The sequence below is a fragment of the Calidris pugnax genome, unplaced genomic scaffold (assembly GCF_001431845.1).
Source record: "Calidris pugnax isolate Ruff unplaced genomic scaffold, ASM143184v1 scaffold27, whole genome shotgun sequence".
Classification (NCBI taxonomy): domain Eukaryota; kingdom Metazoa; phylum Chordata; class Aves; order Charadriiformes; family Scolopacidae; genus Calidris; species Calidris pugnax.
In genome coordinates, this window is record NW_015090893.1 from 6,332,555 (window position 1) to 6,404,643 (window position 72,089).

Below are 72,089 nucleotides of genomic sequence, written 5' to 3' on the forward strand. Positions count from 1 at the left end.
ATGCTCTAGTTTAAAACAAAACCAGAGAAAATTGGGGTCTAGTTCTGCTATCTCTGCAACGCAAATGGGATTAGCTTCAGAGGAGTCAGCTCTAGAATCTTCTTCCCCTGAGGAGTTGTTTGGGATGCAGCATAAAAGGTGGTCTCTTGTCCCTTTTGTTTGTTTGATCTCTTCAGTGTGACAGGAGGAGAGCCCTTTATAGCCCTTCGCAAACATCGGCTGTTTAGCTCTGTTTCTTTGAAAAACATCTTGTGTTTCACAGAATGATAGTTTTAATGGGCAGATGGACAATTAGATCATTGAGTCCAACCTCCAGCCTAACACTGGCCATAGAAACTCATCCGGTTTCAGATCATCAGTTCCCTAAACAATAAAATCCTTGTTTTACAACTTGGAGAAGGAAACAAAACATCCTTCGCTTTAGTGAAAGCATCTGTGTGACTGGTTTATTTGTGAGTGGTTTGTGGAGTGTATTGACACCGTCAGCTCCTAGACCAGCCGCCTTCTAGCTTATGATATTATGGAGAATCATAAGTTTGGCATAAATCATCCTGGTCCACTGAAAAACCACCTCTTTGGTCAGGCAGCTTTCTTTTATCTCAGGTGATGAGAGTATGTTTGGCTGTTATGTGAAAACCTGTCGATAAAATGTTCAGGCTTGAGTTCCTCAGCTGGGACTGCAGCAAGTGAGGTACAAGCAGAGAGCGCTGACTCCCCCGGCTCGGGGGACAGGGAAGCTGCGGGGCAGGCTGGCAGTCAGCGTGCTTTTAGCACCCAGCTCTCTCTGCAGGAGAATATTAACAGTTGTTCACAAGTTGAAGCAACAGAAAGCATGCACACAAAGCCTGGAAATTTAACACTAGATGAAAAATTTGAAGCTGAAGGGAGAAAATCTGCTTTCAGCCAAGCTGAAATCCTTTATTGAGCTAACACTATCTGCTACAAATTAGAGCCCTAACACAGGGAGAGCGACTGGTGTAATTGCATAGCACTAGTCACTGAAAGGCTATCTCAGCATTGAAGCAAGCTGATAATTTTATTTTTCAGATAAATATAAATGTTTCTGCCAAAGTAAGACTTTTACTCATCATTCATGAATTTACAGTATCTTAGCAAAGGGACGGAATGTACTGCAGTGGCTAACAAGCAAATAGTTTCATAAATAACCCTCTTGACGCGTGTAAGATGTTAACATTTTTTGAGGTTTAGGCAGGGTTTGGGGCAGCAAAAAATTTATTTTCTTGTTTCACTTTTAAGGCAACCGGGTCTTTTATTTTACCTCTCACCAATGGATCAAATATTTTTATTGGCTTCTCTGGTCTTTCTCCCTTCCAAGCAAGCATTCCATAATGACTGACATTTGGCTATAGGTGAGAGTTTCCAAAAACATGTATTATTTAATTTCAGTAGGACATATATTGTTTAATTGATAACATAATGCGATTACGATAGAAGGAATATACCATGAGTTGTAATTAAGTTTACAGTTGTTCGGTATCTTTGTGCCATAATTCTCTCTATATAATATATGCATAGAAATCTACAATGGATGAAGACAGTTTTTTAACAGAAGAAAGTCAGTCAGTCCCGGCGCTAAAAATCTTACAATCAAAGAAGCATGGAGACAAAACAAATATTTGTAGTAGAAGACCTGGAGTGAACTGTCAAGAAAATGCCTGTAGCAAAAGACTAATAAAACAAGGTGCATGGGACTGAAACAGCATCCTCAGACAAACTGAAGGTTATTTTTTTTAAAAAAAAACACAAACAAGAGGAAAGACCTGAAAGGACAGGATGACAAAGTGGCAAGGAATTTGCACAATACATACACATATGGTGCAAAAGGAAGAGAATAGTCTTTGGTGAGCTCTTAGCATTACAAAACTATTTACGTTTGGATGCTTATCTGACGTTCAGGCAGGAAGGGAGGGTAGAAGCTAGAAGTGCTGTAAGTACTCCCTAAATTATCTTGGAGAGATGTGGGCTGGGTACCTTCCCGTGACAGCGTGCTGCCCAGGCTGTTCCCTGGGTGAGAGCAGGCAGCGTGCGGTGCGACTTGCTGCTCCCAGGAGGAAAGCCTGCCTCCGTGGGAAGGAAGGGTGAATAGTGTGCAGTTTAAGTTTTAATGTGTTGCTGGTGGTGAACCTGAGAGAAAATTACTGACTTTTGTTCGACAAAATTAGCTTTCAGGAGAAAATTATTTGCTTTTCAGGCAGTTTTCCAGTAGTAATAAAAGCCACATTTTTTCATATAGAGTAGATGCTTTTGGAGAAGAATTCTTTGGTTTATGAATATCCAAGAATACAATTTCTCTCAAGAACCAATTTTTAAATTGTCTCTGCTAAAGCTTCAACAGACTTTCAAAGGCTTACTTCTGTCTTTTTTTTTATTTAACGATCAGATGAGACTTAGAGCCCATTGTAATCCTTGGTTATTACACAGAAGTGCCTATCAATGATCTCTGCCTTTTTTTTCAGGCCAGTGATTATTTCTTTCATTGAAGAAATGTATAGTAAATGCAGTTCAATGAAGCAGTAGTGATACGTCTGGCAATACTGGGGAAAATCCCACATATTTGATAGTTTAAAAAGAAATATCTGAACATCCTTTGCACATCCAGTGCCCACAAGGTACAGAAATTACAGGGAGGGAGTTGGCTCTAAATGGTACCCCTGTACCCACAATGGATACACATAGAGATATGGTCTCCCCCGCCAGATTTCCCTTTCTCCACCAGACGGCTGATAATATTATTCTGCTCGTGTTGTTGTGCACTTCTGACTTCACCATCCCTTGCGACTGTCTCCAGTAACACTTAACAACTCTTTTTTTCAAGTCTTTGCTTGGGTTTTTTGATTGTTTGGGGGGAAGGAGGAGGTTATTTGAATATTTTTTTTGGCATGTGTTTTTTTACTTCTCAGCTAGGTTTATCTATTGTTTACTCTTCTTGGCTTTTAAGATGCTGTTGTTTTCTCCTCAGCTATTTTTAGAACATCTGTTGTAGTCTGATTCAAAAGAAATAATCCGTGTCTCTGTATTTGGGGCTTTCTCAACTCCTTTTAATGACAGAATAATGCATATCAACAATTTTTGAATGACCATGTGATCATCCCAGGAGAACTGGAATAGAACAAAATGTCTTAGTGAAATGAAGTTTTTGGAATTTAATCACCAGCTGCATACTGTAGATCAGTGCAAGTGCATGTTCTTTTAAGCTGCAAAAATTAATTACACTAATAAGAGTGGCTTTGCTTCCAACTGCGGGAATCAGTTCAGCTGACAGTGGCTGTTTGGCCTGTTGTGCTGCTGTTTTTACCAGAGGGAATGTTCATCAAAAGTCAAAGCGTAGTTCAGGGGCCACGAACTAAACAACAAAAATAAGAAACGGGAAATGAAATTACGAGTTCAAAATTATATTACCACGATCCAGGAACCAAAGAAAGAAAGCAATTAAAAAAAGGGAAAAAAAAAAAAAAAGAAAAAAAAAAAGGAAAAAAAGTGTGCGCCTATGTACACGTCTATAAGTAGCCAGTTTTTTTAAGGGAGCATGTTACACTTACTAAACAACTGCAACCTTGCAGAGTGGAAAGAGAGAGAGTAGTCCAGTTAGGAAATGCAAGAAGCTATTAACTACTTAAAGCTAAAACCACACAGTGGTTATTAGAAGGAGTGGGAAAACCTTTATTCTGATGTGTGATGTTTACATAATAGTATGTGTGGGCACAGTGACAGAGGTATTTATTCCATCCAGTGTTCATGAGACAAGAAAACCTCCCCAGCTCAATTCAAGTAAAGGGTAAAGTGAAACCTTTTCCTCCCCCTATCCATGTGTGCCGATGCAAGTAGTAACAGTCTTCCCTGGGCAGGCATAAGATGCAGTCCATCAAACTGGGAGCAGATGGAGCTTTTACACTAAACTCTGCCATTCCCTCTGCACAGTGCTGTCCATGCAGTGGTCTATAATGAAGGTGATTTTTCCTGTTGGATGCCCTGCCCACAGGCTGCCGGGGAAGCCTTTGCAAGGGGAGGCCTTGCTCAGCACCTTCTCTCTTGATTCTTTTTCTTCTGTGAGTGTGTGCACAGAGCCCCTCTGCTGTGCAGGTTCCCCGCAGGGACAGCAGCAATGGCTCCTCTTCCAAAGGGCTTAAACAGAAGAGGAAAGACAGACTTGTTCTGTCCTGTGTCTTATTCTCCCCAAACAACGTAGTGGGTTCAGTCCTTGGAACCTGTCTCTTGTTTGTGTCTCAGTAAACTTCCTGACATGTGGTCTGTGCAGTCTGTAAGTAAATGGGGGTTTGAGAATGGTAGCTGTATTTATGAAGCAATCTTTACTAGACCACAATGTTCATGATGTAGTAGAAAGCCGCCCTGTCACAATTTGTTTCTGGTCCAAATTGTACTAACAATATATGGAAATAAGGACATGAGCTAAAGATGTGCTGATAGTGCTCCTGGGACTGGGAAGAATTTTCCTCTGCCCATCCTGTTACTAATATTCTTTTGCTAAGCATCTGCTATGGGCTGTTGTTGGGAGATATTGAATGACCATTGGTCTCGCTCATTATGGAGAGGTCATCTGTGTCCTTCCCTGATATGTATCTATTTTGTGGTCCTGGTCCAGGCATCCCAATAGCAGAGTGAATGACAAGGCCTAACAGGACAGATGGATCAGGAGAGGGATGGAGTCAGGAGCTGCAGGTGGAGATCGAAGCATATTGATAGAGCTGCTCTGAGGCAGGGCTGGGTAGCGCAGGGGTCTTGGTCAGCCTCAGCAGAGAAGTATGTGGGCTCTTGTCCACTGCCTTCAACACTGACCAGTGCTGTCAGCTACTGAGAAGCAAATTCTAGGAAAAAAGGAACAAAACAAGACTCTTCCTGAAGTCACTCTAAATTAGCATGATTAACAAAACGTGCATGAAATCTTACTATTTCTTCAGATAAATTCTTAGGTTTCAGAGTTTATATTTAAAGTCATGAGGTCACCAATTATATGCAGTTCCAAGAACACATAACATATTTTCCAAACTGAATACCTTTTTTGGTATTGCCCTTCTAAAACCTTGACAACTAAAATAACAACAATGTCATTTGAACTGAGTGACAGCTGGACATAGGGAAAAAGGGAGGGTGCATTAGAGTGGAGGACTCTTAGAAATGAGTGGAATATTTTACTGTCCTTGGCATACAGCAGAGAGATGATATAGGTCTGCAAATGAAAAACCTTTAAAGAAGCTGTCTTGAGCCTGCCTGCTTTTATGTCCCACCTCCTGCAATGCAGGAAAAAGCTCTGTTTACAACAACATAAATTGGCTTCTTTAAGTGATGCAAATTGCTTTAAAACTGCTGAGTGCTGTTATGCCACACTGTGCAGAACACCTTCGCCAGCCCTTCCTGGCAGCTTATAATTTTACATTTCAGCAAACACATCTTGCCTTGGAATTACATAGTGCCTTGTAAATACCGTTAATATACAGAGGGTCGCATTTTCCTTTTGGATGACTGTCAGAGTCACAATTTCATTAAGAAGCAGAGGATAGCAAGTACTATGCTTTTGTATGTTTAGATGGTGCACGTTTTCCTTTCTGTAAATTCTAGGGAGACAGGCGAGAAATTGCCAGAGATAAAGCTCAAGAACTGAAGCCCTAGTGTTCATATATACATACCATAAATAATAATAGATTTCTTCCATAAGTTCCTGTATTAATCATAACTGCTTGTGTAAGTGCCTTGTAATGATAGAATGAAAGGTGTTCCTCTTGGCACACTGACTACCCGTGTGTGAGGTCAGTATGCCTGGGCAAACTTACTTGTCTGTATATTCCTGCATTCTGCAATGAACATAACTCTTAACTCTGTCACTATGACTGGATCTGTACTGCTGTACAGAAATGTCCCAAAAGAGATTCTAGTGCCCTCATCTGAGACAGTTTGTCCTGCCTTTTCATCATCCTGCCCAGGCCTCCATCTGGACAGTGCCAGCTGGCATGCCTTAGTGAAAGACACCTGAAGGAGGGGAATAGCTGGTGAATGTGTAATATGATGTAAGTGGATTAAGTGTAATCTCTCCTGTGAATGAAAGGGATCTTTTTATCAACTTGCAGTTGCAGCTTACAATTCAACTTGATACCTGTGGAAGCACAGTGATTTCACTTTCAGTATGAAGTACTACACCAAACCCAAATTACTGTCTCAGTTGAAATGGATGGGATTTATACTTCTCATTTAAAATCCCTTTTTGTTTGGTTTGTGGTTTTTTTTTTTGCATGCACAAAATTGACATTAACACAAAATTAATTTTTTTTTTTTTTTTAAAGTGAATAAAGTTAAACTGAAGTTAAACTGACCTCTCAACTTGGCTCAAGTCAGCCACATGCGATCCATGGCATTTTCTCTGGGAGCAGTCCCACCGAAGAGCCACACTCGGAGACCAGGCTCTGGGGTGTGAGTCACCCCATCCTGATCTCCAGGAGTAGAGGTGTCCTTTGCAGTATATCTCCTCCTTGCTTGGAGAGAATGCCCAGACAATGAACTAATTGTGTAACTTGAGATAACCAACATTAAATGGATAAATCTGACTTCCAAAGTATAAAGCTCTAGGCTTGCTTTTAACCATGCCTGTTTTCTGTTGTTGATCAGTCATGTTGCAGGAGCAACATAACAATGGATTTTAAAGAAAGGCCTGTATGACGGCCATAATTAGCTGCATCTTAGGGGAGAAGTGGTAAACAAATCAACAATTATTTAAGACAGTCTAATTAAGGTGGTTAAAATCTGTTATTGTTGACCATCTCCTGGGCATGACCAGGATGTGCTGTACGGAGCGAGGTGATGTACGTCTCAGGTGCTATGTGGCAATTCCTAGGGACAAATGAATTTAGCGATTGTCTTTAGTGTGCTCCTATGTGTCACATCAGGCTCTTTTGATGTGGTAACTTTTAAGCTGTGTTTGACCTCCTTGGTCTTCTATGATTTCAGAAATATGTAATTAACATTCAAGCATACCAAAGCATTAATTTTTCATGTCGTTCAGATGTGTGTTAGTGGGATCTCACTTGCCATTATGGTTTATGGTTCAGAGTCCCTGGTTAGAAAGGCTCTGGGTACTGACAGTGCTCAATGTACTTCCATCCAGCCATGCCTGAGCACAGAGGTACAGCAATGGTGTCCAAGTACAAAGGAACTGATAACATCAAATGCAACAAAACAGATTCAGTTTTGGAAACTGCTAGGTTCCCAGTCCATGCAGTGTCAACCAACTGGAGGGAAACTTTTAGACACAAATATGCACGTAGGGTTGAATTTTTTGCTCAAATACATATACGAAATTATGTATACACCACCAAAAGCCAGCCTCAAAATTGTGATGTGAATTATTATGTAATTTTCAGGATAATTCCAGAAAGGATACCGTTGGTAGATGTTAGATAATGTGGAGTACAAATTGAGAGGAGAGATTTCTGTCTAAGGCTTCACTTGTATGGTATCAGCTAGTAGGCAGAAGAGGAGAGAATAATTAAAAAGCTGTGTTTTGCTAGATAACTGCAGAAGTATTTGTCCTACCGTGCAGAGGAGATAAAGTAGAAAAACACCTTTTTAAGCTTGAAAACAGGCCAGCCTAAGTGGAGTCAGTTGAATTATTTCAGCTTAGTTTGCAATAAAATGAGTTCATATCTTAGAGTTACAATTACGTGGTAATGTGAATTGCAATTTCTCTCCTTATTAATGCAGTATAACAAAATATGAAAAACAACAGTCCATCAGTGTATGAGACTAGTTTTTAGGAGTTTGAAAAAACACTAAGCCACAACAGATCTTTAAGCGTTATCTGGCTTGACTTCAATATAAAATAGTGCCTTGAACTGAAAATTTATAAGGTTGATCTTGTTATTTGAGAGCTTGTAATACTGATGTAGCATCTAGTGCTATAGTACACGAAAACTCTTTCGCGTTGGGAAATACTTCTCATAACTAAGTGACTTACTAGATCCCAAAATAAAGGGACACTTTGTGCTAATTACTTAGTATTTACATTAGCAATGCCAAAGCCATGTGCTGAAAAGTGAGTTCATAGCCTAGAAAATTCACAAAATGAACTTCTAAGTCATGAAGAAAAAAGAAAACAATGTAGGATCTTTTTTGCTTTGCCTTTTTTGGAGCCTTAGGATATAAGGCTCCTTGTGTTTTTAAACCTTTTGCCACAAACATTTAGCCTAGAAACTTTCTTTTCAAGCGCTGCTGGCTTTCTCGCATAATTACACAACAGGGGCCTTAAGGAGGTTCTATGCAACTTGCAAGAAAATAACTAGATTTGGCACCATAGTCAAGGCAGACACAGACACATACATCATTAATCCAAGGAAATGGAGAACCGGTTGTGTCAATAACATCCAGAGCCCAACTATATTATTTTTAGTTGCCTTTTAAACATCATGGGGCCAGAGCAGAAAGGAGGTGGGATAAGGAGACAAGACAGCTGCAAAATCAGCTTTCTAAGTGATAGCCTGCTGCCAAGCTGGGAGACAGCCCAGTCCACAGCATTAGCTAACTGGGCGTAGGCAGGGTCTGAGTGCAGGCTGCAGGGTGCCAGGATATGGCAGAGGGGGAGGCTGGAGAGACCGTGGATATGGATGTAAGGATGATGAAAAATAACCCATGAAGTACTTGGACAGGTGCTTTGAATGTCAGTTTGGGCTAGGGATATTGTGAAGAATAGTTGCATGTGCCATCAGTCAACACAGCCTTCTGATCAGACAGTAATGCATTCCCCTCCAGTTACAGCAGTCTTGCCTGACAGCCATCCCAGAATTTCATTTACATTCCTCAAACTCACAGCAAGGTTTGTGTGAGTGATAATATAGATAGGATAATTATTGATAAGTAAGTGGCTTTTCTAAAAATGTAGATTGATTTCTCCCTTCCCTTACTGTGTTTTCCTGTTTGTTCTTCTAAGGTACTGGCTTTTCTCAGGACAGAAAATCAACTGGAGGGGGTGGGGGGTAAATCTTGGTAGTACTGTGAGCCTGCCCAGAAGTGGGAACAGAAACCTACCAAAAAGCTATGACTGCAGTTTCAAGGGCCGGGAGAGCAAAAGAGTCACCTGAACTCCAAGGCAGTTGAGAAAGACCTGGCAAATACAAAGTTTAATAATATATGAGTTTGAGGCTGAATACAGATACAAAAAATGGTAGACGACTTTCTGGTTTTTTCTTTCACATTCTTTCAGGAGAAAACAAGTACTTCCAAAACCAAAGAGAAAACGCACATTTTCCAAAAGATTATACTATGTAAACAGACATGTCATTAAAATTTCATATTGAGCAAGTGTTAGATATGGGGTGTATAAAGTCATCCAAGATATCAGAAGTTTATCAGGGAACATAATTATTAAAATTTCCGTAGCTATATAATTATCCAGTTATCTTTGCTAGTATTGGGTAAAGGATAAACAATTAATTTAATATAGTCTGTAGGATTTTCATTTGTACTGTCTACAAGTGCACAGATTTTTTTAACATAATTAAAAAGAAAGCACCTTTAAGCATAAATTGTACAGTCAGTAAAATGTAATTAATAACCACTTCTCAATCACCAGCACGTTTTGTCAAACAGCAGCATTCTTTTACTTGAAGTATTTTATTAGACACTCCCATTGCTTTAGAGGTAAAAACTAAAGAAAATCTGCAAATGAAAACTGTTGGATTCTCACAGTTCACAGTTGTTTTTCTGCTGACCGTTACTGCCTTAGGACTTCATCTCAATTAGATAGGTATTGGGCTGATTTCTTTTTTTCTTTCCTGTCCTGTGACTGTGTTTTGAGAAGTGTGCTGGTACTTTGTTGCTGACTTGCTTGTCCTTAGGCCTGATGTGCATCGCTCGGGAGCAAGGGCCATCCACTCGCCGGGCTGATAGGACTTAGGGAATCAGTGTCAATACCCAGAACTGCATATTCAAAATGAGCTTTCAGTAGCACTTCTGCAGTTTGCTTAAGCATTATTTTGGAAAATGTTCCTTTCACTAAGTGAGTTATCTCAGCTATGATGGATGGAAGATGTATTTTGAAAGTATAAATCTGATATATTCAATCTACTTAATTTAAAAATTAAGGTTACACAAAGAGGTTTGTGCACATCCGCAGCAGGATGTACAGAGTGGGGACGCTGATCAAATTAACTCGCTCTAGAAAATGAAATTCTACAAACTGGAATTCTGAAAACCTGCAAGCATAAGGGTAGAGAAATAACTACATTATATTTAATAATTAATAGACTTTGCTGGCCTAGCTAGAATAGAAAATCCTACTTTAATTGCATGCTACTGTATACTCGTGTTTCACTCAACTTACATCCCACACAGGACTTTGGTGCTGACATTTGGTTTGGCATCATGAGGTTTTGGCACGTGGTTGGGAGAGTTGTCCGTGAGCTCCAGGTGGTTTTCAAGAGCAGAATTTTGAGTACATTAGTCTTTTCCAAAGAATTAGTGACTTCTGTTCATTACAGTTTAGCAGCTCATTTCAAGCACATAAACTAGCAAACATTTGCAGAAAATGCAGAAAATGCAGTTCTATCATCAATATTAAATACACGCATTTGCACGATGAGGTAGAATATTTTTAGGTCAGATATGCAAGATGGTCATAATGGGAAATTCAGTCTACCTTTAAAAGAAAATTCTGTATAAGTGATGGGAATAACTGCAACAAAAAGCAGTAAAGCCTAACTTAGTTATGCAAATTTGTTTCAAGACAGTGCCATAATGGGTGATAATTGTTACATTTATTGTATGATAATGGGAATCTGTGTCAGTTTTAGAAATCCTGGGCAAATTGAGTTATGAGACTTGTGAAGTGGAAGGTACGTGTTTGAAATGTGATGGCTTGAATACTCTTAGATTTTGTTGTTTCTTTCCTGACTTATAATAAATCTGCCTACCCTGGAAAATTTCTATTGTTGCAGGAGTACTTTGATGTGTGGTGCTGGCAGACTGAAACTTGTTCCTGCTGAATCAATAGCAAGATCAGGCTTCTGCTGTATGTTTTTTACAATGAACCAGTTAAATCAAGGCCAAGCTAAACCTGCTCTGTTTCTGTGGCAGCTTTCCCTAAGTGAAGGGAGTTTGCAAAAGGGAACTTGTCAGCTGGATGCACTGATACTCTCCTGAGTGACATTTAAAGGTGGCTTTTCAATATGAGATAGCTTGATGTGTGTTTCCTGAAGTGGCTTTTACAGTACACTTTAATTATTGAATCTGCTACCTTTTAAATATCCGGTGCAAGCAAATGGGAATGCTGCTTGGTGACAAAATAGCTTAAAAAGGACCCATGTCTGCTCGTTTCCCCTTTTGCCTGGCTAAGAGAACTCCCAACAGCACAACCTTTTCTTTCAAGTTGATTAGTTTATATACTGAGCAACTGAACTGTGTAAACTGAGCGGATAGTAATGTACAACAAGATAGTATGGACAGTAGTTTGATTTTTGGTTTGGGATTTTTTTCGGTTCAAGTGGCAGAACATCCCTTTGCAGCTGTACAGGCTACAAGTTTTTTTCCGGGAACTCCTTGGTTAGGCAGTGTTTTGGAAAACAGTATTGCTTCTCATCTGCTGAAAGGAAAAAGGTTGCGACATTGGAGGGCAGAGAGCTCATGACCCGTGGTAACAGGCAACACAAAGAAATAATGTCAGAAAACCCACTTCTGTCATTTTCAATTTTTACTACTTGGAGAGCAGCAAGAAACTGGCAGACTGGAAGTAGTGCCTTATGGTCACAGGAGAAATAAATGTTCTTAAAATGCTTTATTAGGAATTACACAGTGATTGTATCCCACTGGATCCCTCGTGTCTCAGCCTGCTCCTGGCACTGCCTGCTCAGAGAAACATTTGCTGGGCTGTCTGCACAAAGAACACAAACTGGCCTCAATGGTCCAGTGACTCAGAAAAGAAACGTGACCTTCATAAATGCCCCAGATGTTATTTCAAACATGGATAAGCTTCCACACTTGCTACTGTGTTTGTCTTGTACCACTATCATTAATATCAAATGAAATACCGTTGCTGCGGAGGTATAGAGCAGGGCATGATGTAGAACTTACATTGCACGTGGATGTTTCTGGGTCACACCCTGATCGGGCAGTGATCAACTACGCTGGTGCATTTTTGAATAAGCAGTTCCTTATTGCCTGCCCACCACAGGTTTTGTTCAATCTACATTTCACAGTCCTTCAGGAAATCTCCCTCTGATGATGACAGTTTTTAAACCTTAGCAGTGTTTCTTTTTACAATTGCAAATATTGACAAGTGCCTTGACCCTTCAGTCTGGACCTGATGGTGCTGTGGAAGCTGCAGATTCAGGTGTGAAAAAGAACTTTCTTGCCTCAGAAAGGCATCAGTTGGGTTGTCAAGGTCAGCAGCTATTAGAAAGAAATGAAAACAAGGACTGAAAGGGATCAGAAAGAAATGAAATTGTGGATCATCTTCTCATGTTTCCTTAGGTTTACAAAGATTGTCAAGTAAATCCGTAGCTATTATTTGCTACATGGGGTTCCTATAATGCAAGTGAAATACAATTTCCTGATAATGTATGAACTCTGATTTGCTGCTCATTGGGTTTTGATTCTTCTGGAGATCCTTTCTGCTCTGTCTGAGCAAATATAGGGTAGAATTTTGTCCAGAGGAAGGTTAGTTTGGATTCTTGGAAAAAACTTGATTTCCTTAATCCTAAATTTTCTCAAGAGAAAGGCTGGATCCAGTTCCCTGCACAGTTCTGCAACAGTCTTGGCCCTTGCACTGGGTTCCACTTCAGGCCCCTTTCATTGGAAAGGCACATAAAGTGCTCTTCTGTGAAATGATGTAAAGGTTGCATATGCACAACTAAGGTAAAGAGAAGAAAGAGTGAAGTTTGTATCTAATTTTGTTTAGGGATCATTCATGAGGAAAAGAAATGAGAAAAGTAACAGACTGTTCACAGCTGATGTGAATCCTTAATGGATTTTCTCCTATGAGTTTTTCAATTACATTTCAACCTATGCAAACTTCTGGCATCTGCAACATGCCATAGCAATCTCATTCAAGCTCACGATATGAAGAAGTAGAGTTATTTTGAATCTGCTATTTTTGCTAGATGTTCCCTCATTCCTGTTTTGGAAGATTCAGTGTGTAATCATTCCTGCTTTGCACCCTCCTTGCCACTTATGGTGACCTGCTCTTTGTAGCACGTTCCTTGAGCTTTCCCAGGCTGCAGCCTCCTAATCTGTGTAAATGTTCCTTGTACAGAAGAAGACCCATAACTTTCAGCAGCAGCTGTCTTGCCAAAGGGCAGGAGGGGGATTGCTCAAGAAGATTTAATCCATAACAAAATCCCAGCCAAGGGGTGGATTTTGAGTTTCTACACAAAACTCTTTACACTTGATTCTTCAATACACACACACTCACCAAAGCTTCAGTTTAAAGCAGCCCCAGTTCAGGGCACTTGTTCTTCTTTTAGAAAGAATTGGCAAAATTGGCATAGTCTATCAGAAAATGCAAGTCTGTTAAAATGCACAGTCCTCAAAAAGATTAAAAAAATCAATTTCAGTGGGAAAATTGCAGGAAAAAAATCAATCCAAATGTAATGACTTCATAAAGTTAAACACCCTGAGGATTTCATATGCTACTGCCAATTGAGCCTTAGCTACAGCTATGCACTGGTACTGTTAACAAAAATTATTGAGGACAAAAATACTGCTGCAACTTCTTAACATTTCCATAAAGCTACAGCTTAATTTAACAATATGTCCAAATTCACAATCTAATTTTGCAAAGTAAAGCTGTATTTTGTAAGGCTGGAGATTTTTTTTTCCATTAGTGTCACTAGGCCTCTCGGCTGTTGAGGCAGCTTTGGGAATTTTAGATGGCTTTTTCTAATAATAAATTATTAATAAAGTTTAGCTGAAAAATGGTTGCAGCCTCAAAACTGACTACACTAATACAAATGAACTATATTTTAAAAGATTCAAAAGATAAACTAAATAAGACCACTGATAACATTACATTTCTGGATTTCATGGCAAATTAATAGCTCTTTTAATGCCTTTTTTTTTTTTGTGTGTGTCAATGGGTGCTTTTTTCACTCTGATTCCAGTATAGTGGGTATTTAAATTTATAGCATTAATAATGTATTTGTTAAATAGTTATTCCTTTGGTTAATTTTCATCCTGCCATGACCTAATCCCAGCACAGTGTTCAGTGCTAAAATGCTTAATAATGAGTGAGTTCTTTGCTTTTAAAAGAAGGTCATTTGCAATTAAATGCTAAGGCAAAAGAGTTAAATATTTCAGTATCATGTTTTTTTCTCACTGATGTTTTCAGACAAATCTGTGCTGGAGCAGTAAGACCAGGAACTTGAGAAAATGTGTGCTGCAGAGCTGGGACCATATGGTGCTCTTCATCTTGGGTAAGCCCTTCTTGTGCTGATACAGCAGCTCACTGAAAACTTGTGAACATGCAGTACCAAACACTACTTTTTGCTTCTTAATCGGTTTCTTTCAACACCTCTTCAGTCAGTCTTGTATCTCTAGCGAACATAGACTGCCTGGCAAATCGTGTTTTTCCAATGCTTTACTGACATGCTTCAGGCATAATTCAGTGATTTATGGAACAATCCTCTATTTAAAGTCAAATGAGTGACCAAAATATAAAACAGGAAGCATCTCAGTGATGCAAGCAGTTGACATGGAAACTTGCTCAGGCCAACAACTATTATTTTCCACCAAATCTTTCAAAAATCATAAATATTTAGTGTCATGAACAGCAAATACTGGAGTGCTGCTCTTGAGAAAGCATCTGGCATTTTTCTTTCCTATGAAGAGGTTTTTGAGTATTTGGAGCTCAGTCCTCTGCTGGTGACAGTGAAGGGTTTTACTACTAATAAAATCAACTTGATCTTTATGAAGCCCTAACACTGCTTTATTGAATGCATCTTCTGCTATGAACATAAAAATACATAAAACCTGCAAATTGCTGTCTACAGTATGTTTTCTAAGGAAAATTAGAAGTGCCAATTTTTGTGGCATTTATGGCAAGCTCACTACTGTGTATGTGGACTTCAAATTAAAACACAACACGAAAACACAAGTGTTATGAAGACTCTGACTGTATCCATGCATCAGTTTTTACTGTGAAGCTAAACATTGCCGAGAGTCAGCAATATCCTCCCTAATCTGATGGTTAGGAGCTGCTTGTGCTAAACATGCCTCTGTGTGCAGGCAAGGACCCTATTTCTTTCTGGCTATTTCCAGAGGGTGCTGATAAATACAGTTTTCCCAATTCTGTGCTCAAAGCACCCCACTGAACTTTCCCACATAATGGAAGCGGTGACCTCCAGCACATATTTTACCAAATTACTAAGCCATTTCAGAGTGCAATTTCCTAATGTCAGCTGTAGCATAGAAGATCTCATGTCCTTAAATGACACGTGGTGCACTGAGCTACACCTTCTGTTCATTGCCAATGTGAAGGGGCAGTGGGATGGATTCCTCCACCCTCTGTTTTTGAATCTTTCTAACTCCATCCTGCCTGCAGTCACAAACCTGTTTCTGTTAGACCCCATGAGGACACTAGACAAGCTAAGTTTGTCTTGTGAAATGCCAGCCTCACCAGAGCTCAGCTGTTTTGTCTACCAGAAGTCTTATGTATTTAAATATTGGATGCAAGCACTAGTTAAATCCTAGTGTAATTCTTCCCATTTTCACTTATTTTATTTCCCAACCAGCCATATAATACAATTTTGGCTGAAACACCCTTTGAAGATGCTGCTTTGCTCAGTGTGCAGGGTCTGCACTGGTCTAGCTTCATTTTCCCACTGTGCACTTGATAGAAACAAGTAATTTTCCTATCAGGAGCACAGAACAAACACAGAAAAATGATCTACTGAAGTAGATCAAAGGTGGAAGAATAAATCAACTTTTAGTAGACTTGTGCTTCCTGGCAAAGAAAGACTGAGAATATTCCAGATCGCTGCCCTAAAACAATCAATGAGAGAGAAAAAGCACACATTTTGAAGGCAAAAGAAGTTGCTGTGTGAGCACAAACTGAATTACACACATCCTATCGAGTTAATCTGATTGTACTTTAAACTGTTTACAAAATTGCAGGGGAAGATACTCAAATATGACAGCTTTCCATGAAAATACCTTTGCAAATTAAGCATTATGAAATATTTATTGTGGCTCTTATAAATTTTTAAAGGTACTAAGTGGTAACAGCAGGTGTCATGGAAACCTCTGTCCCCTCATCATGGCCATTTCTAATAAAAAATATTTCAAAAAAAGCTTCACCTCTTCTAACTCTCCAGCTCTCTCAGGACTGAGGAGCTAGGTTTGGGTCATGGTGTTACATTGTTTTTCTTGAGGATCACACAGTAAAGATGCCAGAAGGTACAGGTCTCAAACATGTTTCTTACATATTTTATCTTCATAGGTGCATAGGTTGCTCATTCAAAAGTTGTTTTCAGGATAATCTAAAAAACAGAAAATGCTAACTCAATTTAAACTGAAGCTCAATGAATCTTAATTAAGACAGCCTGTTGGGGGTACTGCTATTTTTTACAAGCTACTAAAACCAAAATAAGCTACTATCCAGTAAACAACTGCATTCTGGGAATTTCAGAATGTCTGATGATGTTTGTATTTCATTACCCCTGGGATGGCATCACTCAATTAGGTACAAAGCTGAGCTCATAAAAGGGAACATAAAGAGTTTTCCATATCATCCTTTATTGTGTGCTCACATCTGGGTCAGCACAGAATTAAAAACAAGATCATCGCGTCATCATTTTTGACAAAGGAAGCATATTGTGCACATATTATTCTGGTTATCTAATGGAAAAGGTTTGGAGTTGATGGGTTGTTTTATTCCCCACAGCCCGTACAGCTGTCTCAGAATTTTAATAGTCAGATACAAAATCCAAAGCTTTGACTTATTCATATATTTGATATGAATAATGGTATCATCATACTAAAACAAATTAATATGAGTTTGAAAAAGCAGTTAACCCTCATGCCTCATGGTATAAATTGTGTCTTGGAAGGAAGATAATTGGCCATTTTAAGATTTCTTGGATCCTTCTCTACAGTAACATGAGAGTTTTGTCAGCTCACATATTATTAAAAAAAGTTTTTAGAACTAAGCATTCTTCCTCACTGCTTCTTGGGTTGTTCTGTCAGATAGTAAGTATTATCTTGAAAGCAAAAGCTAACTGAAGTCTTACAGTCCATCATTCACTCTCTACAAGCGTGACAGAAAGTTGAGATATAACCTCACCAGTGATTCCAGAATGACTTGTGTAACCTTTGGCTCAAATAAAATGTTGTTTTACCCCTCCTCAATTGTGTAATAAATAAAGGATCAAGAAGTGAAGAAATGCAAATATTGTTATCAGGGAGAGTAATGAAACCCTGAAACGACTTTTGAGACATCTGCTAGTTTCTTCATCATTAATTACAAATTGATGTCTGTCTGTAGTCTTAAATTCAGCTCCAGCCTGTTGAGGTCTGTTCAGGAATTACTGGACAAAATACAACTTGACTGGGCTGGAGTATTAGTGTGTGATCTGAATCGTATTTTCTATTTTTAAAATTTCTAAGGCAGTATGTACCCAAAGCAGGTTTACATATTAACAAAGTCACCACTGGAGGTGTTTCACAATCAGTGAGAGGCAAACCTCAAGGGCGAAATAAAAGGTAATTGGCACTGGAAGAAGCAGTCACCACAAATTGCATTTCACTCTAAAGCAGAAAAAAAATCTCATCCTCCTTCATCCTCTCAGCATCTGTATCAAGGTTAACTATTTTCTGTTAACCTCTAAAATCTATGGTTCTATGATAAAGCCAAGCACAAAAATAAATGTTGCAGCTTTATCATTTTTATCAGTTACACATGAGCTTATTCTTTCTTTTAAATTAAATATTAGGGCATAAGGTCACCAGGAAACTTGACTTTGAAATAATTCAGTCATCAGAAGAGATACACAAATATTGCCTTAGAGGAAAGCCCCCAGGGAAGTAACTGGGACAGAAGCCAAAATCTTTACATTCTTCCTGGCATATTTGTTCACACTCTTAATTTAATTAAATCTAATGGGATTCATGAATGATCCCAGTACTTTAGTCTCCACTATCTCAATCAAATAAGCCTCCATATACCAATAGCACCATTTGAAAATGATTTTATAATTAATTTTCTAAAATAAGTGTACTTAATTTACACACCATTTACTCCACTTCCTTATTGTCTAATGAAGTAAAAAATATAACTTGAGTTGAAGTGAGCTTGCCAGTCAATGTATCTATTTCTTTACCTGCTCTTCTCATAAAAGTTTTTGATTTGGTTTGGCTTTGTAAATTTTCCCATTTGCTCTTTGGTTTCACCTTGCTGGTTTTCAGCACAAGGGGAACATAAAATAGCAACTCATCGGTTGTACCTGAAACTGGAAGCACCTGTCATTTTAGAGATACTGAAGAGAAATCTGCCTGTGTTTAGTATTAGCCTTCGAGAACTGAGGAGACCGTGTAATATTAAATGATTTATACGCACAAGCCGATTAAGCTTTATTTGTATTTCCTTTTGTTAAGCAGTTTGCTAATTTGCATATTAATCTTACATTAATTAAAAGAGGGTTGCTGCCCACCAAACCCCCTCATTAAATGCTAAGTTTGCTTATCTGATAGATGTCTGTTTTTCCCAGGTTTCCTAATAGAGATGTATCTGCGACATGCAGCGCTCTTGGGAAGGGCAAAAGACTGAATAAAGCTAGAGCCTTTTGTCACCAAGGTAAGCCACAGCTGGCAATTCAGCTTCCTACAGGTGCCTGCCAAGACATCCCAGCACCTGAGCTTCTTCTTGTTTATAGCTGTAACTACAGTAACTGCAGTCCTGCTCCACTCTTCTAGAAAGAAGCATTGTATTTTCTCTTTTACTGAGATGTGCACATACATATACCATAATTGACATTTAAATTAGAACTGTTTGCCCAGAGAGGAAGGAGAATCTCCATCCTTGATGACTTCCACACTTGAAACAGGCATGGCCCTGAGAAATGTGTTCTGACCTTGAAGCCAGATCTAATATTAAAGCTGGTCCTACTTTGAGGGAGGGGGTTGGACCAGAGACATCCAGTGCTTCTTTCTAACTGAAATTATGCAGTGATTCTCTAGCGGTGGCACTTCTGTATTTATTCTGGGCAGAGGGACTTTGCTTCTATGATATGAACCACTCTTGCTTTAAACAATGTATTTTCTTCGGGGAAGTTGCACCTCTCTTTGAAATACCTTATTTGTGTTCTGGAAGAATGGCCTTTTATGGATTTGAGAAGTGTGGATTCACTGCAAGCAATGCCATGTGCTGTGTTTTGGAAAATATGCCACTGGCACAAAATACACAGTTGATTGTATTTGCCAAATATCAGATGAACTCTGTATCTGAATACTGAAGAATACTTTTTTTCCAACTTTGCAATTTTTGTGTTTTTAGTTATTAGTCGATGTAGCTTGTTTATAGATGCTGTCTTCTAGGAAATGTACAACAACAAACAGCCCTCTGTGCTCCCCTGCCCTTGTCCTCAGATGCCTTAGTTCACATTGGAACTATTTCCTTTTCCCTGAAGCACATATATTTTTCATCCACCATTACAGCCAGTGAAAGAATTTTCACCTCCCACTCTCAGAGTGATTTTGAGTATTCACAAATGACAGTTATAAAATGTTTTGGATAAAAGCAAAGTCTTTAGATGCTTCAAATGTTTCTTCAGAAATTATTCATTAATCTGCATACAGAGAAAGGCTGAAAATAGTTTTTATGTCGGAGTTAGTTGTGTATGTGACATTTAACATAAAATCATCTACTGTGGCAGAAGTACCCTACTTTAAAATTGACGAAGACAATCTATGATAATTAAGGACGCTTTTTTTTTTTTTAATTGCCAAAATTATTTCCAGAACTACATCTTGGAGATATTGCATTTTTCTTAATTTATGTTGTTAAAGCTGAAATACTCTGCAATAACTTAGTTTCTTCATTTAACATAATAGTTAAACAATCAGAAGCATTATTAATGATGACTTTTAAATATAAGCATAATTATATTGTCAAAATATGCAAACATATTTTCTAGCTATTTTTGGAGACATTTACTGTTAAGTAACCAGACATACTGGTTAAGTATTAAATATTGTTTTAAGGGACTGAGAAATAAAATACTTCCATGAGTATCATAGGGATTTAACTCCACTTTTCTGATGTCACAGTCTCTGAGGCAACAGGAGTTGCTATGAAAAATGCTTTGGCCACAGTCCTGTCACAATGTGATGAATGTTATAAATGCATACGAGCTTCAGACAGTATAACTTTTTTTCCATTTTATTTTTGCTACTGATATCTGACTAATATTGTGAATTGAATTCTACATCTGAAAACGTTCCTGTTCTGTAATTTCATGGTGGGCAGTGCCACTCCAGACTTCATTAGGTAAAAGATTTGCTATCGGAAAACTTACTTTCATCTTCCAAGCAGTGAGAAGTAAAAAGTAAATGGAGCATGTCCTTTGTTGTACAACAGTGTGGAATATCCTGTCGTCTTGGTTGTGGTGTTTAGCACCACATTTACACAGTCCTTTAGAACACGACTCCTGCAGCCTCTGGAGGTAAACTGACTGCTGTGCACTCACGCACTCCCGAGGAAAGCCCCTCTGCTCCTCCCAGACCTGCTGCCTCTGCTTTGTTGTTGGCATGGTCAGCACAGAGAAATTAGAGTCTCGGCTTTCGGGTTTTCTTCACTCATCTATCGGGAGTTCCTGGGTGGTCCAGCTCAGTAAGTGCATCCATCTGTAAAAATAACCCTTCTGGTAGAAACAAACTGCAACATGTGAGAAAATTGTCCGTTTCCATACAGATTGTTTCAAAATCAACAGCTTTAGCGTTTTTTACTGCCTTCCCATATTGCTTTTTTTCTGCTCAGAGAACATGTTGCAAAGGTAAAGACTATATAGAGGGCCTGTACCATACTCATCCCTTGTACTTTAGGTGAGGTTTATGAAGATGCCAGGTCTTCAGCTGTGTTCACAAAGTGGAGCTTTGCTGGGGAGAAGCTAAGGGAACATCCATTATTTTATTAGCACTTTGCAGAGCAGGACGAGCTCTCTCCTCGCAGCGCAGGAAGCTGCCCATGTGGCTGCAGGGATACTTTATATTCAGTTTAGTGCTGCCTATATCCCATATTTACACACAAGAAAAGCTCTGGCAGATGCCTGCTTTCTAAAATTATGTGAGGCAAAGTTGAAGCTGAGATGTGGAACCTCCCTTTTCTCTGGCCTGATTTGTCTGTCACCCTTATTCTAAATTTAAGATTGGGTTTACAGAACGCAAAAGGAAGAATCAGAAACGCTGGCAGTTAAATTAAGCAGTGGAACATCTTGTGTTTATTTTTAGGTTGAAAAAGTGGATTTTGTTTTCCATATGCTGAAGTTTTGCTGTCAGGGCCCGGCTGGTAATGTGCATGTTTTCGAAAACTTTGTGAACAAGTAAATGTTAGCTGTGCTTAGATGGACCTTTAGCTTAGCTTCTGACCCTTTCATGGTTATTTTTGGCAAGAAAGTTCCATATAATAATAAGCAGTGGGACTGAAACGTAGAGAAGAGCTGTGCTCTGTGTTGATGAAAGCTCTCAGAAGGCTTTTCCAAAAGTAGGCCTTTCTCTTAGGATACACATCGCTGTCTGTCACCTCCTATAAGCAGAACCTAAGAGGCAGCTCTACAGCACCTGTGCACCTCTGCCTCTCAAAGCCAGCAGCTCTCAGCATTTCCTTTAGCTTCCTTCATGAGTGACACCTGCCAGATTCAGAAGGCAATGATGTGCTACTTTTCAGCATCTCAGAACTCTAGTGCCTCTGAGCCAAAGCACATATTTGCTCAGAGTTACAGATGCCTCCTATCTTTATTGAACAGCTATTTCAGCCTGAAATGAAGACTGTAGTCCCAGAAGACCTTGAAAGAAGTTTTTTTAAATGTTAGATAGGAATAGCACAGTACAGTGAAATGTGTAATGCACACAGCTGATCTTTGGCCTGCTTACTTTTCTCTCTGGGAGAATAATGTCTGTACATAAACACTGTGTGTTGGACTGCTTGCCAGCTGCAAATGTTCCCCTTAAGAAGAATGAATCATGAGCCTCCTGTAGGAGAGAGATGTTGGACTTAGAGGTTTGTGGTGGAATTCAGCTCTTCTAGCTTGAGATATCTGTCATGTATATGCCAGCTCTGAGCTCTTTGTCCAGATTCCCCTCACTGGCAAAGCAGCATCTTTATGGGATGATTCCTCTCCTCCTAAAGTAGAAGTCTAGAATATCGAATCAATTGCCCATTAGGAATACCAGCTTCTCCCCTCTGATACTGAAAGGAGTCTAGAAAACTAACTCAGATGTTGACATCTGTTTGTTAGCTTCTAAATATGGACCAGAGGAATGGACTTTCAGTGTGGAGATACACCAGCTGTTACTGACAGAACTAAAGACATGCAAGAATTTAACCTTCCTTTAAATTTAGAGCTTTGTTGTAGCCCTGTAGGCTATATATTTGAAAAATCACCTCAGAAAAAGCATTATCATCTATGGACTTGAAATGTTCATAACCTGAGTGTCTGAAAAAAAAATTTCCAGTATATGTTTTTGTGGTATATTCCCAGCATAATCAAATATATTTAGTCTCTGTCACATCTCATATTCAGAGGTTAAATGATATACTAGACATACTATATTTCAATGAGAAATAGATGCCAATCTAGTGATTGGTTGTACTATATTTTTTTTTAACTTGAAACCCTCTGAAATGCAGGATTTTTTTAGATTTTGAAAAAAGGCAACTCTTCTATTACTGTTCCTATTTAATACTCTATGTTCAAAATTTAGCTGCCAACCCACAATCCTGTAAAGGTCTTTGAAAATTGCATTACTGAAGGTAGTTTTGAATACAATGACAGTGTATTTCGGTTCTCCTGTTTCCTTAATTGTGATGTTTGTTCAGCCCAACTTTTGATGTTAGATTGGTAACATCTCTTACAATATAAAGCCTGATCTACAGCTTTTTCAGCTCTTTACTGTGTTATTAGTATGGAAAGCTGCCCATTCTCACTCTTTCAATACAGAAGATATTTGTAGACTGGCTAACAAAGCCTCTCAACTGTCGAGAAATACCCATGTAGTAGCTGAGAATGTGGTTAGAGGAAATTAATTCTGGATAAAATGCAAGTTTAAGTTCTGAGACAATAAGTTCTCCCCATCTTATCTGGTCCAGCCCAGTGCAAATATCACTCATTAATGACTTAGCTTTGAATTTCTGCACTGTTTCCATCATTTTATATCTCGGGACTTAATAATCATATTTATATTGTGATTTTATTAGAAAAGGCTGATGTCCAGATCTTGTTAAAGAAATGAAGGTGATAAATAAACCTCCTTGTTTATTGTATCTGTTTCTGATGCATCAATGGGAGAGGTGAAAGGAAAGTAGAATAAAGCCATGCAGATAAATTTTTAATACATAGTTTTATGATTCTGCAATAGCAACTATATAATGAGGCTTGTGAAATACTGTCTGTTACGTTCCCAGCCAATAATTCCCCAGTGCCACAGGTCTGTGCACAAGAGAAACAGTTTTGCCACTTTGAAAGTTATTTAAATTCAGGTCATGCTATTTATTAAGCAGTATCCAAATCCAACCTTTTTGTGGATTTCAGCAGAGGAACTTTTGTTTTGGGTGCTATTGAAATGATTAAGAAAAGTTTCATACAGACAACTACTCAGTAATTTCACTAGAAAAAAAGAGAAAGGAACAAAACATTGAACTTTTCTGTGTAATTTCCACTTGTTGGCCATTCTATAGTACAAACATTTCCACTAATAGCAATTTTACAGATGTTGAATTTTAAATGTTGAATCAGTCCCTGCTGAAAGGAAATCCCGAGCCCCGTTGCAGGTTTTTCTGCATATATCTGTATGAAGGACAGATTTTTTGGGACTAATGTAGTGCAGGGATTGATGGCACAGACTCTTGTGCTTTTCACTTTGACACTGAATAGGAAAGCTCTCCATGGAGAGTGTTTGTTTTGCCCTTCCCATCCCACACATCTGACCCTCATGATCACCAGTACCTAACCCATAGCACACCACAGGCAATACAGTGGTTTTCTCTTTCTGTCAGCTTCTGTTTCAATATGGCTTATACCATTTCCCATGGCATAAGCAAGCCTGGAGGTTCTCCCAGGATGCTCTCTGCAAACTATAGGCTGGTAATTACTGCCTTAAGTGGTCTGAAAGTAACCCAACCTGCTGAGGAATGGGCTGCGTGCAGTGGATCTCCAACCAGAAACGTTCATCTGTCTCAAGGGGGAAGCTTGTGATAGGCAACGTGGTTTTATCATATGGTTCGCAGCTGTTGATTTGTTCTAAGTAGGGATTTAAAGTGAGTAATCCTTTCTATTTGCCTAATGCCAAATCATGCGGGTATGAGAGCTGGGGAAGGGAACAAGAAAAATGCTGCACCCTTATTTAATTATATTCCTGCTCTTACCTATTTTTCACCGATTGGTCTCCAAGCGATTAATGAAATAGGCCAGTAATACTACCTCAACTTCCATGTGTCCCAGTGGCAAAACAGTGGTATAAGTAGATGCAAACCACAAAATCTCTGAGTCCCAGGCAACTACCCTGTCTGTGACAGTATTTTGAGAAGATCTTATTAGTCAGCATTTTTTCTGTTTTCTCAGAGTTTGGTAGTACATGCAGATTCTTTTTGGCTTGTTTGTTTTAAATACAGATGTCACTTTAAATTAGAGTAACAGTAAATAAGAGCAAGGCAGTAGAATTCCCATATAAAAGAAAAAATAAACAAAAAGGCATTGTTTTATCTTTAAAACTGTTTTCTTTCCTCCTTCCTCTCTCCTGAACTTAAAATATCCAGCTATAATTAAATATCCTCCTTTTAAAGTAGGGAACTATATTCACAGGATTGGAGAGGCCAAGAGGCAAAGCCAAGATGGGAGAACATAGCTTTCTCCAAGCCCAGTGGTGGGAATCACAGTATTGCCTTTGCCCCAATCTCTTCAGACAGTTTCCCAGCAGGATACTGAGCTACTTGTACACACCGATGCACAACTAGAGCCTATACGCTAAATTAATTTAATGCATTCTATAAACTTAATTTAAAAGCACACGTATGCAAATAAAGAAGTCTTCATCATCTTGGCCCTTATTTTATGACCCACATCCACTGTCTACCTCCTTCTTGGTTTTTCCTAAAATCCCCTGCTCTTTTCTCTTGCTGCTGTTTTATAAAGAGGAAGGGTTAAATGGGTCATCCTGTGACGCTTGTACACCAAGGATTCTGACGTGGCTGGTGCCTTTGTCCCTGTGCAAGAAGAGATCTCTGCTCCCCCATGCTTTGCAGTGGGCACCCCCGAATTCCTCCTTTGGCTGCCACCCTACAAAGGGGGGATTTCCCTGCTGTCCTCATTGCTGCTGACAGGGGAGGCAGAGTGCAGCCATCGCACAGCAGATCTTCACCATTTGATTTGGTGATTTGAAGGATTTAGGCTCTTACCATGGGATCTCAAGCCAGGCTGATGCTTCAGGTCTGTTAGGTGTATGTCAGTCTCTCTCTCCCTCTCAAGAACTTGACAAACATCCTGCTGAGAAGCCGATTACCTTTTAGAAATGTATAGTTTAGATACCACTCTCTTTTCTATCCTTGAACTGTACAGGTCTTACTGTTCTTTGGATCCTATAGTTGCACCTGAATTAGGGGTGAGTCATAAGAAGTCTAACTATTGCTCATAACTTCTTCCCCCTCCTAGGTAGAGGCTGTCATATTCCGGAATAGAGCAGGAGAAGCCGGGGTAAATGCATGATTATAGCATGCTGGCAAAATCTCCTTCTGCTCAGCACCAGACATCCAAGTGACCAAAGGCAGAGTGGGCATCTGTGTATGTTGCAGCCTGTTTGGGGCAGGAGTGCCAGCCTGCCACCCAGGGCAAGCATTCCTCCAGAGTGAACAGTGGAGAGAGCAGGCAGGTCAACCTGCTGGGGTCATCCTGCTGGGTCCCAGCCTTACCTTTGAGCTTTCTCAAGAACAGGACTAACAGCAGATAACGGTAGGGTTCAGAAATCCCTCTGATGTGTTGAAAGAAGTAGCACCTGCCTTCAACTCTCCTTGCTCCCCTCCCAAATGCATAAAAAGAGGGTCTGCATAGTGGCACTGCAACAGTGGAACTTTCTGTACTTCGTAGCTGCCTCCCAGCATAATAACACCCAGGCTTCAGTGCCTTACGGCTGTAGCTGTGTTTCTGGAAGACATGAAAAAACAACCTGTGAAATATTTGCAAATGTGCAACTAAAACTGCATACACACCTTCCTCTGTGTGCAACCAGCAAACAAAAAAGATGGGTAAAAACAAACCAGGTAAACTAGAAGAGAAAATTTATTTTTACTTGCTTATAAATGAGTACCATGATGCTGATGCTGCATAAGAAAATGGAGAGATTTTTCTTTTTCTTTAGAGAGTTTTTTTTATAGAAAGAAGTTGAGAAACATTCCTTTTCGGCAAGCTTTAGGAAATTCTAGCTTCAGGTTCTGAGGTGGACCCAGGAGTCCCGTTAATACTTGGTTGTACAGCCTTTGTTTGAGAAAGTATCCTAATTTCAGAGTGCACAAAGACAATGGAATCATTAATAAAATAAATAAGTGCATATATTCTTAGCGCGCTCAGCCACTATAGTATAGTTGTCCTAAAAGAATACAAACAGCGTCTGAAAATTAAAACCTGCTGCTATTTTTTATTAATTCTGGTTCTTATGTATTTTTCTTTTTTAATTGTATCTACAAAAAGCTGGTAATTTGAGGGCAGTAGCATCAATTAACAGTTTAGCTGGAGTTGCAAAGGTTGTCTAATTGGAAAGGCTGTAGTCCAATGATATGCAAATTAATAATTTCAATTTCAAATTAATGCTAGCCAGCGGGAAGTTGAGTGTAAGATTTATTTTTCAGCTTGATGAAGTCTCTAAATACAAAATGTATACATATCTCTCTGATGGAAGAGGAAAATGAAGAGCCAGATTGTTATGCTGGTGTAGAATTCAGAGTCATTGCAATGAAATCAGAGTTACTGCTCGTTTACAAAGTGTAGCTCAGAACAGACTTTGCCCTGAAGTGCTTTCCTCCTTGGCCATTTATCATCTCCTTTGAAGACGATGGAATTTGGAGTGGGCTGAAGTGGTAGTTCAAAAAGCATATAGTATAGCAACAAGGTAAAATTGAAGCAGCATGTTGTGGAGACCTGCATGAATCAGTCATGCTTATAAGGACTATATATAGAGACAAATCTCCTTCCAAGGAGATTCCTGTGGGCACCATACAAAGTACTTAACAGACTGTCTGAAAATAAATCCTGACACCCTAACCTACAGAAAGAAGGAGGTTTCCTTTCAAGTTCCTTGAGCCAAAATAATTCTGCAGATTCCAACAGAGTGGGCTGGATGGTTTTCCTTTGGTTGACATACTTAATTTGTCTAGGTGCTGGTTAATATTCCAGCTTCATGAGTTTATTATCTTTTAACAATAATAATAACAACAACAATAATATAAATGATAATCTGAAGGACATTGAATACAGCAGACTGGTAAAAGAAACAAGATCCAAACAAGGCTTCCCCTCTGGAAAACAGTCCTCCCACCATACTGGAAAACTGAACTGCAGTTAGAGATGGAAGGTGGTCTCAGGTGGTATCCCGCAGTGGCTAGATCCACAGCAGTGCTATATACTCTAGAGATTTTATTAACACCTTTAACCCTACCTGGAATAAGTTCTGAGTAAAAGTTCATGTTTGTGTTTCCCAGCTGTTGTGATGGGGCTGGCTACACAAAAAGGAATGGTGAGATCAGTTCTTAAGTCAACTGGGAAATTTTAGGAGATAACTGAATGAATACAAAACCTTTTCAAACAGCGAATGTCTTAATTTCTTCACAGGAAAATGCTTTTTAAAGACATGATATTTTATCAGGAAAACATGTTCATTTTGGTTGTCTTTGGACATGTGTATTACATTCGTAGATGAAATCACAGTCCAACAACGATAATAGTGAAGTTGATCTCCAGGAAGGATGTGTGATTTTAGAGCATTGACAAAGAGAGATCAAAACCCTCAATACACCCCACTGAGAGATGAGAGAGACAAGCAAAAACTGTAAAAAGTTTGTCCAATTTCACCCTCTGTAATGGAGCCAGGAACAGGCTGGTTCTTTCAGCTGTTTAAAGCAGGAGATAGTCACCTGAATAGTTGGGCTGGGAGGCTGCAGAGCACCCTCTGTGGCACAGACCTGGTAGAAATGCCTGAAATTGCCCTAAGTATTGCTTTGGTCTGCATAGGTTGGAAGATTGAACCACCAACCACCTGGGGAAAATCTGAAGAGAAACAGAGGGGGCATTGCAACTGCACTTTCTGCTCTGTGGGGATTGTTTTGCAGCAGTTGTCTGCTCTTGGCTGAACATCTATTCATCATTTTATTACTCTGTGAAATCGATGAATTGCAATATAAAGTCTTATGAGCTTTAAATGGTCCAAAATTAGTATGTGTAGCGGTCAGAGGCCAATCAATCAATCGACAAAAATTAATCTGTCTTGTAAAGAGTGGCCTGAAGATCAATTTCTTGTGTGAGCTGAGCCACAGTATTGACTGAGCTGTGGGAACAGATGATGGACCTAAAAGTTCTGCAAATTAAATGATTTAAATTAGTACTGCAAGTATTAAATCAATGCTAGGCGGAACAAGAGGTGATGTGTTCTACTGTTTATCCTAAAATTCAATCTGGACAGCTGTTGAGCAGTGCTATTTTTCATAATTTGTAGTTTTCTGGGCCAGCATTCTGTCCTGTTCCAGTCTTTGTATTGCTTTTTATTCATTAATTTGGAACTGAATTGTAGTCAGTATGATTAGTGATAGATGACTTCAAGGATTTTTCTACAGGTGACAGAAAAAGAGAAAGAAGAGGTGATTCGAGTTGTATGATTCAGTCCATGAAAAGTGACCAAAGTTAGTACCTCTTTTGGGAATGGCAGCAGAGCAGCACTTGAGGATCTTGAAAGAGTTTTCATTAGCGTGAGCTCACAGACCAGGGTAAGGCATTTTATTCGCTCAGGGTGCATATGTGACCTTGAGTACTGTTGCTACATGTGTAGCTTTTGGAGGACACATGGATTTGGTTTCCACTGTGATTGATCTAAATCTTTATACCTATTCTAAAAATGAGGGGTGGTGGTGAGGGGGAAGGTACTATGATTATAGAGATGTCTTTGAGCTTTGGTTACTTTCCAGGTGCAAAACAGCAGTTTTCAATATCTGGAAGCAATAATTGGAACAATAATTGAAAAAAAAGTTTGTTACATGACCTGCCTTCACAGATGTAAGGCTGTCACCAAATACATCTGCTTCCCCACCTAATGTCATATTCACATTCGTGTTTACTATGAAATAATTCAGCTGATGAAAAATATTTTTTCCTGGGCTGAGAAACTGGGTCGTACTCCAACAGAGATTTGATTGGAGCTTACGGTCAGTGATGCTGGATGTTTGGATTGCTCTCAACGGAATTTCTATTTCATAATAGTATTTGTGACTTTTCTACTTTTTCCTTTTCCAACAATAACTGTTGCTCTTGTATGTGAAGTTATGCCACAAAAACGTGTCCGAACATCTGGAAAACAATGGCTGGAGAGTTGTGGTCAGGCAGTGAGCAATGGAGGTGGTGTGGGGAGGCACCATGCAGGGAAGCGAGTTCAGACAGCCTCCGAGTCCAAGGCGAGGGCTTGGGGTCCTTCAGTCCATAATGGGCACTATGATTTCTCTTGCAGATGGTATTCATAGCCCTCCATAAAACAGAACTCAAGAAAAACAACCTGGTTAATTACCAAAGTACTGCAAGGAGTATTGGCCAGTGGAGACTCTCAGTCTCCTGTTTTGTGTTTTTCTCTGAGGTACTGTGTTCTTGGCTAGGTGGGCTCCTGATTTCACCCTGTGCCCTGGATCCTAATAGTTCACTAGGATCTCATGAAAACACATGAAAAGATGAGTGGGTAATACAATAAACATCTTTTCACCCTTATTCCCCTCCTAAATAAATGCTCTCTTTCTCCAGCAGCTGGAAATCTCTTGTTTTCTTGAAAGAGCCACACTTAACTTTGCAGATAACACTGCATTTTTTCAGCTGCAAAGATATTTTCTAAATGCATCCTGGAGATAGGATATTGTTTCATCTCTCCTATCTATTTTCTTAAGAGGGTACAAAATAGCTCAGTTGAAGAGCAGCAATTTAAAAAATGAAAGCTGTTATGTGTGTGCATTTATATGTATGTATATGTGCCCTATGCTTCACCTTGACCTAGGTAACCATATGTACTGTGGTCATTTTCTGGCACTAGCTGTAGAGGCTGAAGTGATTTTGGGTGAAATTCTTTGCTGAATCTTGCTATTGCTATCATAACACTAACTTTAAACCGCATGGAGGATTTTGAGTTCAAGAAAAAAATCCAGACTCTCTCTTCAGGGTTGCGTATCATGTTTACAGCTGCACCATTGCAACCATTGCTGTAATTCAGGTACTACATTTTCAAGTGTTCCTGAAAAACACATCTAATTTTATGACATTTAATCTCAGAGCATTAATGGAAAGGCTCATATAATACAAATTCATTTGCAAGCAAGGACAATTAGCCCAGCAGTAGCAGCTAGGTGAGGAAAGCTGTGGACTGAGAGCAGAAAGAGCTGTTATGTTTTTTACAATGCCAAATAAACCATTTACAGCAAGAACTAATTACCTGATTATTTTCAGTGTCTGCTCTTCAATTAACAGAGTGAATATGCACCTTTAAAGAAAAAAAAAAGATGTTATTTCTCTTGATGCTTTAGGCTTTTGTTTCAGCCTAGAGATAAGATAATATGTACGAATTTTATTCTTAATAGTTACACTAGAGTCCATTGCTGAGAGCCCAGCCAGCTCTGGGGTCTGTCACCCTGGCTTACCTGAGGAGGTGTACGTTTACCTGTACTCTGCAACCAGTGACATTTTGTAACACATTTAATATAGCATTAAAACTTTATGATTTCAAGCATGAGATGGAAGAGACCATGGGAGCAGACTGGGATAATGCTCCCTTTGTGGTGCTGCAGTGCAAGCGTAGTGAGAAAATTGCTGGTAGTGTGACAATAAACTGTGTCTTTGTAATACACTGGGTCAATGCAAAAAAAATAATCTGATTCAGCTCCATTTATTGGTTGGTCTGATCTCCTCTTTTTATTGCCAGTGAGCTTCTTATATGTATGAATGCTCACAAAAAGCAAACCTGACACTAATATTATTCAAGTTATGAATTATGAGAGCATAGGCACCTAGATGAGCTCTTTTTATTTCATATGCAATATGTTTATGTATAAATTACACAGGGAAAGTGAAAAAGATTCATGTTCAAAAAGCTTGGGGCAGCCAATCAGGCAACACAGACAGTTTGGGGGGGACTTCGCTGCCCAGTGTGAGGTTGTGTTTCAGAGCTCTGAGGACCTGATGAGGGTTGCGCTGGGAACGTCCATCTCATAGTCTCATCTCCTGATGCTGATGTAGAAACTGCTCAGCACCAGGAGGGGTGCTCCAAGGGGAAGCCTCTGAACCAGGTACCTTGGATTGTGATCACAGTGAATGTTGAGGAAGCTTCTTCATGAAGCAATGAATCATGAGGAGACTCAGATGGAGAATCTGCAGGTGGAAGTTGCTATGCTATTGCTAAGAATAGCTGTATGAACTATAAAAGCTTTATGCCTTGAAATCAAAGCAAGCTTTCTTCTGGAGAATTTCTAGGTAACATATTGCTTATGCACCAAGTCCATTTATTTCCTAAAGTGGTACAACAAAAAGAAGAAAAACGGTGGAAGCACCAAGTCAGGAGTTCTTATCCTGAGCTCCAAGGTCAAATATATAAAAATTGAGAAAAGCCAGGGAGTGTATGTTCCTAACAGAAATTTGCAAAATAAGTAAGAAGTGTTTTGAACAAGTATATATTCAGGGATCTTTTATATGTTATTCCTTTTATGCAACAGGATACATATACTGCAAGAGGTTCTTTTATATACTAAACAAAGATAGCATGCAGCAACTTTTAACCAGTTTTAAACTATTTACTGTGCTTAATTTATCTTAATTTTTATTTGGTGTGATATGATAAAAATAGAAAACTGACAAAATGCAGGAGTAATAGAAAACTTAGCAAATTACTTTTTGCTAACTAGAAGGATGGTATTGATTTCCTAGTTTTGAAATAATCCTGGGTTTATGAGAAATAATAATGACTAATCTCACTTAGTACAAAAAAGGACAAGTCCTCGTAGTTTTTTTGCCCTATTTTTGCTATTTTTACATGCATATATGTTCCATGATTTAATACTTGGGAAGACCCTGTATATGAAATGTGAGTACAGACCGTAACTGTAGTTAATTTCATATTGAGGAAAACCTGCAAATGTATTAATCCTCAGAAAAATAAGATTAACAGAGGAATTTATGTTAACAAACTGCATGTCAGAGCGTTGCCTGGAGCTATTGGAGTGAAACATCATTGTTATTCAATAGCACTGTGTGGGTGGAGAGCTACGAGCTGAAAGGACTTGTTGATTATTGATTATGCATTTCACTCTGACATAAAAAATTTGCTTTCTTCCAAAGTGGTGTAATTACACGTTATATGTTATGATGAGCCTTTTCCTTTAGAGTTACATTTCCACAGGCATCTATTCAGTGCCCCGGTGCTGTCACCAGGAGAGCAATGAGGAGAGCTTTGTCTCAGAACTTGTTTCCTGCTCCAGTGAGACGCAACTGAACGGCACTGAGAGCTGTAAACAATATCCATCAGAAACTCCCCTTTCAGGCCCCAGCTTTCCATCGGTCCTGCCCTCCACCTGACAGCTCTCTTTTTCTACTTCAATAGAAAGAGATAAAACTCAAGGTTTTAGCAGCTTTGTGAAGAGTGAAGCTAGGCCAAACATGTAAACGGATGCACACGGGACAGGGAGCCTTCTGTGTTTGAGGGGGGTTAATGTTGTTTTGACCCAACAGAAATATAGGGAATAGCTGTGTGGTTCAGACTGAAAATGATCTTCTGAAGTTACTGTAGGTCTTCTCATAAAGATTTACTCCCTTATTCCTCAGGCCACAAGCCTGTTGAGGATCTGACAGAGCAGCAGTGATTTGGGCCACGCTGTGTTTGCAATGTGAAGGAGAGCCCTGAGGGTCATTCATGTTTTGAAATGGCCATAGTAAGATTTTAGCATTCTGAGTAAGTGCAATTTTGATCATAGCACTGGGATGCCAGGACAGTCAAAGGATTAATCTGTGTGTCTTTGTCAGTACAGCTTGGATAACAAAAGACAACAGCACACTTGAATTTTCCTAAAAAAGAAAAAAATAAATAATTGACTTTCTGTGGAATTGCCTTCGTTATCAAAGGAATCCCCCGATCTGCTAAAGAATTTATTTTCCAGTTTTTATTAGTAAAAGCAAAGATTTTAAATGGAACAGTAAAAAGTAAACAACTGTAATTTTCACAAACCAGTCTTCTGCTGTTTTCTAGTTTTCATTTTCTGCTAAATATTTCTTCTTCAGGGTTTTTTTTTCCCTCTGTTTTGGATTGGATCAGTAAGGGATTCTTATACACTGAGATTTTCAATAAACTGTTCGGATGTTAGGAACATAAACAGAAAGCAAATAGTCTTTTAGAATCCCAGGCTTGTTTGTTTTCAGTGTGCAATAAGGCAATCTAAAATATTCACTGCTGATGTGGATGGGGAGAAGCTAGCAGCCAGGGGGAAGGACGATTATCAGACTGAGAATTTATGAGCAAGAAAAGACTAAACATATGCAGTGAAAGCCAGGGGATCTATGGAAATATCTGCCCAGGCTCATATGAAACAACTAAGTGCAAGATTAACTAATAACTGTCAAGGGCCATTCTACTTTTGCAAGAGTTTCAATATGGGAGTTTCTCACTCAAATAATTTGCTAGTATTTGCATCTAGATCTGCTTTCTTAGCAGATCTAGATACTTTCTTATTTTTTTTTTTGTTTGTTTGTTTTGTACTCCTGCATAGTTACACAGGGGTAGTATGCATAAGAGAGGATAAACTCTTTTTTTTCTTTCTTGGGTTTCTCAAACAGAATAGCTTATGAGTATCTATCAAGCACACCCACATGTGTACAACCTAAGTGAAAAATTGAATAAAAGAAATAACTAAAAGGAATGGGATAAATTAAAAGGGAAAGGGGGTGAAACAGCAACATGTTCCAGTGGATTGAATTCAGAGAGTGAGAAGCCTGAAATCCTGGGCAGGTGATATCATGATCCCATGGAAGCTGGTAGCCAAAATCCCCCTGGTGACTTTCCCAAGCTAAGCTCTTCCCTTGCTTTGCCATTGCAGGTAGCCGTCACTGAGGTAACTTGGAGGCCAGGTTACCATGCTCATGTGCAGATCTGTCTGGTTGCATGTTTGGAACATGACAGTTTTCTGACTGCCACCTCATATTTGTCCTATGCCCCCCTCCAGGACCCTATAGTTGGCACCTGGGCTGCTGAATGCTGTACACAGGCACTGTGGCCCTTTCCCATCTCGCTTGCTGACATGCTGAGGCATCCACACCATGCAATCCTAACTGCCAGTGCCTGTCCATCACATCACATCACATCACATCACATCACATCACATCACATCATGAAGATTATAATAAGCAAAGCATAAAAGGTGCTGGAAACCTCAAAAGCCAGCTGTCCTGGGACTCCGTAAGCTCTTTACTAACAGAGCTGGCTTTTACATGTGTCTTAGAGCTATTGACTAGAAGCACTGTGATCCATAACAACCCCCAAGTGATTACAGAAGAATCAGTGTCTGTAAAATAGTTTGATCTTGATTCATTGGCCATATCAACAGAAATAGTAAAAACTTGCTTGGTATGTTTCTATTTCTAGTATTTGCAGTTGTGATTAATGATTAATAACACAGACATTTCGGCAGAGTATCTGTGAAAACCTTCCCGACAATAGGAGACTTAAGAAATTATCTGCCAGACTAAGTGCTAGAACTTTGTGACTTATGTTATCTTTATCTCATTTTGGATGAAATGGTAGTAAATATAATATAGAAAAAGTCTTGCAAGGGCAAGAGTCTAGATTAATTGACGTAAAGGAGAGGAGCTCATTGGCTTTAAAGTTCTTTCCAACTCTCATTTCTATGTACTGAGGAGAATGACAGATAACGCTTCATGAAAATGGCATTTGTCTTTAGTGATTAAATGTTTCTGTTGTTCAACGTAATTCTTATATTCACTGGATGTGCTTAGCTGTATAGTAGCAAAACATCTATAAGCAATAGAAAATGTATAACTACTCTGACTTCTGTGCTGAATGAAAAACAGAGGGTAAATTCTTTAAGTCACGGGTGTTTATCTTGTAAAACAAATCATAAGGATAAAGCAACATGTGGAATATGTTACTCGTTCTGCCCTTGGCAGAGCTAGTGCATTTATGTGATATATTCTGTTCAATTACTGTAATCAAGCCCCTTTCACTGTTGATCAGAAGAGGAATGCAATAATTTAGAAAACTAACTTACCTGTTTTGTTGTTTCTGACAAATGATTGTGGAATTATCCTAATATTTAGGCTATGTCTTTACTGATAGATGGGTAGCTATATAGTGCTAAGGCTTGACATGTGAACCAAGTCGTGTGCTTCACCAATCCAAATGCCTTTGCTGTGAGAGGTCTCAGACCCCGCGTCCCTGCGTCCACTTCATATCTTTTAAAATTTGTGTGATAGTCATTTTTCAGAGTTTATGCCTTTGAAAGTAAACTACGAATTGCTTCTGATGCATTTTGGGACAGCCTGGCCCGTCCTCGTATAATTTTGTCAGCCCAAAATACTGACAGCTGTTATCAGCAGCATCATGAGAAAGTTGTGAGGCAGCCAAGAAGGGGTAGAGATAGAAATGTTTGCTAGAGGTAGTTAAGCTGAGGATCAGCACTGATTCAGACTTGGAGACACGCTTGACTCATGACAGAGTGGGAGAGATGTGTCACATGCTGCTGGCAACACTAGAGTAAGAAAAGTGGTCCAATGCTGTCCAGTTGTAGCCTTCTCCAACCACAGCATGAGCAATACTGGCTCCAGAGTGTCTTCACAAGTTAGCTGGTCTGCTTGGACCTGTGCCGGAAGCTTGTTCCCACCTTTTGCTGCCAGGAACTACAATTCCTGCATAGAATTAAGTTTCTTTTTCATGACCATACCCCAGGGGCAGTAAAGGTCAGGAAAGCTATTGATAAGTGATCACATTTGAATAGAAATTATAAACACAGCTCACCCAGATTGATGATGAACCTCTCTGCAGAGAGTCCAGAAAAATACTGGACTTTGCTAGGGAGGACTTTGCAGCTTTACTGCTGTTGACATTGCAATCTGCCACTGACAATTCTGCCAAAAGAGCCTGTCTGAGCACAGGTCCTGTGGCAGAGATCAGCACAGACAGCACACGATTTTGGTGACCTTCCACTTCGGCTAATGTTGCTCAGCCAAAAGGTCCAAGTAACTCATAACTAATTAATCATTGCATTCAGAAGAACTTATTTATTAGGCTTTAATCCATTAACGCAGTGTTTATGTGGAAAATAAAAGACTATTAGGAAGCAAAACATTTTAAAACTTAATCTCCTGGGAACTGTGTTACTGTATAATGTTAGTAAGAATTGCTAAGGCAATAAGCAAAACAGACGCTTACTTTTTGGCTAAGGCTAATTTTTTTCCTTCTTCCTGCCTTTCATTAACACACAAGTGAGTGGGTTTCTGAGGTTAGAGAGGTAGAAGTGAGGGAGAACAACTGGATGTATGAGCCTCTGATATAGTGTCTGCCTATAAGCAAAGCTGCTCATTCTGTTCTAGAAGGTCTCTGCTTTTTCATTGAAACAGACCTGAAATGGGCTTTTCAATCCATACTTAAACATGCAAGTACGGATTTGCCAACCTAACTTTACTAAAGTTTTTAGGTTTTACTTACAAAATATGTAGGTCAAAATTTTCAATGGTAGGAGCCTACACCTAAATTGTTTTTAAAAATTAAATTCAGATTAATTCTGTTGTCCAATAGATGGAGCCAAATATGTGGGCTTTTAGCCAGATTAGTGTTTTTGCAAGATTTTGCCAGATTCATCCAGATGGTTCTGGAATTACCCCTCCCACTACCAAAATCTAAGGCAAAACATCTGTCATTTGTGAAAAAAATCAGCAACACTATGCCAAAGTTGGTTAGGAACCTGGAAAATTACATTTGAATGTACTAATTTGTTCATTTTTTTGTAGTGATAACAGTGACTAGGACTGAGTGGGACAGTAGGGACGTGAATGGTACTGAAATTTCGATAACACACTAGCATTAATATCACTTCCTTGTTCAAAAAGAAGGTCTCCGGTCTGTTTCCATTGCAGTTCGTTGGAAAAGCGATGCTGAGGTTTGTCCTTTGTCTGGAACAGACATTTGCTTTTAACTCCAGATTCTGAGTCATCAAGGATCTGCCTTCAATTAGACAAACTCAGATTGGAGCAGTTCTGTATAACTTCACACACCATGCTGCATTCCTGGTACTTTTCCCACCCTCTAATTAGCTGTAGTCAGTGGGTCCAATTACACTTCTGCTTATCTGCATATCACAACTGAATGCAGAAGCTGGTGTGTGCAGTGGGGCGAGGAGAGAGAACTGGAGAACTGCAGTCAGCTGTGCCCCTTTGTGCCATTCTGCAGTGCTCCAGTTTTGTGGAGGTTAAAGCTGTGTTTATATGCCAGCACCAGTTCTGTGGCGATGCCATTGCTTCTCTTCGGTGTTGGACTGCAGTACAGAATTTGGATCAGATACAGCAGGACTGCAAGAGCTCTAGGCAATTTAACAATCGCACCTTGGCAGGTTGGTAATTTTAGGAAAGTAATTTCATAATTTCAGTGGCATCAGGTAGCCCAGGCATGTTGCTTTTGCTGGAGAGTGTACTAGTGACATTCTCTAGAAGGGCAGGTGGAAAAGCAAAAAGAGTGATGAGGTTTTCAGTCAGTTTTGGTAGTTTTAACGGAGGCAGGATCAGGTAGTACAAAGCAGCATAACCAATTCACCCTAGAGAAATAGTGTTCAATATTTTGCTTCAGTAATTAAGATTATTTTGTTTATATCTGTTAGAGGTTGCTTGAAAGAATGAGGTGAAATAAAAGATTAGGTGCATCACACCTGGCATTGGCATTGCCACGACCAGAACTAAGCAGGGAAAAGTTCTGCTGTTTCTTTCCTGTTGTAACTGCCCTTACCCCACAGGCTGTACATAGGACCGGGATATATAGAACCACATGCTGGAGCAGTCTCTGTGAACTACAGTTCTTGTGGTGCTTTTGAAACACAAGAGCAACGATGGTAGAAATGAGCTTGTAATACGTTTCATTAAGTAGAAGGTTTCTAAAACAATCTTTCCTAGTGCATTTGTGGTTTGTGTTTTGGTTTGGGATTTTTTTATTTTAGTTTTCTGCCTCTAGGAAAGAAGGAGGGAATGTTCAGGAATCAATACTGTTCAAACATTGTCAAACCAGAAAATATTAATGAAGATGATCCGAATTGCCCAAAAAAATGCATTTTTTCCTCCTATTGTTCCCCCTCCCTGGATCTCATTAAGTCTTACCTAGGGACTATGTTGTAGTGACAAAGTGCTTTACAGGCATTAATAAGTTTGTCCTCACAAGATCCTCTGAACAGCCATCCTTACATAATCCATCTTTAGAAGAGATGTTCACAGAGAGTTTAAGCAAACCGTACCATTTATATATTGCATACCATTACATACCTAGGATTAGAATTCAGGAATTTCTTGTTCCTAGTTCCAGACAATTAGGACACATGAAGTTAAAAACAAATAGTTGCAAAATATTAACCAAGTTTTAATTGAACCTCAGTCGTTTTTGTTCCTGTGTTCCAAATCTTCATGCTTTGGGTAATATTTAACAACATTTTTCACTTCCTGACGATGGAGTTCCATCCCTCATTCTTTGTATCTGTTTCCATGTTGCCTCCTTCTATCAAAACTCTTGCAGATGAATGGTGAGGAGAAATGACTGCATATCAGAGTATTCTGCAAACTGCTTAGCCTTGTGGAGCTGGAGCTCAGTCCAGGTTTTCTGAGTCAGTCACTCACTGTGGTTTGTTCTTTTGGCACTTGTGGCTGAAGGGAATTTTAATGTGATATAAGTGAGCTCTTACCAGCTGACAGTAGGTTTTGCATTGAGCCCTATGTTTCCAAATGTTTGTGTTTCTGTTGGCTGTCATTGTAACATTCAGGTTCACTGAGAAGCTGGATGAGTAATTTGGCAGAACCAGCAGGAATCTATTTTCCTCTGTGATCTATCAACTCAATACAAGTTTGTGTCGAGTATCCTACCAACTCCAGTGGGCTTGCATTGAGAGACAAGTGGAGTTTGAGTGTCATTGCTGATGCTAATCCCTCGTTTCACTGGTATAATGTTGACTTTTTCCATTCCAATAAACCGAACTTGCACTGAGCCATCACTTATTGTATCTTGTAAAATTCAGTCAGATAATGTGTTCTGGTCAAGGATCAAATCAGATCTTGAAAAAGCAGGATGTCAAGTATATCCTTTCCAAGCACATGTTAAGGTCATAAGTTGTATTAGAAAACAAGGAAAATATGTTTTCCATGAATAGCAAAAAAAGGAATATCAGCTTTAGTTTTTTGGAAATCCATGAACAATTACACACCAAATGCTGTATAAAAGCATAATCAGCTTTTTGAACCCTAAAAGATGGAAGGGCTGCCAGCTTACTGAAGAGAAATAACATCTGTATACAACTTTCATAAAGCAACCACAGGTTGATGCAGTGGTCCCCAGTGGCAGAGGCCTTAACCATGGCCTTTCTGTGTCCAAAGCTCTTCCTGAAAGAGGAAAGTTGCCCCAGGACCTAGAAGAATGACATGTACAGAATATTGACTCTAATAGATCGTGTGGATTGAAATGAGTTACTTAGAAGAATATTGTTCCCTATGTCTGTCTCTCTAAGACGCTGCAGGAGGGATAAACAGCACTTATGTCACCCACTGTTAATGTCAAGAGCAAGATACAGCATTACCTTTTCCAGGACTATACAGCAACTAATGTAATTGCTTCTGCTTCCCATATCTAGCTGGGTTTGAGGGCAAGTGCAACAATAAGAGTGGGTGCAAAACGCTTTGATCACTGTTTTAGCACGGATATGACTAATACTTTTACGTTGCAAATGCTGTGAATGAGCAATAGTAATAACATTAAATAGGGGATTTATTAAGGAGGTTTTAAGGATGATGATAGAACATAGGGATGTTACAAATGGATAATCTGCTTTGAAGCCAGAGAAGATGACAGTGAAGAGCAAGCCCTGAATGCTGCATAGTAGAAAGGACACAGTGTTTGAGTGGAAGAGCTGATATCAAAGGACTGTCAGGGGAACTCTAATCTCAGCTGTAGTGGTATAAATTATAGAATCATAGAAAGGTTTGAGTTGGAAGGAACACTTACAAGTCATCTAGTCCAACTCCCCTGCAATACGCTAGCACTATAACCAAGGTCAGGTCATATTTAAAGTTGATAGCAATGGCTACCAAGTATGGGATGAGAATGGAGGCGGTTTTTCTGGTGGTGTGAGTGGTGTAGGGTCAGCTGTGATTAATGACAACTGAGAATCTCTCCAGTGGGGTATATGTCGGCTCTTCCCAGAGTCAGATTTTATATAGCTGGCTGTGAGAGTTGCACTGGCCCAGACCAGAGATTCTGGATCTGCAATAATCCCATTGCAATTGATGATAGAATCGTGATTGACGTTAAGGCAGATGTAGTCATACTCTAAATTTAATGGCCATGTGACAGGGAACATATTCTTATGGTGTTATTCTAAGCTCTTTTCTGTTATACAAACTGTAATTTCTTTAAACACACAGAAAAAAATGAAGCTAGTTATGGGAAGTTATTACAAATAAAAGAACTGATGTTAGATGTAAAAGAACTGACATTAAAGTTAAAGGTCTTTTGCCTTCAAACATTTTTCTTAAAAGTATGGTTCTCTGAGGACAGATGACCTCTCTAAGTAATGCCTGTAATGAACAAGTCAACAAATTCACCGTGCCTGGCTGTGTTCATCTTGCACTGACATGAAAAGTGCAGACAAAGGGCATCTAAGCTCTTGCTAAGTCAAACTGTACTTTCATTTGTATAAATGTAAGCTGTATAAGCCAGTCCACAATGCATTCCAAAACTCTTTAACATTTCTTCTTTCTGCCATGTGTAGGTCACCTTAAGGGCTACACATTGGCAGAGACATTTGACTCAAGGCATAATAAATTGTTTATGCAGCAAGCAAGTTCAAAAACATATTTTCTAAGGCACATTGCAAAACATCCCTACCAGGAACCCCTGCACAGGAGCAGGAAAAATCAGTGAAGTTAGAAAGTTCAAGAAAATCCATGCAAAAATTAAAAGGCCTGAAAAAATATTCCTTATCATTCCAAAAAGAGTAAATTAAACCCCAGCCTTCTTTATTAGTGAGTGTGTCAGTGTGACTTAATCATATGCTACAAACAGTAATTTCAAGAAAAAAACAGTCAACTACAGTCCAAACCAACATTGATAATTCCTTTCTGTAGGAAGACAGAGGTATTCTATGATCTGCTACCTCCAAGCTGAATCTTGATAAATTCCAGCTAGAACTGAAAAACTTCTCTATAAAGGGAGGAGAGTCTATAGCACATTTTATATTCTTAGCAATTATCAAATTGATATGGATCTATTTTTCTAAAGAAATACTATATTCAGAGACACAAAAATTCACTCACATCTGTGATATGAATTTTTACTGAGGCTCTACAATTAGGCTTTTGCCTTTATGACTTGTGATGGCAGATTATTCAGGTCACTACATGAAGCATGTAAATGCAAATCCTTGCTTTACATTGTTTCCTGTGTGAGGGCTAGGCTTAGCCTGGATCAAAATGTGCAGGCAATAATACTATTTTTTAGTACTTTGAAGAGAAAAATCACATGCTCCTTTTCTGAGTAGCTGCACTGCATGATAAGCAAAAGCAAGGAAAAATCTAGCATCTGGTTTATTGTGTTTGTCCATCCACTTATTGTGTTGAGGTAGTGAGTTTTCTTTATTTGCCTTTTTTCACAGGAAGCAGGAAAACATCTTTTTCTCAGCTATATGCAGCCTCCTCCACTTGGATTTTTTAGCCCTCCTCTAATGCCTACCATCTCACAAAGCTCCACAGTCTGCTGACTGCAATTTAAGAAGATCCAAACACCAAGGGTACTTGATTTGATGAAAACTGACAAAATTGATTAGGCAAATAAGAAAATCTAGATAAAGTTTAGTGCAATGAAGCCAGCAATTGGGATTTTCTAAGCATTAGCCTAAGAACTTGTAGAAAAAAAATATACTGTATACTATCTGATGATTCCCTTCAATTGCAAAAAGAGAGGTCTGGCAATGGTGTCCTTGTGCTATTTGGGAACCACACACTGTCCACAGTAAGTGACAGAGACATTAACAATAAGCTATAAAGGCATTACAGGGGTGGAGCACTGAGAGCTCACAGAATTGAAAACACACTTCACTGTACAGCATTAGGTTTCAAAGAAAAAAAGAGAGCAGGCAGTGTTGCCAGAAATGTCTTTAAATGTGCCTAATTGGTATCTTCAACTTAATTAAGCCATTATGTGTTATAATTTTTGATAAAATTGGTTTGATTGGTTCTGAGGATAGATGCTGCTGACAGAATAAGACACATTAGCACTTTACTGAACAGCAGACCTTCAGTGGTGTTGATATCTGTAGTCAGAAGCTGTGAATTTTCTCAGCTCAGCAAGTATACTCTGCCAGGAAATATGTTGGGCAAGAAAAGCAGATTTTCTTCTTTTTTCCCTTTTTTTAACATTAAGATAATTTGAAAAAATATTTCATGACCCTTTTCTTGGTATAGTCTTCTAATAAATGAAATGCCTAGGGCAAATTTCATTTCTGCTGTTAATAGAACTTCTATTTGGCATTTAGAAGAGCAACTGGGCAGCAGAACTGGCTTTGAACTGCTTTAACATCACCTGCATCCCTAAGCCAGTAATATTCAGGTTTATTCTGCCAGGGTAAAAGAGAGGAGGCTCAGGTCTACTCTGCATATTGTTCTTTCCTGACAGTTCCTGAAGAGCTTCCGAGCAGCCAAAGAGTTGAATAAATTAATGATATTGTAACTGTTTCCTGGGTGGACTGTGCATAGTAAACCCATGAAAAGTTTGTGCGAGGCAAATATTGTGCCTTATGAGCAGTTCCTGGGGAAACTGGATTATAGCACCTTAGCACTTGTGAGGCTGGTGCAGTCTCTCCATAAATCCATGAATGGAGAATATGCTCTTCTTCATTTCCCAACATTGAGTCTTTATAGTTGCTGCTACAGTAGAAGGAACTGTACCTTCTCTTATTCCATAAGAAAGGCTGAAAGATGCTAGAGGGAGAAAAGTTGTTGAGGACCTAAGGGAGCTTGGTCAACATAACATGCTGCTTTCTTCTTTAAGTCCAATGTAGCATTTGGTTTGCTACATGTTTGAGGGTTCTGCTTTTTACAAGGAAAAATTTTGGAGTTAGTAATAATAATAATAGTATTCAGCTGGAAAACGCTAACTCTGATTTAACTACGACAGTACTCAGCCCTAGCCAGACATATTCAACAACTGTAGCATTATGTTACGAAGTAACAGCTTTCAAGATCAGTCTCAAGCTAAATAGAATTTATTTCCATATAGATCTGCTTACTTCTCCTTTCACCCTTCCTCAAGTTAGTCCATGGGAAACTTGAAAATCAAATTAAAATTAGTTGTAAAGGTGGAGACACAGTTGTGATGGCCTTTGAAAAATCAGTCAAACCATTCTTGCAAACTCTTAAGATTTTGATGACTGGAGAAAATCCTTCCACAGCTCCCAGATCAACTCTGATAATATGTAAGATTTCATTACTGGTATGGTCATGGCAGGAAGGAGAGATGAATTAATGTGACAACTTCTGTCTCCCAGCTGCTGTGGGGTGAGAAATAAAATCTGAAGCAACTGCAGCAGTAAATAAATGGTACAAAATTCAGGTTAGGAACCCGAATTCCTGTTCTGATTGCTTGGCATTACCTGTGGAAAACAATATGATAATTGTCTTCTGTATCTGCTTTTGCATTTATTCATATTAAGAAACTGGAATCAACCAAAGCTGCTTAACTCTCTTCAAAATCTGGTTATGATGGAATGATCTTTCAGGAATGTTACTTTGGAGAAAAACAATCCAGAGTCTGACAAGAAAGAGTATAATTGTTGCTCTGGGGCATATTGCTTTTAAACTAGAAACATGAGTGAAGAAAAGTGAAGGTCTATTACTTCAGCAGTGTGGGAAGATGATTGCCAGTTTATTGACCAATAAAACCAAAGGGTTAGGCGAATATCCTGCTGTATTTCAGCAGTACTTTTCATTTAAGCTTTTGCAGCACTTTACAAACGGTAATGAATTTATAGTCTCACCAGGCTCTACATTTTGCTTCTATAACAAGGTGTGCTAAAGCAGACATACTGCACACGCTCAGACTTAAAGCTTCCAGACCTAAAATGAGCCTTTCCTTGGGGGTAGCAACATCTATAGGATCCATAAAACAAAGAGGGAAAATGTGGCTCGAGAGTCAAGTCCTACTGTTGTTTTGTTATGGGTAGAGGTACTCTTTTCAGAGAAACAAAGTCAATTAGCTTTGATTGGAAATCTAACTCTCTAATAGTTAATTCAGGCAAGAGGGTTCCCACCCCTAGAAAATTACTTGCAATGGTACTTGTTGATTTTACCCTGCATTTAATGAAAAAAAGGGGAAAGGTAGCTCAGCACTGCCATTTTTGAAATTTTTTTGCTAAGAAACTATCCCAAGAGATTCTGACTCTTCTCACAGAGATCTGTTCCCTGGCATTTCATCACAATCCATCCCTCTTCCCATCTTCCTCTGAGCTGGAAGGAGAGTTCTTTAGAAATTTCTTTAGGAGAAGGAATTAAAAATCATAGAAGTGTGTATTTTTACAGAAAGCAGTAACATAAGAATGGCCAGACAGTCACAGGACAGTCAATGGAATTAAGCATTAACTGAATTTAAAATGGAAACATAAAAAAAAATTCTTTGTTGCACAACATGTGATTAACTCTGGGAACTCACTGCCGCAAATATTTATTGGAGCACACTGCAAAGTACAGTTCTATAAATAAACAAATAAACAAAAATCCATGTTGCATTAATAAGAGAAATATGCTGTATATGATGGCATAAACTGTAGAATTCATACCAGCAGAACATAAAATAATTACAATTAAGGAAATGTCTGCCCATCCAAGCTGTTGTTGGTTTTAAAAGATGGAGATATTTTTATGCCTCTTTGAGCTGTCTGCTGGGACTTATCTAAGATCCTCTCCCATGAAGCAAGCTACTGAGGGTTGGTGATCTTATAGTTACTGGAGGAGCCAGAACAAAGATGGTCCTAGTCCACTTGCAACCAGTACTGCCAGTCTGCACATGCATGCAGGTCTTGTGGGTTCCTTCTCACTAAAGCAGAATCTCTCCCTGCTAAGGAACTGGGCTGGATCAATGTATGAAATTAATGTGCCTCCACAACCTGTGCTGGCTGGGGCTTTTCCTTATTACTCAAAGTATGTCTTAGCACAAATGTATCAACTGCTGGTGGGAATGATTCTTCAGGGAGCAGAGGAGAAGGTGGGGCAGGCACAGGCTAGAAAATGTATGCCATCTTCCCCTTTACAGTATGTTAGGTAGATATGTTCCTGGATTGGGAGTTGTCTTTGCTACTTGGAGGAAAAGAAAAAAGCAAAACCCAAATACGGTAAAACTCCAACAGCAAAAAGCACACAAATTCTCAGTGAAACACTGAGTCAGAGTGAGAGAGTGAAAATTGTAGCTTTTAACATTTCCCAGGAGATATGTAGCTTGCAGATTGTACTTTCAAAACATGACATACTCTGGTGACCTGAATAATATGACTAGGTAAAACAAACTCCTTGCTCCTACAACTGGAAGCTTTCTGTGGCATTTTACAAGCAGCAATAGTTGTGTGTGGCCTTTCACAAATGAGGATACAAAATCAGAGCCAGGCCACACATTAGCACTGCTCACAGACAGCTTATTCATCAAATATTTGGCTGGGCTGTAAAATCCTTTTCATTTCATACACAGATTAATACTGAGAAGTGATGTGAAGACTGAGTTCAGGTCTCTCACCTGTAGCCACCACTTAACTGGCCGTCTTTCAGCATGAAAAACTATCACGAACATGCTATTCTTTGCTAGAGGCCACAGAAGTTTTATTTTTAATGAAAATACAAGATACATACATATTGAATCAACAGCTTGAAGAGGAGTTAAGTATTGTCTTCCCAGGGCTTAGACACTGCTTATTCTACCCTGGCTTTATGGAAGTTGAGAGGCCTAAACCATGAGTGTAAGGAGTCCAGTAATGTCTCATATCACAGGATTTCCCAGGTGGGCAAAATCTTCATATGGTCATCCCAGAAATCTTCAGCATCTTCATAACTGACCCTTTGCCTTAGTTTGGTTTCAATCTGCTGCTTTCCAGGTACTGAAGTTGAGGTGAATTCAAACCTCATCTACCCTGGTCTTTCACTTACCCTGTGTTTTGTTGCACCATGAAGGACATAGAAAGGAAAGAGAGTAGGTTTAGACTGAACATTAGGAAAGAATTTTTCACAGAAAGAGTGGTTGGGCATTGGAATAGGCTGCCCAGGGAAGTGGTTGAGTCACAGTCTCTGGATGTGTTTAAGAGTCTTTAGATGTGGTGTTGGGGGATATGGTGTAGGGGAGAACTTTGTAGAGTAGGGTTGATGGTTGGACTTGATGATCCCAAGGGTCTTTTCCAACCTAAATAATTCTATGATTCTATGATTTTGAGAGTCTATAATTATAATGTAAATACAATTTAATGTTAACAAGACTATCTACGCATGAGAAAGAATATTTGCCCTTTGAATGTATGATGTTGAATTAATGGCATCAAGCAGTATGAGATGAGCTGGCTTAACTTGCCTGTACTCTTTCATGCTGCTTTCATGCTGCAAGTATCACACAGAGGCAGATGTCTGCGCCTTGCCTTGACTACAGAGAATATCAGTGTGAGAAAGATGCTGCCAAGATGTGCGATAAAACCAGAGTACGCAATTTCTCACACATCAACACTATTGCTAATTAAGACAACTTGCAAACCTGGATGGGAACTGGGGTTTGGTGGTTGGTTTTTCTTGGCTGTACTCTTTATGAAGGAAAAAAGAAAAGGCACGTAGGGATTTCTTTTTTCCTAAAAGAACAGAGTTTGTCTGACTGCTGGTACACAACGTTCAAACTGAGAATAGTTGTGTTGGAGCAGGAGAGTCTGTCATTTTAAGTGATCAACTACTGGGAACTTTTTTTCTCTTCCTTTTCTTGAAGTGGTGGTATTTTTCATATTCTCCAATTCTGAGGCATGCTGCTATCTTCCCAAACCCAGATTGATTGGTGTGTACTGCTAAATCTAAGTACATGCTGCTTGAATACTGGCCAAGTTCACTTCCAAGAGACTGACTTTTCAATCTTGATCAAATTATGACTCAGTGAACTTTCAAGCTGTAGCAAATCTGTTTCCCAGCTAAGGACAACAGAAGGACAGCTTGTATTCAGCTCATCTTCTTATTCGCACCCCATGCAACACTAACAACCTTCAGGGTGATATTTGTTCTGGATATGGACTGTGGAGTACAATAAGATGGTCCTTCTCATTTTGTTCTTTAGTGCCAAGAGAGCAGCAGCCTGGGGTGCTTGTGATCTGCTTACTCCCCTTTGCTCACTGACTGATGAACATATGATTGCCCAATTAGTACCACATGTAAGAGAAAGGAACAAACAAGGCAGATAATGTAATTTATTTCATTCGGGAAGCAAAATAAAATGGAACTGCATTGACAGCATTGGTATGAAGAAATACTGGAAGGAGTACTAGGAAGTGTTAGCTGAACAATGTTACACTTTGCAGAGAGCTTTATTAGATGGAGAAAAAATTATTGTAGTGAAACCTTCCATAGAAAGAATGTAAAACAGAATACAGTTGGTTTGGGAAAGGCAAATTTTTAAGGGTTTAAAAACAAGGCATCAATTTCTAAACCTAATTGAAGACCTAACATGAAGGACATATGTTGTTGAACACTGTAGAATAAAATTGCACTGTATCAGGGAAGAAGAGAGCCAGAAGCACTATTGCCCAGGCAGAAATGCAGAGAAAGCTTGCATTCCAGGTTGACTGGAGTAGTTCAGGGGTGATCAAAGCCTGGACTGAGAGAGAGGGAAGACGTTTGCACAAAAGGCTACTCTTAGATATTCTGTGTGCTGGGACACTGATCAATACTTGCAAACCTCCTTATATTTTATATTAGTCTAATAGTTTCATATTTATGTTAATCGATTATTTTGTTGCAGTTCTTTCCTTTGTCCTGCTTACTCCTTCCTCTTTCATTCTGCTTTTCCTGTGAAAGCCTGATAGATTATGAGGAACAAGCTATTTACTTATAGAAGATAATTCCTGCAAAAACTTCAATATTCTTTGCAGTTGAAGAATCTTTCAAATGCCAACTTGTGAGTTTTCAGTCTTCTGTGGTGGCATTGACTTGTAGATAGATAAAAGGAAATAAGAAATTTAACTCACTCATGCAAAGACACCCTGTGCATCCCTTGAACTCCCCCAAGGATTTCTGGTGTATGCGTGAAGTGTCTTAGAGTTGTAGAGCAATTTGTGTGCAAAATCCCAAATTATTACTAAGTGAGGCTTACAAATATCCTTTACTTCAACTTCTCTTCCATTTTTTTTGTCTCTACTATAAAGGAAGCTGAGATAGTACTGTGTACGAGCCACACAGCAAAAGATAATAATAAAAGCTGGTTGTGAAACAATTGCTAATTACAGGTAATACCAGTACTTTCACAGATGAAAGCTAGAAGTGTGAAGGGAAAGGTAGGTTGAAAGCGGGATGAAAATTTCCAGTCCCCGTATCTGCAGGGGATTACATCATTACTGAATTTTCTCTGCTTTCTTTTTATTTAATGCAAATAAATCATAGAATCATAGAATCATAGAATCGTCTAGATTGGAGACTTGTTTTTTATTTGACACTGTAATGAACATAAAACCAGGAGAGACCTAAATTTAAGAAACATGAGAGCTGGCAAAAGATTTGAAATAGGAGAAAATGATGAAGAAATGTCAAAGGCAAAGAGCAAGACGGCTTCCTCCCTGAAGCCAGTACCTGGTTCAAACTCTCCTGAAGTCTAAGACTATGAAAATACTCATTATTTTTTTAATTTTTATTTTTAATTTATTGCTCTTTTGTATCCACTGGGATGAGAAAGAGAAAAATAAAACAATTTCTGAGGGGCACTGGAAGAAAACTTGGCTCAAGAAAATCCACTTTCAAGACATTTTTCTCAGGATTGTCATTCATAGAAGGCTGATGGCAACGTCTGGCTGTCTCAATACTGCCTGAAACTGAGCCCTTGAATGCAGGCTTTATAAAGACCACTTTCTCAAAAGGAAGCTTTAGAAATTAAATTCAATTTAGCTCTTCTTGACATTTTTTTCCTAATAACACTACAAGGAAATATAAATTCCAAATTATGGAACAACTTAAATTATTTCTATATTGTCTGCTGGGCTGCTTGGAAGAAATGCTTTCCCCTGAAAATTGTTTCTTATTTTCCCTCTTTCTATCCTTCCTGCAGTAGGTACTGCTGCAAAATCATCAATCTGAGTAATTGGCTAACACTCTCTGATGGATGATTCAAGCTAATATATTCTAATTTGAATCTAACATATTCTATACTTTAATTGTGATCCGGGGAAAAAATCCCCAATCAATCAAACTAAACCAAGAAAATTATTTATGGCTATTTAGTATATATTTATGTCTATATTGTCTCTAGAATTCCTCGTCTCTGACTTGTTTCCTAAACCTGTATTTAATTTTCATCTGTTCAGACATTTTTACTGAGTTAGAACCAAATAAAATAGATGTATTTTAAGAACATTTTGAAATTATTTTTAGTCTGTTTTCATAGTGGTCCAAAACAGCTATAAAAGTTTTATAGGCTTTTTTATGTTTATATGGAACATTTCTTGTTCTTAGAATTAAGGCATTCTGCCTCACACAGGGCACTAGGGGTGCTGCTTTCCTACTCTCATGTTATATTTCAGCTGGGAGGGATATAGCTCAGCACTGCCTTGGACAGACCCGTAGGTGTTATCAGATGCAAAGATGGCCTAAGGAGGTCTTAGGAAACACATTATTTGATGTCAGTACCTTCGCATTCGGTTTCAGCTGGGATCAGGCCGTGGTGAAACTAAGGCCATACATACACAGTTTCTTACGATGTCAAGGGTGACTCTCTCCTGTGAGTGTGCTTTGTCCCCAGGTGGGACAGAGCTGTAGCTGCCCTGCAGCCCATCCTCACCTGCCCCCTGGGACACGAGCCTTCCACCGTCAGTCACGCTGAACATCCTTATCAGTGCATTATAACAGATAACTGGAAAATTCTAGTCATTTATAATGAGCAAGCCCTGGATCCAAATATTCCAATTTTAATTTGCAGTCTTCCTTCAGCCTGCCTACGTTCACATCCAGATTTTGGGCACAAACCTCTATTTCTTTGGTGAACAGACGCTGAAGCACTGAGCTGAGTAAACCTACAATTTCCAGGCCATTCGGTGGTTCCTATCGGGATTTCACAGCTCAGAGCCCTGTCTGGTCCCCACACAGCAAAGCACTGAGAACAAAATTTGTGATACTGACGTTTAATTTGCTTTTTCTAAAATATTCCTTTCTGCTGAAAACTTTGAAAAAACCCATCTACTATGACATTTGCTTTGTTAAGCAAAATTGGGAAAAAAATATGTTTTTCAGTCTGTTTTCTTTTAGAAAGTATTCTCAACTGGAATGGAACAGCTTGTGCTAAAATACCCAATTATAGCAGAACCTCTCCATGAGGCTATTTGACATTGTTTCTTCCTTTTCTGCAAACAATATGATAGAAACTAAAAGCCTGACAAAATATACATAAATGTATTTTATTCATTTCTTGTGCAGCAGGTAAATATGTGAGACTGTTGTCAAGAAGATTTATTACATCTATTCAAGTGTAGGGGTAGCATGAACTGTTTTAGAGAGCAAGGAGGTTCCTGAATTGTCGTAACACGTATGTACGTGCTTTTACCCTGCCAGACTGCTCACTTCACAGTAACGAATAAATGCTTACTGGGGAAAGGCTTCTCCTGACCCCGGGATACTAATTTTTGATTGTTAAGTCTTCGTGCATGACATCTCACTGATCCTGCACTTTTGTTCACGTTAGTAAAGAAACATCTTTACTAACCACAGGATACCTGAGCTATCAGTGAAGGACAGTGTAGTGGCATTGTAATGGGGCTTTGTGTTGGGCTAACTGTTTTTTATTCTGTTGACCTTGGGTGTTGGATTCATTGTCAGGGCAGCCCCCTGGTTTTGAAGAGGCTTCATGTGAAGAGGCAAAAAAGAGTTAAAAAGTAAGGTGGAGGTAGCAGTTACTGAAATACTATAGAAATGGTAATAACTTGAGGTTGTTCTGGGATACCTCCCATGTGGTCAGGGACCATCCTGGATCAGAGAGCACCACAGGTGGTGCAGCACGTTGAGTCCCCAGATGGTGAGGGAAGCAGACAAGTGTGGGTATAGCATTAAAAAGCACAAGCAACAGGGAAGAATGGAGAGATGAAAAATGAATTAAACATCCTGTTTTCCATCCTGGCCAAAGTGGGCTTCAAAAAAGCATATTTGTACCTAATCAGTCTTTCCATGTCCTCCATTAGCTTGTTCAAGACCAGATGATGATTATACAAATAGGCAGTGGAATTAATGACTGCAATCATCTTTCTCTCTGATTCCTAGGCTGGCCACAAAGGGGACTCCTGCAGATATCTGCTTTAAAATAATAGTTTGGGCAGAGCTGTGGCTTGAAGTAAGGAACTGCCTTTGGCTTCTGCTGAGTGTTGCTGTTATCTTGGCAACTTGACTGCACCTTGACTGCAGAAAGCCATGACTTTCAGCCTCTTTTATAGGATGGAAAATAGCTATTGTGTCAGAGATTTCCTTTTTTCTGTGTTATCCCTTACGTTTTTAACGTACTCTTTCTCAACTAGTTTATAGGACAGATAATTTAATCTGAGAGTTGAGTAAATGTGTTGAAATACAGCCTACACTTCACTCATATGAAAACTTACATTGTTTTGGTTTATTTTATTCTGTTCCCTTGAAAGACAATAGCCATTTTCACTGAAAGTACATGAGGAGATTTTTATACAGAAAGAGATAATATTTAATGTATTATTTTTTTAAGAAAGTGAAGATGAAAAATTCTTTTAGCAATTTTAGGAAATTGCTCTATTTTCATCTGTCATGTAGTCTTAAACCATGGAGAGGTCTTATAGGTAAATACCTTTTTTTCTTTTCAGTATGATTTGCTAGAAAAAAAAGACAATATTTGAAGAGCAGAAAACAGTAAACTAAATCTACATAGTTGACAGAAAATTGCCTAATTCTCTCTGCAGAGGGAATTTATAACTTTACAATAGTTAGAAGTGATGGGATTATTAAGTGGATGGTATTCACTTGAATATACTTGCAGTGTAGCTCAGCTATTTAATGTTTGGATAGTTATAGCACCCCTCTGCTGCAGGGAAGTGCTATTGTGTTCTTACAAATGGGAACAAAGAAAGTAAAAGTTCCTTGCTGAAGGTCAGAGGAGTCTTTTACAGTAAGATATTATATCTCTAATTAGAGATTAAGGCTCACATTGTAACCACTAGCCTTCTCTAACTGGGTTGTTCCAATGTGGTAATTATTGTCTGTTTAAAGGGATCTTGAATGATACCTGAGTGGAACAAATTATATGGAAATTATATTCATTATTTAGTAATTAAAAACTGTAACAGTCGAGTCAGTTGGTCTGATCCCTAAAGGGCATACTCTGCAGTGAGTAATCTTTCAAAAGTTCTCCATGGTATTTTCATACCCATGTGTATGAACTGAAAACAATCTCACCTTTTTCAGTAGGGCATGTAGTAGGGTAGGCAGAGATAAGAGGGAGTGTAAAGATTTCATAATGTTACCTGATTTAATAATCTCCTACAGCTAAAAAAAGGTACAGGAGAAATGGGAGAAAAGGTACATCTGAGTCATTTCTCAGTTATTATTTAGCCACTTCTGAATCAGGGTGGTATTTATCAAGTGCTGCTGGTACTCCCTTTCCTCAGTTTTCTTTTCTGGTGCTGCCTGCTATTGCATGCAAAAAGTATTTCATGGTTTTCTTCCTTTCTCTCACTCATTTCCTGGCTTCTGGTGCTACAAGACTCCTGGATCTGATGCTCAATTTTTCTCTATCTCCCAACATCTGACACTCAGGTGTCTTTCTTCTATTTTTTCCTTTTCTTCTTTTCACTAATATTTCCATGTGTCAGTAAAGTCCAGTGCAGCTAACAGAAGAAGGAGACTCCTTCCTTTCATCAAAGATAATGTGGATATAAGCCCTCATGGCTGGGTTATCTCACAGTTTACAATAACAAGCCACCCCATCTGTGATGTCTGTATTCTGTCTGCAGCATATATAATTGCAGCAGCAGACTTTGGTTGGTCGGCGCCAGAGGTGGACAGAAGTAAACATTTTCCAGCAATATGGGGTGAAATACTTCCTTTCCTGAGGAAAGCAGCACTAGAAATGTGTTCTGTTGGGTAAATATTTAAAATGTAAATGAGTAAGCCATTTAACTGAGAACTTGGTTCCTTCTCAAATTCTGTCAGAAGTTCTTGTCTTTCAATTACTTTCTGCATCTCCAGCCTGATGTCCCACATGCTTTAGCTGGAAACCTAGGAGAATTATATCCATGGCCAATGGACTAAGCAGACACTGTCCACTTTGGTTTAGCTGCTCTGTGGACAACTTGTGTCAAAGATGGGATGTGATGTCACCACCCTGTGGCCATAAGAACCAGCTGCCACAGTCTTTGGGCCAAAAAAAGATAGGGAAGTGAAAGCAGGTAAAAAAAGTTGAAATGAAAGTCAGATGAGGGTAATTGGCTGCATTAATGTAGATTAACTGTCCTAGAAGAGAGCAGCTTATAGGCAGCTTCACCATCATGCCTTAAGCTGTCCCTCATCCTGGAAGAATCCTAAATGTTTGGAACTGAATGGTTAGTATTTATTAGGCTTTAAAGATCTGTTATACTTCTCATCCAACAAGAACTTGTTGGAAGTGTGGGGTTGAATAGAATTCTCTGCTGATATGTCTGTGGTTTGTGAGTATGATTCTCCTGCAGATGGTTTCATTCATAGAAATGGCTTAAAATGAATAAAAATGATTTAATAACTTCCTAACTGACCTATGCAATTTCTCCACTCCTGTGCTGTGACTTAAGGCATCCCAGCCCTACAGTGATGGTAACTTTGAGCAGCTCACCCAGGGAACAAAACTTAGCCTGCTCTGAACAAAATACCTCATGTAGCTACCTCATGACAGCCATGGAAGGGGCATCAAGGAATGCGTGCTATTTATAATAAGCATATGGCCACACATATGTATTCTTTAAATTGATGCTACTTGTGATAAACGCAATATAAAAGAGAGTTCCTCTGGATAAAATAAAAACTGTCTATTTGGGAGAATTAGCAGCACAGTATCAATAGAGAAAGCAGGTAAATGGGAGAGTAGGGACGAAGACAGAGCCAAGGGGACTCCCCGCACTGCCTTAGCACTACTGGACTGTAATTCTGCTTTGCAGTGACCTCTAGGGACAAAAGAGCAGATCAGTCCCTGATGAGAGCATTAAGAGGGGGAGCGATAGCATGTTTTGAATGGAAACTATTCACTGAGCTGAAGTTGCCATTTCTCACCAGGCTCCCCTAGCCTCCCCGGTGAAAAAGGCAAGGGTTCATTTGTGAAAGTGGATCAAGATTTATAGTCTGGGTGGGCACTTCAGACAAATGTTTCTTCTTCTATTGGCAGCCACATTGAACTGATGCAGCATGAGAGAAGGCATTAACTGATGAGTCTCAAGATGGAGATTGTTCACCTGATTGAGAACAAACTTGATAATTTTTCTAAAAAGTTATGTCTTGGTCTGAAACTGCCCAGAGCTCCGAATGGATTGGATTCCCAAAGGTCATGGGGCTGTTTCCCTCCTAGGACTTTTGGCCAGTGTTAGGAGCGAGGCAGAATAGCCAGCTTATAAATGCACTCTTTGTCCCAGAGTTTTATCATGTACGTAGCTGAGCTGTTCTCAGGATACCTCTGTATGTGACAGGTTGTGTTTATATGAATAAATTACTTCGGCAAAAAAAGACCCAACCCAGTAAAATAAGTGAGCCACATGGACAAAAAAATGTTCTTTGTAAAATCAGTTCCATATCTTTTGGGCTAGATGCCTATTACAGACATACATAGACAGACCCCAGGAAGAAACTACAGGTAGCAATTGTAGAACCTCATAAATAAGCAAAGACACATTGCATAGTTCTACTTTTTGAGTGAACTTTTGGAGAAAGGAGCCAGCTCACGTGGAAGATTCGGTTTTCCACCAGTGTCATTGAACTAAAGAAGCATGAGTGAAGCCCAGGGATGTAGCAGACAGAAAGCCATGCAAAAAAAGGACCAGAAGGATGCAAGTGACAAAACCAGGAGGATATACTGGGATAGGATTGAAGGGAGCAGTTTTTCAAGGCCAAATAGCTTCAGTCTGTGCTTTTGTTATTGTCCTGAGTAGTTCCAATCTTCTGCATTTACTGCGTATCACTGTCTTCTTAAAAAACCTGTTTTGACATCAGTGGTGAGGAAATTCAATACTTCCTGTTGCAGCAGCGTTTAAGAATTTGAGTGTCTGCATAATCCCAAAGCAAATAACCACTGAGGTCTCTTCTTCTGAGCTACTTGTGCAACTTTTAAGATAACTCTTTCCCTCTTTGACAGCCAAACTGGACACAACTCACTATCAGTATTGTTTTTTCCCCAGTAGTAGGACCAGAAGATAAAGCAACTGATGGCCTGATATCCTTCTCTCTCACTTGCAGCTATCTGGAGGAGGTCACAAGGCCAGCCTTGATCCACTGCCAATAAAGCCATAAATCTCTTTGAGACTCGCCCTCCTTTGTGATTTCTGATACAGACCGAGTTATTCTTGATAAAAATATGATGAAAACAACCTTTTTTTTATAGGATTCTGATAAGTTCCTCTTCCAGATCCAGCTGACACCAAGAAATTTCAGTTCTGCTTTGAGAAAACTGTAATGAAGCCAAGCCTCAGCAGATTGGAGGTTTAGGCAAAAATATTTTTCTATATTCTCGCATTGTATAAACCAGTTTGGCTTAATGCATGTGCATGTGCATGGGGATGTTTCATGGAGATCCATGGCCCCTTCCAGCAACACAGCAATATCCACTGCTGTAGGGGCTTTTGAACTGAAAGATCTTGCCTCCCAAGGATTACGGAGATCATCTGCTGCAGTTGTTAGTGCCTACCGTGGAACCTGGCATTTTTTCTTCTAAATCAGGAATTTGCCATCATTGAAACATTTTGCTACCACCAGAGGCTGTTTCCTAAAAGGTTTCCCAAATCTCTACTTCACTCCAGGCAGTCAAACATCTGTGCTTCTGTTGCTCTTGCAGTCTGAAGGTTTGCAGTAACACAGCTGGGAGGCTGTGTGTCGGTGACCTGTTCTGCTGTCACTTCACTGCACAATGCTCTTTGACTAAATTCAGAACCAAAAATTTGTTCTCCTTAATTTTCCTTAAGAGTATCCCAGAGAAGCCTCTGTGACAGTGAAACAGTGGACTCAGTATTTAAAATCAGTTGCTTCCTTTGGTTAACATTAACTTGCTGAGAGATAGAAACCAGAATGTGATTATCCACCCAGTGTTTTCAAACCTATCTCTGAGCCAGGTGAAATGGGAACAGGACACGGAAAGGTGCTTCCTTCACCTCCTGGGGCTCAGGGCTTGCTGGAGGAAGAGGCCGTTCAGCAGAAGAGGCTCAGAGACATGAAGTGATTTTTCTGTTATGGGGTTTCTGCAGGATTTCCTCATGGAAGTTGGTGCTCTCTCTTGCATTGCTGCTCCCTGCTTTCCCCTGAAGGCTGCAGGCCTGGAGTAATATGCAGACACAGTGGGAAAAGAAAGGGTAATGATGCAGCGATGCTGGCATGGGGAACCCATTCCCTGATGTTTCCTGAAGGCCATATACTCAGGATCCAAATTTTCTGTAGTCTCATATGTACTGAGGGACAGGACTGTCTCATGCAGCATCATCTGGACTGATGGCCACTGTGATGTGTTCCTTCTGTGCGTTGCACACAACTACTGAAACCGACACTGGCCCAGCCACGGACAGTCATCTCTGTACAAATCTGGGTGTGCATCTTTGAAAAAAGAAACTAGGTCTTTCTTTCTTTTTCTTATCAGAGTGCAACAATTTGGTATGAAAATATTCCAAAAAGGAAGTCTCTTGTTTTTTCTCTAAGATTTGGGTAATTCTTGTGTCACGTATGGTAGGAAGTGGCACTGGGATGCTTGATGCTTTCTTTATGCAAAGATTGTGCAAAGAACCTTCAGTGAGGATCAAACTAAAACTATACTATTCTTATCCTTGCAGTGCGTAAAGCAGAAATGTTTTTCAGTTGCAATGGTTTTGCCATTTTAGGATTATAGTTCAATGATAATTTTTGTCCAACTCTTCTGGTACAAAGGTCTGTTAAAAAAAAAAAGCATTTCTATAATCCTGATAATTTCTGGTTATCTGCTAAGGTATAATAATTTTCTTGTCTGGCTGCCAGTTTAGACTTGGTAGTTTGAACTTTTGTCTGAATTGGTTACATTTCTTGCTTTATTTTCTGTTCCAAAATTTCAGAATTTTTAAATTTTGTTCTCCTCTGATCCTGTGAAGATTTATGATTTAACTATGAGGCCAGACTCAGTCCAGAGATTTGTAACTGGTTTAAATATCCTCAAAGTTTGGATGTGATCAGGCGATTTTGCTCTATGTCTTAGGTTCCTTGTTATTTGTATCTAAGTGTTTTTTTCCTATTTATTTCCTATTCCTATTCCTATTTAGATGCATTCAGATGAAACTTTTCTGACTCATACAGGCTGCTGTCTCCATCTGAATTATCACTGTTTAGGGACAATAGATATTGCTGTCAGCCACATGGTGACACATTTTTCCGTCTTTCTGTAACTTGTTTTTTATGCATTGCATTTTCTTTTTGCTGGGGGAGGGCTGTTTTAGTTTTGTGTAGAATCAGTTTAGCCTATTGCTTTTTTCCAACACAACTTTTTGCCTGAATCTTACATGTTCTTTCAGTTCACAGATTTCTTTGCTTGAAGATGTCTATTCATATGTGAAAATTGCAGCCTTCAGAGCCATCTAACACTGGAGGTAGAATGAAAGCAGGAGACTATAAAATGTCACTGAACTATTGATTTTTATTTGGTTCACATAAAGGAAAAGAAAACATCCCAGTGAAGATGAACCTAGGAAATGAAATTTTGGCTTTCCACACTGAACAATCAGGTCAGTCTTTATTCCACACTGTCAGTGCCAGTTAATTCAATAGTAATTGTTTCCATTGTGGCAGCAGAAAAACTACTTGGGGCAAGAGATGTTTCTTTGAAATACAGGGGATATTTTGGCTGTGGTTTATGACTGAGCTCTTAGATGAGACTTGGACACAGTCATAATAAATACTTAATGATGAAAATTATAATTGCTACTTCTATAGAGGCGTTACTCAGCTGTGCCTGGCTTGACTCTTGGCAACAGAGTCAGCACATAAGCTAATCTGAAGGCAGGCAGATAATTTCTTATAGAAGAAATGGCTTAATCTTGTAACACCAAGGCTTAGTAAGATTGAGGAAAAGTCATAAATTGTCATTCCGATAAAGCTGTGGTTCGAGTCTCATTATTACAGGTTGTATTACAAGATGGCAAATAAATCTAGCTAGTCTGGGGAAAAAGAGACTGTTCTGCGTGTGTTTTCATCTTTTATTAGTGGCACAAGCATTGCAATGAAACAGCAGGGTACCCAAAGAGACCAAGTAAAAGGAAGATTTTCAATACCACTGTAGGTTTTTGGACCACAAGGCCAGTGGGCTTTCTGTTTCTTTTTTTTCGGGAAGTGGCCATCTAAGCCACTGGAACGTACATCAAATGGCTTATTTCAGTTGTACCCTTCTTGTGATGCAGGAGAAAAACCTATTTGCTTGTGCTGTTTTTCTCTTTAACATTCCCTTTTTCTAATCACAGGGTCTCACCCAGGTGGCTTTTTGATTAGAGTGGCCTGTATCTGTCTTGTGATCCGTTCCAGCAACAGTGTTATTTATGGCTGGGGGCCTCGGGCAGAGGGGTAGAAGCCTGAGGCCTGGCCCGGGCATCTGGTAGGACTGGACGGACCCTGAAGAGGATGTATCCTGCTGCAACCCTTCCAGACAGGACCTCTGCTTTGAGGGTGCAAAAACCATTGAGCCGTTGTTCTCTCTGCTCATCCTCCAAGTGGCCACAATGTAGGAAAAGCTGGTACAAAGAGCATCATGGGACTGGATGAAGAAGTTCTCTGAGTCGGGAGGTGACCTAGTCGTTTAATTGTCCCTGTTTTTTCCCCCATCCTCTCATCCATGTATGTGTCCCCTTATTGCTTTTGGAAATATAGTAGGTGTTTCTCTTAGTTGTACTTATGTCAAATACTTCGCAGGGTCGTCTAGCCCTCAGCAAAGAGTGCTGTAAAGAGGAAAGAAAAAGCAAGCCAAGGACACGTAGTAGGTTTCCTGGGGAGCGGGTGAGAAAAGACGGACTGTGTGTAGTGGCAGAGCTCCAGCAGCAGCATAAGGTATTTGGCCCTCCCTAACTAAAGCTGGAGATCACTAATAGCTCTGACATCTACAATGTGTGGCAAGTGATGTGAAGCTTTTCCTTTTGGAAGTGCCTGAGAGAACTAAATCTCCATTCAGCATTTATTTGTCTCCATTAGGTCCATGCAGACTTCCTATCCTGTCAGGCGCTCACTCTACCAATCCAGATACCGGCTGTACCTTGTTGCTGAAAGCAGACTTTCTTTCATCTGGACTCAGTTCAGCTCCTTCTCCTCATGTTCAAATGATTTTTATTTGAAAGCAGCTTTCCTGACAGTAATAGCCATAAATGCAACCATTATCAGCTCTAGGCAAAAAGTCCTTGAGAATTTGATATAAACCTTCCTTCTGAAAGCTTTTTCTACACAAATACATGGGCTTTTGCCAAGATATCTCTTGGCTTTGCATTAGCAAACTCAGGGTTACACAAGATATGAAACTGTATCTCCTCATTTTCCCTCATTCCAAGTAACTGCTTCATTTCATCAACTATATAAATGCTTGCCTCTACAAAAAATGGCTGTATGGATCCTTCCAGAAATGTACAATTTTGTTCAAGACTAAATATATTACTTGTTTGTTACCATTACTATAAAGTATTTACAACTAACAGTATTGACAGCCTTTCTGAAACACTACAGAGTTTTACTGAAAATGCTTGAAACCTCATTTACTGATCATATCTGTTCAAACAGGGTCTGCATAGCTTACAAGTTATTGATGAATATTGACATTGATACAATTTTAGAAGTCCTCTGGACTTTTGAAATCATGTTTTTTCAGCTTCCAAAAACTAAGCTACATTCCAAAGAGTGAGATTAATCTGAGTTTCAAATGAAGTCTTAAATTTCTGTACTAGCCCGTTGACAATTTTCATCTGAACCATCAATACAGCAGGGAGGTTTGGAGAATTGGAAGGAATGCTGTCAGCTCCTAGACTGGAGAGATGACCCAATGGTAGGGATGTTCACTTGGAACAGGATATTGCAGGGTGTGGTGGAAAATACACAAAATTAGTGGGTATAACAGATACACTAGCTGACACCACCTTGACCGCAGTCTTTATGACTCAGGTCACATCTGGGTTGTGTGGGAAATACGTTGGGAGAAGGAGCTTTGGAGGAGCTCAACTCCACCATGACCAGACCTTCACTGGCAAAGTAGACTTCCCTGCAGTGAAACTGGCAGCACTAGAGCAGCATCCCTCATGATGTCCCTTGAGCTCATCCAAGAGCTCTTTCAACAAGCAGATCTTCCACCACTGCTAACAATAGCAAGGAGATATCTAATTACTTCCCAAATTAGAAAAGAAGAATCCTATTGCCTTTGACTTTTTAAAGTAATTTTTCCATGCATTGTTTTTTTTCTAAAATAGTTGCTCTCAAAGCGTTCGCCTATCCTAAATTGAAAGTGTAGGGTATCTTTGAAGACAGGAAACAATGATGCTGGTGTTTTTGATTGATAAGAAGAAAGTTATGGAGTAGTACACAGAAATAGTTATGGATCGAAAAAATAAACAGCCCTTTTCTCATCATATTCAGTGAAGCCACGTTCCCCTTAAAAACTTTTTGAACTAAGAAGTGGCAAAACACATTGATAGTGCCACAGCACTGCAAATGCTAAGTCTACTTCTAAAAATGAAGTTATTTTTAGGGCTATGTCTTGAAAGTATGACAGGTCAGTGTACTATTCAAGGATTGCAATTACTACAAATGGCTTTGTAAGGTTCATGATTGGATTAAAAAAGATCAAAGTCTCATCTGAGCAAGAGAAGGAATTACTTTTCAGTAAGTCAGCCTTCCCTTTTGAAGATACACTCCCCGTTAATGGACCTAGTGAATGTCTTTTCACAGACTGATTTCTGCAACTTCAAAAGTCTTATTACCAGCCCAAAGGACCTTTCACATGCTAGATTTACTAAATGCAAGTTTTGAATTCTTTTCAGTGATGTAAAGGAAATATTTAAAATTAGAACAGCAGGAGAATCATTAACTCAATTTCAAACATTTCTGGTAAAAAAAGAAAAAGGGGGGTTAATAATGTTCCTCTGAATTTACTTCCCCCCTCTTTCTTCTTTAAGTGAACCACAGATTTTCTTCTCTCGGCACCAAAGCTGCGAACTCAGCTTGGTTTTCTTTCTAAAGAATTTAATGCAAGGGCAGTGGCTGTCTTTGGGAGCACATCAGAGTAATTCTTTGTTATCCTTGCACCTACAGACCAGGCGAATCTCAGAGTGAAGAGTTTGCTGGCTCACCCTGGGGAAGTGAGGGATGCAGCTCATGGTTGCTCACAATCACCACCAAGAGAGGGACTTTCTCAACTCCACCACAGCCAAGTGATGCATGACTCTTCTGGGAAGAGAAGATCGGTCCTTAGAGCAGTAACTCAGCAACAATGGGTGAGTCTGTCCTTCCTTTCTCAGAGGCAGAGAAACTGTGATAAAGGAGTTAAAACAGAAGCAAGATCTTCCTCCATCTACAGTCTGTGGACCACCAATCATCTGAAAGACAGAAAAAGGTGGCAATTCCAGCTCATGCTGATCTCCAGGGACAGGTGGGACCTGGCTTGTATCACAATATCTTCAGAGAAAATGTTGGAAGTAACAAACAGTAAAATTGTTATTATTGACGTTCTGAAGCATGTAGTTATCATCTCCTTTCCCAGTTGCCAACTCATAGTGAGATACATGGTGGCCTTTTGTTGTTTTTTACTTTTTCAGAAAGGAAGGGGAATCTTTTGGGTAAGAAGTCTAGGAGTGTTATTCTGGCACACACTAAGGAAATTATGTTCTTTGCTTACTGAACTTGCACTTAGATATTCTCCTGAAAAGCATCACTTTATAATTAATTGGCTACTAGTTGTTGCAACTGAAATGGATTCTCCTAGCCTTTGAAAACCTGTAAGTGTCTACAAAATTTGTCCTAGCTGAAATTGGAATTAAGTGTGAAAAGAAAAATACAATGGCCAAATAAAGCCCAAAAATATAATGTTCTTTTGGAATGTTAGAAAGCTTTTATCTTCCAATGCCTCTCCTTAATTTTCAGTATTCCTACTAGCCTAGATATAGGATTTTTGCATGTAAAACGTTTGCACGTAAATTTTTTTTTTTCATTTTAAAATGTTTTTATTTTTTCTAAATCAAAATATTAGTCTCAGGTGATTGGGTTTTTTTGTTTAATGTTTTGGTTTTGAAAAATTAATCTTTTCTGATGAAACAATTTCCACTGAGAAATTCCCAGGTTTAACTGGATCTAGTTAGTGGATAGTGAGGGTTCATCACGAACCTCTAAGCTTTCTCCGAGCCAACTGTGCTTTCTTTTGAATAATTAATTTTATCTTATCAGTGTATAAACATTTATATTTCATATTGTGATTGATAAGATCGTATCATCAGATTCTTTACCATGATTATAAACTGTTTTCTATATCGTTCCTATGTCCTAGAACACCCTGAATGTTTCTTTAAGGTTTCAAACATGGGTTATTCTCCAGAGGAATAACCCAGGGGAGGATGAGGGCTAGTGAGACTTGTTGACTACTGAAGGCTAAGCTATGTGAAAGAGTGTTCTCTTTTCAGAGGAACAGGAAAATACAACAGCAAGAGGAAGTGTCAAACATGCTAAAGGAAAAGTAGGGTTCTTCCTTCTCTGCTGCCCCAAAATATGTGTGGGTTGGGGGGAAAAGGCTTGTAACAGCATGCATGGGAAAGCCTCTGGTTGTGTGAATGGTAGTGATCGTCTTTTAAGTATGTGTGCAGTAATCACAGATGCTTTTTTCTGCCTCTCAGGAGACAATAGAAGAGATTTACAGTTTTGTTCAAAAATGTAAACACTGAGGTCAGTGCTGCTGGGAAAGTAACTCAGTCTGTAAAAAGTGTATTTGGGCTCTGTCTGGGTTAGAAATACAACTGAAGATGTCCAGGCTGGACTGCAGACAGTGCGTGCACTGCACCCAGGCCCACAGCCTGGCCAGCCCCAGCTGGGAGCCAGTGCAAACACAGAGGCGTTGGTACCAGCAGCTCAGCTACCCAGGGTCCCATGTGGGCCCCAGCTTCACCCGTCACACTCCATCCCAGCAGGTCCAAAGGAGGCTCCACAAGCTGGCTCCACTCTGCAGGACAGCAGCGGTGGCAGCTGCAGTTGTAAGACTTACAGGTTGGCATAAAAGGCAAAACCTGGGACCTAAAATTCCCTTTGGGAATTTCAATGTAAGGCAAAACAAGGCCTTTGACAATGCTGGTTTGAATGTATGTAGCTATCTCCATATACTGAGAAATAAGGAACTTTAAAAGACGAAAACTCACTTAACCTAGTATTTGTGTATATTTACTTTATATTTTCCCTTGCTGAATTACTCATTTAATATCTGGCCACACGCTGCTAAGGGCTTCAGGGAGAGATTAGAGAGCGTAATTACTCTCACTTCTCCAAAGTCCACACAGCACATCCCCAGGATTGATTATTCGCTTCATTCTTTAGGTTTTTGTCCCCACCAGCCTTGAAGCAAAGAAAGACAGCTTTTTAATTTCCAGTCTCAATCCCGTCACCTGATAACTGATCAGGGTTGTACCTCCTGACATTCATGATGCACACCAGATAGCTGCCTGATGAGAAAAACACCACTGGCTTTAATTTCACATATGAGAAAGTTCATTCAGGCTCTCCAGACACTGTCATTTGGGAAACCCTGACAGTGGCTTCTGCCTGTTAGTTGAGGAAAGAAAAACAGCACTGCAATGGCTCTAGAGCATCTGGGCATACACAGAATGAGCCATCCCAAAACAGTTGGTTAAACTGACTGTGTACCAGATTGATTAGAAATCATGGCTAGAAGAAAATGACATATTATTTTTAATGAGGAAGAAAATTCCAAGTGTGACTGCTTTTCATGAATTTTCAGTCCAAACAGCATCTTTTTTGTATACTGATGGATTTACTGCACTTAGGATCAACAACCCAGATTTTTAAATGCTTCACAGGTACTGACTTCTCAGACACCAAAGGTGACATCCTGGCCCCAGTGGAGCCAATGGGAAATGAAAGCATAGATGGAGGCAGGGTCTACCCTGTCTTTAACAGTCCTCCTAACTCTGAGTTTCCAAAGAATCCTCAGTTAGCCGTTAAAATACAGGTTACAAAAGCTGGTGTTGAGCAATTAGTGATAGAAATGGTATTAAAGGGAAGGGCACATTTGGGACAGTGATGTGAGAGAGGTGTCTGGTGACAATGACAGCATGGCAGGATGAGACAGCTGAAAATGGAAAAAGAGGATGGTGGCAATTTAACCAACCTGGAAGGTGGGTGCCAGTTGCTTTTACAGTCATTTCATGGGACAACTCCTTGTGGTCATAAAACAAAGCAGGGAAATTTGGTACCATTTTGTGGCTAGTGCCTCTGTCATCAAATGTGGTTTTGTTCCTGTAAACGTGCTCACGATGTCTAAAATCTCAGGGAACAGAAGTTCCTGAGGCCTGGGACAGATGGTCCTGAGCCATTGGCCCTGGACTCTTCAGAAACTCTATGCCAGGTGTATTGAGGTCTGAAGTTTTTAATTGCACAGAAAAAAGCAGTGATCCTGTCAGGAACCTGGGGACATTAAATGATTGCTCACTGAAGCCCAGGAAACTTTCCTAAAGAGAGTTCTGAGTTTTTTCTTCCAAGTTGCTCATAGACTAAGGCTACCCCCTGAGTGAAGGCAAAGCCTTCAAAGCTCCAGAGACCGTTTTTTTCTTCTGCACTTCCTTGCTGTCTTCCTAAAACACACTGAAAAAGTAGTCACAGCCTCTGCCTGACCCCAGAGAAGATGGGAAATGCAACTGTTCTGGGACAACAGGCATTAACCTCATTTTGTTTCAAACCTCATTTTCAGAACTGGGAATCCAGGAAATATTTCTGGGATTTTCTGTGTCCAGTATTTGAAGGAAACATGTACATTTCTTGAGGCTGCCTCCACTACTTTTAGGTCCCAGTTGCCCTCTCCAAAAAGAGCCAGCAGATGCAGCTGGAAAACCTGAACCAGGGCTGGGGCAGCTCTGCCAGGCAGGGAGCAGGAGCTGGGGAGGAACCAAGTGGGGCAGTGGCCTCTCAGCCCTGAGTACAATCAACCACTGTGTTGGATGTCACCGGGCAGGAGAGATGGGATTTTATGCAGCTTTGCCATCACTCATCTTCATCAGAGTAACCAAGATGGTCTTGGAAGACTCAGAAGATGGATGAGACACAAACACCAACCAGTCTGTATTCCCTTTTCTTACCCAGCTAACTGCTGACTGGGGAATGACAATTTTTGTGTGTTTGTGCATGTGTCTGAATTTGGAATCTGCTTTTAGAACTACAGTCTGGCTTTATAGTCCTGAATGTCCTCAGACCTCTCATTATCTAAAAGGCAAATCTGTGAAGCGACTGGCTGCACGCTGCTGCAGGTTTTCTCACTACGGCACGGCAGCCTCAGTGCTGCTGCTTTTGCAACCATCTTAGCCTGATTACACAAACAGTTTTGTGGGAACATCTACTGATCTCAGACTTTGTTTACGAAGTGCTCCTCAAGACTGGGAAGACTTAAACCCTTAACTGGAGCCAAAAGAACAGATGTTCCTTTTCCTTCCTCAAGGCAATGGTCTATGGGGAAAAAAAAACCTTAAATGGGTTCATGATAGGATATCCTCACTGAGTTTGCTTTCATCTAGGTAAAATGTCGAAACTGTTGAATACAAACTTTAAGAACTATATTAAGATACTCTGAATTCTCAGTGGAGGAGTTACCCATTTTCTCTGGCTTTATTTTTAAACACAAATATAAACAGCAAAGATTGTTCGTGCCTGATTGCATTCGAGAATGATTGTGGTAGGAAGAGACCACATAAGGGTCAATATTGACTTCAGGTTGCTCAGGGTTTTGTTCAAACAAGACAAAGTAGCCTCCAAGGACAGAGACTCTACAACCTCTCTGGGCAATATGATCCAGTGTTTAATTGTTCTAATAATTTCCCCCCCTCCTCCGCCCCTTACATTCAGCAACAATACCCCGTGTTTCAATTTATGACCACAGCCAAAGGACAAAATTGCTTTTCTGATGACTTGTGTCATATCTTGAGTGCCAGGTAGGACTTTCAGCTTCACAGAGCTCATTCAGTAATAGCTCTTCTGGTGGATTTAAGAAAATGGCTGCTGCCTCCATTATGTGTTTCAGCTGCATTTTTATCTAAGCTAGTCCACATTTTTATGAGAATAAATAAACAAGCACAGTGGGAATGAAAGGATAAAAAATGCAACAATGAATCATATTCTGCCATAGCATCATCAGCATAGTTCCATCAATGTCAAGATGTGGCCCTGTATGTTTTTTCCTTAAGATTAAAACATCAGAATTAGGTGGTTCATCACATGCTATTTCTTACTCTTTAAATGTTCTGCTGTTCTAGACATAGTAGTTTTTAAGAAAAGTTCAAGCCACTGGTCTTGGTAATTTTTCACTGAGTCATAGCATAAGGATATTTCTACTGGACTAATTATAATCAAAACAGATTCTGTCACTTAAGTAAAAACTGTTCTGAGTTCATAAAGCCATTTCCATCAAAAAATAGGAAACCATTTCAAGCAGTCAGTCTGCTTAGTGACTGTGTCAATAAGTAACTTGCACCTAATTTTATTGGCAGGGAGTCCTGAGAAAGATTAATACTTTTATCCTTCAAAGAGATGTTCCTGCACTGGTCCTTGTGTGGGATTTACCAGTAAACAAGGGTGCTCTGATGTGCAGTCCAGCCTTCTCCATTGCACAAAGTTTGTCTGTTTGGGCAAGCTCTAGATAGATTTGGAAAAACAAAACCTGCATGAATGTTTCTCTGAAGTGATAGTTTTGAAACACATGTCCAGATGGCTCAGTGGGTGTCCTCAGCTACTGGATGAAGCAGTGAGCACTAGAAAAAAGCGCACTAGAATCCTGCTTATTTTGTCCAACTTAGCAAATGCTCTGCTTGAAAAGAACTGAGTTCATTTGGAGCCAGTTACCTCAGCTATGAATGCCAACAAGTATAAAATTTCCTTATTAATATACAAAGATTATTAGTTGTGACCAGTTCTCTCTTTTGATCTGCAAATTAGCATATTTTCTCTCCTTAAGGAATGATTCATGGTGCTTTTTGGCCTGCCCAGGGCTGATGCTACTTAGGTGACTAGTTTCCTGAGCAGCCCATCTTGCAGGAAAGCAGAATGCTTTATGAGAGGGAAAGCATGTGTGTAGTTGGTACAATAAGACTAAAATGAAAAGAGATTATTTTAATGCACAATTAGTGATATCTTTGCAGCTCTGCACGAAGGATTTTGCACAATGGATAACTCAGAATGTGCCTGCTCACATAATTTGGCCCATAACTCTCAAATTCAGCTCAGCAACCAGGAGGTAATTGCTACTTATATCAAACCAAACAGCAGACAAGTATCTTTTCCCTTGGAGTATCAAGGGGCCAGAATCTTACTGGGTGTAAATTGGTGTTTACAGTAGCCAAGGATGTGGCCTGTATTGTTGGCTTTTCTCCTTTCCATCATGCTTGCCAATTAGCAAATGAAAGTGTAATGAATTAGCAAATGCATTAACCAGGGCTTTCTCTCACAGCCTTTGTGAGTCCTTCCTTGCTCCTGCTGGGGTTGGACTGACTCCTCATTCCAGTCACAGGTATTTTCATGAGAACAGACTGTTTCTGTCATAGGCCACAGCTGGAGCTCTGAGAAGGCTGAGAAGATGAGATTAAAAACTTCTTTAGTCACAGCACAGCAGCAGCAGATGAAACAAAGAAATCACACTATTAAAAACTGCTTTGTGGTTTTGGTTTTTGTTTTGGTTTGGTTTTTAAGTCTATGATAAATTGAAAACCTTTTCAACAACTTACTGACTCACTCTTTGGTCCCTACCTGCTCAAATCTTCAAAACATTTTGGAGATCAGTATGTTTCTCTCTACCCAAGCAGACAAAACAGTTCTGACATCTTGGCTGCTTCCTCCTGTCTCTCCTTTCTAATACTTACATTGCCTGCTTCCCTGCATCCATATGAAATTCAGTGATCTGATTGTTTTCCTTCCTGACTTTTCCTTTATATACCTTCCCAGCTTCCTAACACTGTGCTTAAACGTGCAGCTTTAAGAAACGGGTGAACATCAAGGTGTTTAAGTGAACTCAGTTCACAAATTGAACTCTCAAGTCTCCTCAGCAGAACAGTGTTCTGTTCCTATAGCTGCCCTGGGTCCAGCATTTTAGAAAAGTTTTGCATTTAATTATCAGGAAATTGAAGCTGCTGCATAATGTTTAATTTATGCTGAACAAAAGGTTCTCTTGGAAATATATGAAGCCAGTTTTGCAAGTCTTAGAGAAGGACTTCAAGCACAACAGTTAATTAAACACAGGCATAAACATTCATAAATAGCATTAAGTAACCACCAAGGCTGGGAAATTCACAGTGTAGATTAGCGTGGTGTTTTGAAGTAAGTACTTTTGAGTTTTAGTGCTGCAGCACTGTATTGGGAGGGTCAATGCTATTATTCCTATAGAATAGTTAGAGGAACTGTGTATATGGACATGCCAATGATTTCTTGTGCATAAACAAAGCTATACCCACAGAGCAACTGTAAATAATTTCCCAAATTCAGGATTATGTCCTATACTATCCCAAAATAAGAATAGGAAAGCTAAACCCTTTTCCATTTACCATGACGGAGAGTCCACCATTGGTAGATGTACATTCATGTCTTAGCCTACTTCATTTCTAGTAAATCCTTTTTTCTGTGTTATGGTGAGCAGGGAGGTGAATTATTGGACTTCTGGGAGGTAAAAATTCTCTGAATGAACCTGTAAGGGATGGTGGGAAGCCTTAGAAATGGAAGAAGAAAGAAAAAAAAAGGTGCGCTCCTAAATAATGGAGAAGGTAATTTGAAGATAGATGTAATCTCAATAAGAAAACTGGATTAAGGTTTTAAGAAACATAGTGATGAGACAGGATATTACTGGGGATTTCCTAAATGAGGGAATTATACAGCTGATTAAATTCTATAAAAGTGGTGTAAAGTCCTGGGACCATCCCTTCAAAATTCCTTACCACAATTTCACAGCAATTAAAGACTGTCCACAGCTAATATGTCTTATGGCAAAACCAGGACGTATTAACAAAGTGTTACTAGAGATGAGCCAGTGATGACTATATGCCCATGGTGCAGTGATACGACATGGTGTGACAATCCCACACGTTTTCCAGAGCACATGCACAGGGTCTTCTGCTCGATATAGACTCCTCTCCATCTTTGCAGAAGTGCATAAGCTCTATTAACACTGGGGCTGATGTTCTAGCCCCATCTTGCAAAATGGGCTTTGCTTTTCCCTGAGTATTTCACAGCTTCACTGTGCACGGAATGGACATCTGGCTGAGCTCTGTGAGAGCTCCTGCAACAGCCTCTGCTATTTGATAAACTTTCCCAATTTCATGGCTCAGATAGAGAAAAAAATGTTTCTCTTTTACCTTAATGCAGAGGCATTTGAGGATAATGAGGAGCCTGAATTTCCAGCATTCACCCTCTAATAGTGATAGATTTTAAGGTAATATATGATGGTAGCAATCATTTGACTCCAGCAGTAAGATATGGCTTACTAACTGCCATAATGGCTCAGGCTGCATTAGAAAAAATGTTAGGCTGATCAACTCGTCTCATTTTCCTTTTGACTTTTTTAGTTGTTATATTGCTTCTTGAGATGCCAGACCATGCAGCAGACTATTAGCCTAGTGGGTAGTTGAACTAAGACTGAGAGCTAAGCCTTGTCCTGCACCCTGCACAACAGCTGCTGGCCGTGCCAAGGAAGCTCTCTTTGCCGCACTGCAGAACAGGCCATTGTGCTAAGGTCAGCTGTTTTTCTTAACACAGATGTTGCTGAAAATCTAGGATTTTTAAGGCCTTTTTTTTTGCAGTCTTTGCTAAGGCCAAGCACTACTCAAGGCAAATCCAAGAGCAGGTCTTGATGAGAGCAAGCAGCTATTCTTCATGAATCACAATATCAACCGGGTCCTAAATGAGATATTCATTCAACCTTTCTCATTTGCCTTCTATAAATCACCTTCTCTGTGTTGGCATCTCTTCTCCCTAGAGAAAAGGGCTGAACAAACAGCATTTTTATTACAGTGAGCAGAAGACAACAGTGGGAGTAGAGTCAGGATGCCTTAATGTTGTATTTCAGACATATCATGGAGAATGGTCATTAATAGCCCTGTTTGGTACATGACAGCAGGGAGTCAGGAGGTGACCTTCAGACAGGGCTAATGGTCAATGCATTGCAAATATAGGCAGTTCCTAAGGTAAAGAGGCTCACAGCTCCACATGAAGTTCCCTACTTTAAAGGAGTGATCTGCAACTTCTAAGCAGATGGCAAAGTGCAAAGAAGAGTTTGCAGATTGCTTTTATTCCCTTCTCTAGTTATTTGGTGTTATCATTGCTGAGGCAAGACACTGAGCTGGAGGATTGATACAGCTGTTCTTTTGCTCTTGTAAGATTATCACGATGCTGCTGCATTGTAATGTGCCTTCCTCCGCTGGATGTGTGTCATTGACACAGGCAGAGGGCAAATAGCTGGGAGCCTCTGTGATAGACTTGAGAGGACACCATAGGAGGACTGAATAGCATCACAGCCTCTTCTTTGTAGCTAATCATAGTTTTTCTCTTGAATGACTTTTTTCTTTTCTTTTTGAGATGCCTCTGGTTCAGTTTCTTGGAGTTCCATTGTAGGTATGCTACTCAGTAACCTCTAAATGCAGTTGCTCATATTTTTCAGTACGTCATCTATTGTCCTGTATTAGTAAAAAATAAGAAGTTTGGTATTAACACTATCTGCTGGTGACTTCTCCAAAGCTGGAAAAGATATTC